At 55.7% G+C, this 58,187-nt stretch overlaps 1 protein-coding gene across 1 annotated transcript; it reads right to left on the bottom strand.

Annotated features, from left to right (window-relative positions):
- Positions 1 to 20,931: 20,931 nt before the first annotated feature.
- LOC122545669 (interferon-inducible GTPase 5-like) lies at positions 20,932 to 56,559 on the bottom strand. The gene is made up of 4 exons (XM_087988487.1): positions 56,430 to 56,559; positions 35,202 to 35,818; positions 32,955 to 33,536; positions 20,932 to 22,757 (listed from the first exon to the last, which is right to left on the bottom strand). The coding sequence occupies exons 2-4, from the start codon at positions 35,750 to 35,752 to the stop codon at positions 21,563 to 21,565; spliced, it is 2,328 nt and encodes a 775-aa protein (XP_087844613.1). The 5' UTR covers positions 35,753 to 35,818; positions 56,430 to 56,559; the 3' UTR covers positions 20,932 to 21,562.
- Between the last annotated feature and the right edge of the window lie 1,628 nt (positions 56,560 to 58,187).

Below are 58,187 nucleotides of genomic sequence, written 5' to 3'. Positions count from 1 at the left end.
GTCAGAGGATCAGTGCTGAGGGAGTGGGCACTGTCAGAGGGTCAGCGCTGAGGGAGTGGGCACTGTCAGAGGGTCAGTGCTGAGGGAGTGCCACACTGTCGGAGGGTCAGTGCTGAAGAAGTGCCGCACTATCACAGGGTCAGTATTGAGGGAGTGCCGCACTGTCAGATGGTCAGTGCTGGGGGAGTGCCGCACTGTCAGAGGGTCAGTGTTGAGGGAGCGCCGCACTGTCGGAGGGTCAGTGCTGAGGGAGCGCCGCACTGTCGGATGGTCAGTGTTGAGGGAGCACCACACTGTCAGAGGGTCGTGTGTTGAGGGAGCGCCGCACTGTCAGAGGGTCAGTACAGAGGGAGCGCCGCACTGTTGGAGGGTCAGTGCTGAGGGAGCGCTGCACTGTCCGAGGGTCAGTGTGAGGGAGCGCCGCTCTGTCGGAGGGTCAGTGCTGAGGGAGTGCCGCACTGTCCGAGGGTAAGTGTGAGGGAGCGCCGCTCTGTCTGAGGGTCAGTGCTGAGGGAGTGCCACACTGTCGGAGGGTCAGTGTTGAGGGAGCGCCGCACTGTCGGAGGGTCAGTGTTGAGGGAGCGCCGCAACGTCGGAGGGTCAGTGCTGAGAGAGCGCCGCACTGTCGGAGGGTCAGGGCTGAGGTAGCGCCGCACTGTCGGAGGGTCAGTGCTGAGGGAGCGCCGCAATGTCGGAGGGTCAGGGCTGAGGTAGTGCCACACTGTCGGAGGGTCAGTGCTGAGGGAGTGCCGCACTGTCGGAGGGTCAGTGCTGAGGGAGTGGGCACTGTCAGAGGGTCAGTGTTGAGGGAGTGCCGCACTGTCGCAGGGTCAGTGCTGAGGGAGCGCCGCACTGTCGGAGGGTCAGTGCTGAGGGAGCGCCACACTGTCGGAGGGTCAGTGCTGAGGAGGTGCCACACTGTCGGAGGGTCAGTGCTGAGGGAGTGCCGCACTGTCGGAGGGTCAGTGCTGAGGGAGTGGGCACTGTCAGAGGGTCAGTGTTGAGGGAGTGCCGCACTGTCGCAGGGTCAGTGCTGAGGGAGCGCCGCACTGTCGGAGGGTTAGTGCTGAGGGAGCGCCACACTGTCGGAGGGTCAGTGCTGAGGAGGTGCCACACTGTCGGAGGGTCAGTGCTGAGGGAGTGCCGCACTGTCGGAGGGTCAGTGCTGAGGGAGTGGGCACTGTCAGAGGGTCAGCGCTGAGGGAGCACTGCACTGTCGGAGGGTCAGTGCTGAGGTAGTGCCGCACTGTCGGAGGGTCAGTGTTGAGGGAGTGCCGCACTGTCGCAGGGTCAGTGCTGAGGGAGCGCCGCACTGTCGGAGGGTCAGTGCTGAGGGAGCGCCACACTGTCGGAGGGTCAGTGCTGAGGGAGCGCCGCACTTGCAGAGGGTCAGTGCTGTGGGAGTGCCGCACTGTCAGAGGGTCAGTGCTGTGGGAGTGCCGCACTGTCGGAGGGTCTGCGCTGAGGGAGTGCTGCACTGTCGGAGGGTCAGTGGTGAGGGAGTGCTGTACTGTCACAGGGTCAGTGCTGAGGGAGTGGGCACTGTCAGAGGGTCAGCGCTGAGGGAGTGGGCACTGTCAGAGGGTCAGCGCTGAGGGAGCGCTGCACTGTCGGAGGGTCAGTGTTGAGGGACCGCCGCACTGTCGGAAGGTCAGTGTTGTGGGAGTGCCGCACTGTCGGAGGGTCAGTGCTGAGGGAGCGCCGCACTGTCGCAGGGTCAGTGCTGAGGGAGCGCCGCACTGTCGCAGGGTCAGTGCTGAGGGAGTGCTGCACTGTCGGAGGGTCAGTGCTGAGGGAGTGGGCGCTGTCAGAGGGTCAGTGCTGAGGGAGCGCTGCACTGTCGGAGGGTCAGTGTTGAGGGAGTGCCGCACTGTCGGAGGGTCAGTACTGAGGGAGTGCTGCACTGTCGGAGGGTCAGTGCTGAGGGAGTGGGCACTGTCAGAGGGTCAGCGCTGAGGGAGCGCTGCACTGTCGGAGGGTCAGTGTTGAGGGAGTGGGCACTGTCAGAGGGTCAGGGCTGAGGGAGCACTGCACTGTCGGAGGGTCAGTGTTGAGGTAGCACCGCACTGTCGGAAGGTCAGTGCTGAGGGAGTGCCGCACTGTCGGAAGGTCAGTGTTGAGGGACCGCCGCACTGTCAGAGGGTCAGTGTTGAGGGAGTGGGCACTGTCAGAGGGTCAGTGCTGAGGGAGCGCCGCAATGTCGGAGGGTCAGGGCTGAGGTAGTGCCACACTGTCGGAGGGTCAGTGCTGAGGGAGTGCCGCACTGTTGGAGGGTCAGTGCTGAGGGAGTGGGCACTGTCAGAGGGTCAGTGTTGAGGGAGTGCCGCACTGTCGCAGGGTCAGTGCTGAGGGAGCGCCGCACTGTCGGAGGGTCAGTGCTGAGGGAGCGCCACACTGTCGGAGGGTCAGTGCTGAGGGAGTGCCACACTGTCGGAGGGTCAGTGTTGAGGGAGCGCCGCACTGTCGGAGGGTCACTGTTGAGGGAGCGCCGCAACGTCGGAGGGTCAGTGCTGAGAGAGCGCCGCACTGTCGGAGGGTCAGGGCTGAGGTAGTGCCACACTGTCGGAGGGTCAGTGCTGAGGGAGTGCCGCACTGTCGGAGGGTCAGTGCTGAGGGAGTGGGCACTGTCAGAGGGTCAGCGCTGAGGGAGCACTGCACTGTCGGAGGGTCAGTGTTGAGGGAGTGCCGCACTGTCGCAGGGTCAGTGCTGAGGGAGCGCCGCACTGTCGGAGGGTCAGTGCTGAGGGAGCGCCACACTGTCGGAGGGTCAGTGCTGAGGGAGCGCCACACTTGCAGAGGGTCAGTGCTGAGGGAGTGCCGCACTGTCAGAGGGTCAGTGCTGTGGGAGTGCCGCACTGTCGGAGGGTCTGCGCTGAGGGAGTGCTGCACTGTTGGAGGGTCAGTGCTGAGGGAGTGGGCACTGTCAGAGGGTCAGTGTTGAGGGAGTGCCGCACTGTCGCAGGGTCAGTGCTGAGGGAGCGCCGCACTGTCGGAGGGTCAGTGCTGAGGGAGCGCCACACTGTCGGAGGGTCAGTGCTGAGGGAGTGCCACACTGTCGGAGGGTCAGTGTTGAGGGAGCGCCGCACTGTCGGAGGGTCAGTGTTGAGGGAGCGCCGCAACGTCGGAGGGTCAGTGCTGAGAGAGCGCCGCACTGTCGGAGGGTCAGGGCTGAGGTAGTGCCACACTGTCGGAGGGTCAGTGCTGAGGGAGTGCCGCACTGTCGGAGGGTCAGTGCTGAGGGAGTGGGCACTGTCAGAGGGTCAGCGCTGAGGGAGCACTGCACTGTCGGAGGGTCTGCGCTGAGGGAGTGCTGCACTGTCGGAGGGTCAGTGGTGAGGGAGTGCTGTACTGTCACAGGGTCAGTGCTGAGGGAGTGGGCACTGTCAGAGGGTCAGCGCTGAGGGAATGGGCACTGTCAGAGGATCAGCGCTGAGGGAGCACTGCACTGTCGGAGGGTCAGTGTTGAGGGACCGCCGCACTGTCGGAGGGTCAGTGTTGAGGGAGTGCCGCACTGTCGGAGGGTCAGTGCTGAGGGAGTGGGCACTGTCAGAGGGTCAGCGCTGAGGGAGCGCTGCACTGTCGGAGGGTCAGTGCTGAGGGAGTGCCGCACTGTCGGAAGGTCAGTGTTGAGGGAGTGGGCACTGTCAGAGGGTCAGGGCTGAGGGAGCACTGCACTGTCGGAGGGTCAGTGTTGAGGTAGCACCGCACTGTCGGAAGGTCAGTGCTGAGGGAGTGCCGCACTGTCAGAGGGTCAGTGTTGAGGGAGTGGGCACTGTCAGAGGGTCAGGGCTGAGGGAGCACTGCACTGTCGGAGGGTCAGTGTTGAGGGAGAACCGCACTGTCGGAAGGTCAGTGTTGAGGGAGCGCCGCACTGTCGGAAGGTCAGTGCTGAGGGAGTGCCGCACTGTCGGAAGGTCAGTGTGGAGGAAGCGCTGCACTGTCGGAGTGTCAGCGCTGAGGGAGCGCCGCACTGTCAGAGGGTCAGTGCTGAGGGAGCGCCGCACTGTAGGAGGGTCAGCGCTGAGGGAGTGCCGCACTGTCGGAGGGTCAGTGCTGAGGGAGCGCCGCACTGTCGGAGGGTCAGTGCTGAGGGAGTGCCGCACTGTCAGAGGATCAGTGCTGAGGGAGTGGGCACTGTCAGAGGGTCAGCGCTGAGGGAGTGGGCACTGTCAGAGGATCAGCGCTGAGGGAGCACTGCACTGTCGGAGGGTCAGTGTTGAGGGAGCGCCGCACTGTCGGAGGGTCAGTGTTGAGGGAGCGCCGCAACGTCGGAGGGTCAGTGCTGAGAGAGCGCCGCACTGTCGGAGGGTCAGGGCTGAGGTAGTGCCACACTGTCGGAGGGTCAGTGCTGAGGGAGTGCCGCACTGTCGGAGGGTCAGTGCTGAGGGAGTGGGCACTGTCAGAGGGTCAGCGCTGAGGGAGCACTGCACTGTCGGAGGGTCAGTGTTGAGGGAGTGCCGCACTGTCGCAGGGTCAGTGCTGAGGGAGCGCCGCACTGTCGGAGGGTCAGTGCTGAGGGAGCGCCGCACTTGCAGAGGGTCAGTGCTGAGGGAGTGCCGCACTGTCAGTGCTGTGGGAGTGCCGCACTGTCGGAGGGTCTGCGCTGAGGGAGTGCTGCACTGTCGGAGGGTCAACGCTGAGGGAGTGCTGTACTGTCGGAGGGTCAGTGCTGTGGGAGCGCCGCACTGTCGGAGGGTCTGCGCTGAGGGAGTGCTGCAATGTCGGAGGGTCAGTGGTGAGGGAGTGCTGTACTGTCACAGGGTCAGTGCTGAGGGAGTGGGCACTGTCAGAGGGTCAGCGCTGAGGGAGTGGGCACTGTCAGAGGGTCAGCGCTGAGGGAGCGCTGCACTGTCGGAGGGTCAGTGTTGAGGGACCGCCGCACTGTCGGAAGGTCAGTGTTGTGGGAGTGCCGCACTGTCGGAGGGTCAGTACTGAGGGAGTGCTGCACTGTCGGAGGGTCAGTGCTGAGGGAGTGGGCACTGTCAGAGGGTCAGTGCTGAGGGAGCGCTGCACTGTCGGAGGGTCAGTGTTGAGGGAGGTCCGCACTGTTGGAGGGTCAGTGCTGTGGGAGTGCTGCACTGTCGGAGGGTCAGTGCTGAGGGAGTGGGCACTGTCAGAGGGTCAGCGCTGAGGGAGCGCTGCACTGTCGGAGGGTCAGTGTTGAGGGAGTGGGCACTGTCAGAGGGTCAGGGCTGAGGGAGCACTGCACTGTCGGAGGGTCAGTGTTGAGGTAGCACCGCACTGTCGGAAGGTCAGTGCTGAGGGAGTGCCGCACTGTCGGAAGGTCAGTGTTGAGGGACCGCCGCACTGTCAGAGGGTCAGTGTTGAGGGAGTGGGCACTGTCAGAGGGTCAGGGCTGAGGGAGCACTGCACTGTCGGAGGGTCAGTGTTGAGGGAGAACCGCACTGTCGGAAGGTCAGTGTTGAGGGAGCGCCGCACTGTCGGAAGGTCAGTGTGGAGGGAGCGCTGCACTGTCGGAGTGTCAGCGCTGAGGGAGCGCCGCACTGTCGGAGGGTCAGTGCTGAGGGAGTGCTGCACTGTCAGAGGGCCAGTGCTCAGGGAGTGCCGCACTGTAGGAGGGTCAGCGCTGAGGGAGTGCCGCACTGTCGGAGGGTCAGTGCTGAGGGAGTGGGCACTGTCAGAGGATCAGTGCTGAGGGAGTGGACACTGTCAGAGGGTCAGCGCTGAGGGAGTGCCACACTGTCGGAGGATTAGCGCTGAGGGAGTGCCGCACTGTCGGAGGGTCAGTGCTGAGGGAGTGCCACACTGTTGGAGGGTCAGTGCTGAGTGAGTGGGCACTGTCAGAGGTTCAGTGCTGAGGGAGTGGACACTGTCAGAGGGTCAGCGCTGAGGGAGTGGGCACTGTCAGAGGGTCAGCGCTGAGGGAGTGCCACACTGTCGGAGGGTCAGTGTTGAAGAAGTGCCGCACTATCACAGGGTCAGTGTTGAGGGAGTGCCGCACTGTCGGAGGGTCAGTGCTGAGGGAGTGGGCACTGTCAGAGGATCAGTGCTGAGGGAGTGGACACTGTCAGAGGATCAGCGCTGAGGGAGTGGGCACTGTCAGAGGGTCAGCGCTGAGGGAGTGGGCACTGTCAGAGGGTCAGCGCTGAGGGAGTGCCACACTGTCGGAGGGTCAGTGTTGAAGAAGTGCCGCACTATCACAGGGTCAGTGTTGAGGGAGTGCCGCACTGTCGGAGGGTCAGTGCTGAGGGAGTGGGCACTGTCAGAGGATCAGTGCTGAGGGAGTGGACACTGTCAGAGGGTCAGCGCTGAGGGAGTGCCACACTGTCGGAGGGTCAGTGCTGAAGAAGTGCCGCACTATCACAGGGTCAGTGTTGAGGGAGCGCCGCACTGTCGGAGGGTCAGTGCTGAGGGAGCGCCGCACTGTCAGAGGGTCAGTGTTGAGAGAACGCCGCACTGTCAGAGGGTCAGTGCTGAGGGAGTGACGCACTGTGGGAGGGTCAGTGCTGAGGTAGTGCCGCACTGTCAGAGGGTCAGTGTGAGGGAGCGCCGCACTGTTGGAAGGTCAGTGTTGTGGGAGCGCCGCACTGTGGGAGGGTCAGTGTTGAGGGAGTGCCGCACTGTCGGAGGGTCAGTGCTGAGGGAGTGCCGCACTGTCGGAGGGTCAGTGCTGAGGGAGCACCGCACTGTCGGAGGGTTAGCGCTGAGGGAGCGCCGCACTGTCGGAGGGTCAGCGCTGAGGGAGTGCTGTACTGTCGGAGGGTCAGTGCTGTGGGAGTGCCGCACTGTCGGAGGGTCTGCGCTGAGGGAGTGCTGCACTGTCGGAGGGTCAGTGGTGAGGGAGTGCTGTACTGTCACAGGGTCAGTGCTGAGGGAGTGGGCACTGTCAGAGGGTCAGCGCTGAGGGAATGGGCACTGTCAGAGGATCAGCGCTGAGGGAGCACTGCACTGTCGGAGGGTCAGTGTTGAGGGACCGCCGCACTGTCGGAGGGTCAGTGTTGAGGGAGTGCCGCACTGTCGGAGGGTCAGTGCTGAGGGAGTGGGCACTGTCAGAGGGTCAGCGCTGAGGGAGCGCTGCACTGTCGGAGGGTCAGTGCTGAGGGAGTGCCGCACTGTCGGAAGGTCAGTGTTGAGGGAGTGGGCACTGTCAGAGGGTCAGGGCTGAGGGAGCACTGCACTGTCGGAGGGTCAGTGTTGAGGTAGCACCGCACTGTCGGAAGGTCAGTGCTGAGGGAGTGCCGCACTGTCAGAGGGTCAGTGTTGAGGGAGTGGGCACTGTCAGAGGGTCAGGGCTGAGGGAGCACTGCACTGTCGGAGGGTCAGTGTTGAGGGAGAACCGCACTGTCGGAAGGTCAGTGTTGAGGGAGCGCCGCACTGTCGGAAGGTCAGTGCTGAGGGAGTGCCGCACTGTCGGAAGGTCAGTGTGGAGGAAGCGCTGCACTGTCGGAGTGTCAGCGCTGAGGGAGCGCCGCACTGTCAGAGGGTCAGTGCTGAGGGAGCGCCGCACTGTAGGAGGGTCAGCGCTGAGGGAGTGCCGCACTGTCGGAGGGTCAGTGCTGAGGGAGCGCCGCACTGTCGGAGGGTCAGTGCTGAGGGAGTGCCGCACTGTCAGAGGATCAGTGCTGAGGGAGTGGGCACTGTCAGAGGGTCAGCGCTGAGGGAGTGGGCACTGTCAGAGGATCAGCGCTGAGGGAGCACTGCACTGTCGGAGGGTCAGTGTTGAGGGACCGCCGCACTGTCGGAGGGTCAGTGTTGAGGGAGTGCCGCACTGTCGGAGGGTCAGTGCTGAGGGAGTGGGCACTGTCAGAGGGTCAGCGCTGAGGGAGCGCTGCACTGTCGGAGGGTCAGTGCTGAGGGAGTGCCGCACTGTCGGAAGGTCAGTGTTGAGGGAGTGGGCACTGTCAGAGGGTCAGGGCTGAGGGAGCACTGCACTGTCGGAGGGTCAGTGTTGAGGTAGCACCGCACTGTCGGAAGGTCAGTGCTGAGGGAGTGCCGCACTGTCAGAGGGTCAGTGTTGAGGGAGTGGGCACTGTCAGAGGGTCAGGGCTGAGGGAGCACTGCACTGTCGGAGGGTCAGTGTTGAGGGAGAACCGCACTGTCGGAAGGTCAGTGTTGAGGGAGCGCCGCACTGTCGGAAGGTCAGTGCTGAGGGAGTGCCGCACTGTCGGAAGGTCAGTGTGGAGGAAGCGCTGCACTGTCGGAGTGTCAGCGCTGAGGGAGCGCCGCACTGTCAGAGGGTCAGTGCTGAGGGAGCGCCGCACTGTCGGAGGGTCAGTGCTGAGGGAGTGCTGCACTGTCAGAGGGCCAGTGCTCAGGGAGTGCCGCACTGTAGGAGGGTCAGCGCTGAGGGAGTGCCGCACTGTCGGAGGGTCAGTGCTGAGGGAGCGCCGCACTGTCGGAGGGTCAGTGCTGAGGGAGTGCCGCACTGTCAGAGGATCAGTGCTGAGGGAGTGGACACTGTCAGAGGGTCAGCGCTGAGGGTGTGCCACACTGTCGGAGGATTAGCGCTGAGGGAGCGCTGCACTGTCGGAGGGTCAGTGCTGAGGGAGTGCCACACTGTTGGAGGGTCAGTGCTGAGGGAGTGGGCACTGTCAGAGGATCAGTGCTGAGGGAGTGGACACTGTCAGAGGGTCAGCGCTGAGGGAGTGGGCCCTGTCAGAGGGTCAGCGCTGAGGGAGTGCCACACTATCACAGGGTCAGTGTTGAGGGAGCGCCGCACTGTCGGAGGGTCAGTGCTGAGGGAGTGGGCACTGTCAGAGGATCAGTGCTGAGGGAGTGGACACTGTCAGAGGGTCAGTGCTGAAGAAGTGCCGCACTATCACAGGGTCAGTGTTGAGGGAGCGCCGCACTGTCGGAGGGTCAGTGCTGAGGGAGCGCCGCACTGTCAGAGGGTCAGTGTTGAGAGAACGCCGCACTGTCAGAGGGTCAGTGCTGAGGGAGTGCCGCACTGTCGGAGGGTCAGTGCTGAGGGAGTGGGCACTGTCAGAGGGTCAGCGCTGAGGGAGCACTGCACTGTCGGAGGGTCAGTGTTGAGGGAGTGCCGCACTGTCGCAGGGTCAGTGCTGAGGGAGCGCCACACTGTCGGAGGGTCAGTGCTGAGGGAGTGGGCACTGTCAGAGGGTCAGTGCTGAGGGAGTGCCGCACTGTCGGAGGGTCAGTGCTGAGGGAGCGCCGCACTGTCAGAGGGTCAGTGCTGAGGGAGTGCCGCACTGTCAGAGGGTCAGTGCTGAGGGAGTGCTGCACTGTCGGAGGGTCAGCGCTGAGGGAGTGGGCACTGTCAGAGGATCAGTGCTGAGGGAGTGGACACTGTCAGAGGGTCAGCGCTGAGGGAGTGGGCACTGTCAGAGGGTCAGCGCTGAGGGAGTGCCACACTGTCGGAGGGTCAGTGCTGAAGAAGTGCCGCACTATCACAGGGTCAGTGTTGAGGGAGCGCCGCACTGTCGGAGGGTCAGTGCTGAGGGAGCGCCGCACTGTCAGAGGGTCAGTGCTGAGGGAGTGGACACTGTCAGAGGGTCAGCGCTGAGGGAGTGGGCACTGTCAGAGGGTCAGCGCTGAAGGAGTGCCACATGCTCGGAGGGTCAGTGCTGAAGAAGTGCCGCACTATCACAGGGTCAGTGTTGAGGGAGCGCCGCACTGTCGGAGGGTCAGTGCTGAGGGAGTGGGCACTGTCAGAGGATCAGTGCTGAGGGAGTGGACACTGTCAGAGGGTCAGTGCTGAGGGAGTGCCGCACTGTGGGAGGGTCAGTGCTGAGGTAGTGCCGCACTGTCAGAGGGTCAGTGTGAGGGAGCGACTCACTGTTGGAAGGTCAGTGTTGTGGGAGCGCCGCACTGTGGGAGGATCAGTGCTGAGGGAGTGCCGCACTGTAGGAGGGTCAACGCTGAGGGAATGCGACACTCTCGGAGGGTCAGTGCTGAGGGAGTGCCGCACTGTCGGAGGGTCAGTGCTGAGGGAGCGCCGCACTGTCGGAGGGTCAGTGCTGAGGGAGCACCGCACTGTCGGAGGGTTAGCGCTGAGGGAGCGCCGCACTGTCGGAGGGTCAGTGCTGAGGGAGCGCCGCACTGTCGGAGGGTCAGTGCTGAGGGAGCACCGCACTGTCGGAGGGTTAGCGCTGAGGGAGCGCTGCACTGTCGGAGGGTCAGTGCTGAGGGACCGTCGCACTGTCGGAGGGTCAGTGCTGAGGGAGTGTCGCACTGTCGGAAGGTCAGTGCTGAGGGAGAGCCACACTGTCGGAGGCTCAGTTCTGAGGGAGTGCCGCACTGTCGGAGGGTCAGTGCTGAGGGAGTGTCGCACTGTTGGAGGGTCAGTGCTGAGGGAGTGCCGCACTGTCGGAGGGTCAGTGCTGAGGGAGTGCCGCACTGTCGGAGGGTCAGTGCTGAGGGATTGCCGCACTGTCGGAGGGTCAGTGCTGAGGGAGTGCCGCACTGTCGGAGGGTCTGTGCTGAGGGAGTGCCGCACTGTCGGAGGGTCAGTGCTGAGGGAGTGCCGCACTGTCGGAGGGTCAGTGCTGAGGGAGTGCCGCTCTGTCGGAGGGTCAGTGCTGAGGGAGTGCCGCACTGTCGGAGGGTCAGTGCTGAGGGAATGCTGTTGGGGATGAAGTGATAAGCAAAGTGTTCGATCTGCCCTCTCAGAGATCTGAAAGTATTTTACTCTCTGCTCTGTAAGGAGGTTGTCCCCAGCTTTCAGGGAATATATTTATCAGTCCAACAATAAGGAGCCTCTCAGTGATGAGTAAACCCGTATTTGTAAACTGAAAGTTACACACTGGCCTTCTATTTGATTGAGTGGGGTTCGGATTGGGATTTCAGCTGTCCCTGTGGGTTCTGAAGAGAGAATTCCAGGGGGCCAGTGTGAATATCTCAGCAATGGGTCTACTATTCAGCTTGGAGACTGATGGGATTGGGATTGGTGATGAACAGCAGAGTGCTCACCCCCTGGCTGTGGGTGAAGGCTACTGCTCCTTGTCCCTGGGGAGTGTTTGGGGACTGAGCTGCTGGTTTACCCTCTGAGTTGTAGGGGTGTGTGGGGGCTGTGGTTAGCGATGTGACCGACTGGAACAGATCGGTCTGAGCTCGTTTACTGCAGCCCCGCCATCCCCATCGGACAACAGGAGTACAGCAGCTGTTCTCCTGTGGTGTGCATCACCCACACTCGAACCCAACAAAACAGCTGGAAGCACACACACACATTCTCAACAATGTGAATTTACGTATCGCCCTTTGCATCTGCAGTGAATCCTCAGAAGCAATGATAAAGCTGAGTTTGTCACCGATCTCCACAGGAAGGTCACAGGGGAGAGTTAGCTGTAACATCCTCTTCAATCTGAAAGGGGAGTTGTTTCAGGAGGGAGTTGCCCAGGCATGGGAAGGCCACAGTTGGCTGTCCACTGGGTGCAGAGACTTTCCAAGACCAGCTTCAATTCCGTCTGTTCAGAGAAACGCCTGGGGGATCTTCCAGCAACGAGCTGCCCTCATCACAGTAAAACATGTCAGACAGTGATCCAAAAGACCCCATCTCCCTCTGCATCCTCCCCATCCCCCCACAACCAGCAACATTCCCAACCGTCTCCCAGACTCAACCCAACCTCATTTCCCAAACATAATAACTGGAACATTTAATCAGAAATATCTCCAATCCGAGGGGGATCATGTGTTTAGGGTAAGGGGTTGGGCGATTTAAAACCGAGGCAAGGAGAGATTACGTCTCTCAGAGTTCACTCCCCCAGAGGGCAGTGGTCACTGGGATGTTGAGTAACTTTATGGAGGAGCCAGGCCAGGTTTTAAGGAGTAATGTGGGGAGTGGGGAGTAGGGAGTGGGGGGTAGGGAGTGGGGAGTGGGGAGTGGGGAGTAGGGAGTGGGGAGTGGGGAGTGGGGGTGGGGAGTAGGGAGTGGGGAGTAGGGAGTGGGGGGTAGGGAGTGGGGGGTAGGGAGTGGGGAGTGGGGAGTGGGGAGTAGGGAGTGGGGGGTAGGGAGTGGGGAGTGGGGAATGGGGGTGGGGAGTAGGGAGTGGGGAGTAGGGAGTGGGGGGTAGGGAGTGGGGGGTAGGGAGTGGGGGGTAGGGAGTGGGGAGTGGGGAGTGGGGGGTAGGGAGTGGGGAGTGGGGGGTAGGGAGTAGGGAGTGGGGAGTGGGGGGTAGGGAGTGGGGGGTAGGGAGTGGGGAGTGGGGGTGGGGAGTAGGGGGTAGGGAGTGGGGAGTGGGGAGTGGGGGGTAGGGAGTGGGGAGTGGGGGGTAGGGAGTAGGGAGTGGGGAGTGGGGGGTAGGGAGTGGGGGGTAGGGAGTGGGGAGTGGGGGTGGGGAGTAGGGGGTAGGGAGTGGGGGGTGGGGAGTAGGGGGTAGGGAGTGGGGAGTGGGGGTAGGGAGTGGGGAGTGGGGGGTAGGGAGTGGGGAGTGGGGGGTAGGGAGTAGGGAATGGGGAGTGGGGGGTAGGGAGTGGGGGGTAGGGAGTGGGGAGTGGGGAGTGGGGGGTGGGGAGTAGGGAGTGGGGGGTAGGGAGTGGGGGGTGGGGAGTGGGGGGTGGGGAGTAGGGAGTGAGGAGTAGGGAGTGGGGGGTAGGGAGTGGGGGGTAGGGATTGGGGAGTGGGGAGTAGGGAGTGGGGGGTAGGGAGTAGGGAGTGGGGAGTGGGGGGTAGGGAGTGGGGAGGGAAGTGGAGTTGAGGCCGAGTTGAAATTGTATCCAAATGGTGGAACAGACTCACGAGGCTGAATGGCCTCCTCCTATCCCAAGATCTGATCTTTCCCTAAAGTGTGTTTTTCACAGATTCAGCACATTCCTGTACGTGTGATCCTATAGTTTGTTCAATAAATCGTTTTACTTGCATGACAGTATAATCTTTTGCTATAAATTCTGTGTCTTATGATCCTACTCCACAACCACCTGATGAAGGAGCGTCGCTCCAAAAGCTAGTGTTTCCAAATAAACCTGTTGGACTGTAACCTGGTGTTGTGTGATTTTTAACTTTGTCCACCCCAGTCCAACACCGACATCTCTGAATCATGACTGGAAAGAGATGTGACAGGGTCACACAGCACAGAAACAGACCCTTCTGTCCAATCAGTTCATGCTGACCATAAACTAGTTCATGGGCGCCACTGTCTGGGCCCAGGATTTATTGCCCCGTCCCTAGTTGCCCCTTGAGAAGGTGGGGGTGAGCTGCCTTCTTGAACCGTTGCAATCCATGTGAAGGGGATTGACCCACGATGCCCTTAGGGAGGGAATTCCAGGATTTCAGGTGGTTCCCCCCTCCCCCGTCATCACCCTGTCAGGGTCTATCGACTGCTGCAGCATTGATCCTGATTCCACACCGTGTTCCAACCAATCCCTTCAAACCATGGGAACTCCGGACTCAATAGACAATAGGGCTTTTGCCCGAAACGTCGATTTCGAAGCTCCTTGGATGCTGCCTGAACTGCTGTGCTCTTCCAGCACCACTGATCCAGAATCTGGTTTCCAGCATCTGCAGTCATTGTTTTTACCTAATAGACAATAGGTGCAGGAGTAGGCCATTCTGCCCTTCGAGCCTGCACCACCATTCAATATGATCATGGCTGATCATCCTTAATCAGTATCCTGTTCCTGCCTTATCTCCATAACCCTTGATTCCACTATCCTTGAATAGACTCCCCAAATGTTTACCTGTGAAATTCCAAGCTCTGTGGGGATTGGTTTAGACAGGATGAGCTGACATTCCTGCTCGCTCTACCCAATCCTGTGTAAGCAGCAGGTTATCAGGCACAGGGAGATTTACTTTGTATATAACCATCTCTGAATCGAACTGGGATTGAGGTGAAAGCAGGGTTTGATAGATAGATCATCACCAGCACAAATACTATATCTATCCACTGAGTTTAAAACACTCACAGTGTCTTTGAAATGTGCCCATATAATCAGAAATCCACACTGCACTGCAGAGCTCCTCAGGCCATTCAGTCAGTGCTTGCTCGTTTATGAGAGTTGGTTCCAACTCCTTCTAACTAATATCGCACATTTAACAATTACAAATTATTCTGTATCATTTTATCAAATCAAATTCCTTTACAGAAGCTACTCTTGAGCTGAGTGTGTCCAGTTGACGGGGTCAAGAGTCTAAATGTTTATTCTGTACAAATCGAACTTAGTTTGGAGTTTGTACTTGGCATTGCACTGAAATCGATAGTTTAAATTCCGTCCTTTCCAGCCGGAAGCAGGACTTTTTAATGATTCCAGGGAAAGTTAGGTCTAATCGATAACTGTATGAAACTGGATCCTCATTGAATCAGATAGACCGTTTATGTTAGGAGCATATAAAACTAGCCAACTTAGTGTGACTTAGCACTTGAGTGCAATTTGCAACAGAGTGCTGACCTTCGCACTTCAGACAGTTAGCAGAGGAAGGGAAAGTGATGTTTATATGCTTCTGCTTTTGTCAAGACCATTTGCTAGCCTCCAGGAGTTACATCTTACTCTGCGACAAGACAAGGGGCTGGTGATTTGATGAGTACCTGGGAGGTGATCAAAATTTATTCTGCTCCTCAGGCTCAAAATAATATAGCAATAAACTTCATATTTTTTTCAAAACATTATTCTAGTTAGACTAAAGTAACTATTCGAATCCACGCAAGATAGCCTCGGTTTAATGGAGCCCACACACTACTTGGTGACAGTTTTGGTCCCCAAGCCACAATATAATGAGCAGCAAAGACTAGCCCCATTTGTAAATGGTGCCAATGAAGAGAAATTAAGATTTAGGACTTGCAAGAAAAAGCAGGTGAAACAAACCTGCAAAAACCAGAAGAAAAACACTTGAAGAGATTCAGATGCAGCAAATCCATGCTGAAAGGGCAGAGTCTGGGTAATCCAAGATGGAGGATGGGGAGACGTTGTGGCTGTAAGAACTGCTCCTTTTTGAGGTATTTTAGGTGCTGGGGGCAATTTCCTCGAATTCCAGAAGCAGCAATTACTGTTTAATAATCTGTTGCATTATTCTGGAACCTTTGGGGACAAAAGATCAAAAGAACAGAACTATTAAAAGGAGAAAGACAGACAAAGGCAGTGAGCATGTGGTCAGAGAAAGAAACCAACGCAGCTGTCTGACACAGCAGTGAATCTGCACAGACACTGCCTTTGCTGTTTGAGTTCGTGTATCTCTGGACATCACAGTGCGCCTCAGAAAAATTAACAAACAGCAAAATTCCCAGCTGACTCTGGAGGACCCTGTGTGGGAGAGCTCTCAGCACAGGAACAGATAAGTGCAAAGTACTTAACGTGTAACATTACTGTAAGTCTACAATAGTGAGTAAAGTGGGTTCTTTCTTGATTATTTGTTTAATGAAATCTATCTCTTGGTTAAATGGTAAAAATATAAGCCCTAAGTACTAAGTTAGCCTGGAGCAGCGTTTTCTTTCTAGAAGAATAAGATGGTGCTGACTTGCTGAGCTTTTCCAGCAGCTTCTGTGTTTGTTGCTGATTTACAGCATTGGCAGTTCTGTTGGGTTTTATCTGAGAATGCATCTGTAATTTGGAGCAAGTGGACAATCTGGTTTCACCAATAATTCAACCACTGACAGGGAAGGAGAAAACCCAAAATATTCAGGGAGTTGACGTAAAAACACAATCTATGTCAGCCCATGGTGTGGAGGAGCTGGTGTTGGACTGGGGTGGACAAGGTCAGAAGTCACATGACACCAGGTTACAGTCCAACAGGTTTATTTGATATCACAAGCTTTCTGAGTTCTGCCTCAGACAATAACCTGGTGCCATGTGACTTCTGATCTACTTTAGCTCAGAGTTACAGATAAACTCCATTCAAACACGATTGAAGGTGCGGAGTACACAATCCATGGAAACATCACTAGGAAGATACAATGTACAATGAGCCAAGATACTGCAAACAAAAATCATATTAGCTACCTCCAGGATCGCCCCAACAACTGCAGGCAACCCTCCAGAAAGGAAACAAGGGAGGTTAAAGAGTCTGGAGTTCAAGAGAGACCCACACACATCAGATTATCAGGAAGACAATCCTTCAGCCCAGCAAACAGCCTTCCTCCAAGGTTTGAAGAGAGTACGTCTGGACAGAATAATTAAATCTCCAGAATATTCGTAAAGTCAAAGAAATGGGAAGCAATGTGGGGAAGTTTGTGGTCATATCACGGGGACAGTCCATATCACAGCAGAGGAGGTGTTACATGTGATAGACTGTATGAAGGTGGATAAATCTCCTGGTCCTGACCGGATATATCTAAGAACACTGCAAAAGGCTAGAGAAGAAATTGTGAGGGTCCTGTCTGATATTTTCGCTTCATCCTTAGCCACGGGTGAGGTCCCAGAGACTGGCGGGTAGTGAATGTTGTGCCCTTATTCAAGAAGGGAAGCAAAGAAAATTGTGGGGACTATAGACCCATGAGCCTAACATCTGTGTTAGGGTAAGTTACTTGAGAAGATCCTGAGAGACAAGATATACTTGCATTTGGAAAGACAGGGTTTGATTTGGAATAGACAGCATGGCTTTGTGGGAGATCATGTCAGTCAGATTTGTCAGAGTGCTTTGATGAAGTGACCGGGAAGGTTGACGAGAGCAGGGCAGTAGATGTGGTCTATATGGATTTCAATAAGGCCTTTGATAAGGTTCTGCATGGGAGGCTGCCCTGGAAGGTTAGAGTTGAGAGTGTGGGGCTGGAGAAGCACAGCAGGTCAGGCAGCATCCGAGGAGCGGGAGAGTCAACGTTTCAGGCATGAGCCCTTCATCAGGAATGTTCTGGAAGGTGAGATCGCATGGAATCCAGGGGGAGCTGGCAAATTGGATACAAAATTGGCTTAATGGTAGGAAGCAGAGGGTAATAGTTGAAAGATGCTTATCAGACTTGAGGCCTGTGACTAGTGGAGTGTCTCAGGGGTCAGTACTGGGCCCATTGCTGGCTTTAACTGTATCAATGATTGGATGAGAATGTACAAGGGCATGGTTAGTAAGTTTGCAGATGACACTAAAATCGTGGACAGTGAGAAAGGTTATCGGAAATTGCAGCAGGACCTTAATCAGCTGGGGAATTGGGCCGAGAAATAGCAAATAGAGTTTAATATAGATAAGTGTGAGGTCTGGCATTTTAGAAAGTCAAATCAAGGCAGGAGTTTCATAGTGAATGGGAGGGGCTTAGGGAGTGTAGTGGGACAGAGGGACCTTGGGGTTCAGGTGCACGGTTCTCTGAGAGTGGAGTCCCAGGTAGACAGGGCAGGGAAGCAGGTTTTTGGCACATCGGCCTTCATCAGTCAGGGCATTGAGGCTAGAAGTTGGGATGTTTATGTTGCAGTGATACAGGTCACACTTGGAGGATTGTGTTCAGTTTCGGTCACCTTGCTGTAGGAAGGATGTTATTAAACTGGAAAGAGTGCAGAAGAAATTTACAAGGATGTTGCCGGGACTCGATGGTCTGAGTTATCAGGAGAGGTGGGACAAGCTCGGACTTATTTCTTTCGAGTGTAGGAGACTGAGGGGGGAACTTATAAAAGTGTATAAGATTAAGAAAGGCATGGAGAAGGTAAATGCACTCAGTCTTTTTCCCAGGGTTGGGGAATCGAGGACTAGGGGGCGTCAGTTTAAGGTTAGAGGGGAAAGAATAAAAGGGAACCTGAGGGGCAACGTTTTTGCCCAGAGGGTGGTACGCACATGGAATGAGCTGCCAGCGGAAGTGGTTGGGGCGGGTACATTAACAACATTTAAAAGGCATTCGGACAGATACATGGATAGGAAAGGGTTAGAATGATATGGGCCAAGTGCAGGGAAATGGGGTTAGTGTGGATGGACAGTTTGGGCCGAAGGGCCTGTCTCTGTGCTGCGACGTGATGGTGCATTGGTGATTGTAAGTATATGAACAGATGCATCATAATGTAGTCATTGTGAGGGAGTAAAGACATTGAGGGAGATGTTGTCCATGGGTCTGAAAGAGTTAATGCTGGATTGAGTGAAATAGGCAGCAGTCACTCTGAGGAAACAACAGAGACTTGTTCCCGAGTAAAGAGATCGTGTGTTAGAGACAGAAACAAAAACAGAAATTGCTGGAAAAGCTCAGCAGGTCTGGCAGCATTTGTGGAGAGAAATCAGAGTTAACGTTTCGGGTCCAGTGGGGTAAAAACAATGACTGCAGATGCTGGAAACCAGATTCTGGATCAGTGGTGCTGGAAGAGCACAGCAATTCAGGCAGCATCCGAGGACAGGCAAAATCGACGTTTCGGGCAAAAGCCCTTCAACAGGAATAAAGGCAGAGAGCCTGAAGCATGGAGAGATAAGCTAGAGGAGGGTGGGGGTGGGGAGAGAGTGGCATAGAGTACAATAGGTCAGTGGGGAAGGAGATGAAGGTGATAGGTCCGGGAGGAGAGGGTGGAGTGGATAGGTGGAAAAGGAGCTGGGCAGGTCGGACAAGTCCGGACAAGTCGAGTTGCTGAAGGTTAGAAACTAGGATGAGGTGGGGGAAGGGGAAATGAGGAAACTGTTGAAATCCACATTGATGCCCTGGGGTTGAAGTGTTCCGAGGCGGAAGATGAGGCGTCCTTCCTCCAGGCGTCTGGTGGTGAGGGAGCGGCGGTGGAGGAGGCCCAGCACCTCCATATCCTCGGCAGAGTGGGAGGGGGAGTTGAAATGTTGAGCCACGGGGCGATTTGGTTGATTGATGCGGGTGTCTCTGAGATGTTCCCTAAAGCCCTCTGCTAGGAGGCGCCCTTTCTCAGAACTGATGGTAACTGGGAAAATTTTGGTCAATGTGCAGAAGAGAGGATGGGGGGAGGGGGTAAGGAGTGAACAATCAGTGGGGGTAGAGCTCAAAGCCAGAAGGACAGTTATCAACTCCTCTGTCTGTCCAACTCTTCATCATCTCTCTCTGGGTTGCATCCCCGTCTGGTCATTTACTCCTTACCCTGCACATTAACCAATATTTCCCTCGCTACCATCAACTCTGAGGAAAGGTGTCTGGACCCGAAACGTTAACTCTGATTTCTCTCCATAGATGCTGCCAGACCTGCTGAGCTTTTCCAGCAACCTCTGGTTGTTGTTTCTGATATAAAACATCCACTGTTCTTTTAGTTTTTATTATTTTTAGAGACAGACTCAGGGCTAGTGTGCTCTGATAGTCTCTGTACGATCACCGAATGGTTACAGGGCAGAGGGAAGCCATTCAGCCTGTTGTGTCAGTGCTGGTTGTATTCCCCTTTGCCTTTTCTCCATCTCCCTGCACTGGAAGGAGCTGACACTCACCAAATGCAGCAAGCAGTTAGAAAGACAAACAGATCATTGGCACTTACTGCCAGGGGGTTGGGTACAGGAGACATGGAGTCTGGCCACAATTGCTCTGGGTTTAGGTGAGACCACATCTGGAATCCTGTGTGCAGTTTGGATCTCTGTGTTTAAGAAAGTACACACTGGCATTGGAGGAGACAGAGCAAAGGTTGACGTGACTGGGCCAGGAGGGACTCTCCTGGATCCCGGGTGGAGTGAACTGGGTTGATATTCTTTGGAGTTTATAGTAATGAGAGGTGATCTCATTGAGACTATTGAAGATTCTGAAGGAGGTTGACATGGAAATGCAGAGAGATCACTCCCCACTCCCCCTGCCTGAGGAATCTAGAACATGGGGACACAGTCACAGGTTAAGGGTCAACCATGTTGGACTGCAATGAGGGCAGATTACCTCACACTCAGTGGGTTGTGAGGCTTTGGAACTCTCTCTGCAGACAGTTATGGATGTCCCATCGTTGGACTGAGAGAGGTGGGGATCTGGTGGCTCAGGGAAGGAGAGATAAACTCACCAAGGGGCTGCTTTCTCAGAGAGATGGACAGACAGACAGAAGGAGGTGGGGGTTAAACCTGAAGGTCCCCACACTTCTGGAGAAGGGGAGGGAGGTTGAGAAGGTGGGTCCTTCACAGTAACCTCAACAGCTGTGGGAATTGAACCCACACTATTGGTGTCAGATTGCATTACAAACCAGCCATCCAGCCAACTGAGCTAACCTCAGGGAAGTAGAAAAATCAACCATAATTATCTAGAATGGTGGAGCAGACTGAATGGGCTAAATGGTTTACTCTTGATTCTTGGGTTCTCTGACAGTTACAGCTAGTGTCACTCCTTTGGCTGGCTCTATATTCATGAGCATCTGACACTGGGGCGAGAGGCACGGAGAGAGGACGGATTCACACACAAGGTGACAATATCTCTCCGGCATCTCTCCCCCTCATCCTTTCCAGATTTTAACTTTCTCAGTCTGCACGCTTTTAATCATCTCATCTTCCCTCTCCACAAGTTCCTTCTTATAGTTAAACCCAACCCAACTGACCTCCCGGGAGTCACACCAACCCAGTAGAGGTGGGAGAACTGAGGGTTCAATCACAGTTTGGCAACTTGATGCTCATTACAAAGAGATCACATCAATGACCATTATTAAACGTGGCAGAGGAATACTCAGACTGCAAACAATTCAGTTTTTTCCAATATATTATTTCGGTTGCATGACACATTAATCAGTTGCTATAATTTCTGCGTCTTGTGATCGTACTCCACAAACACCGATGAAGGAGCTAGAACCTGGTGTTGTGATTTTTAACTCTGTACACCCCAGACCAACACCAGCACGTGTGGGCGGCACAGTGACATGTGGGCAGCACGATGGCACAGTGGTTAGCACTGCTGCCTCACAGCGCCAGAGACCTGGGTTCAATTCCCGCCTCAGGCGACTGACTGTGTGGAGTTTGCACATTCTCCCAGTGTCTGCGGGAGTTTCCTCCGGGTGCTCCGGTTTCCTCCCACAGTCCAAAGATGTGCAGGTCAGGTGAATTGGCCATGCTAAATTGCCCGTAGTGTTAGGTAAGGGGTATGGGTCTGGGTGGGTTACTCTTCGGAGGGTCGGTGTGGACTTGTTGGGCCGAAGGGCCTGTTTCCACACTGCAGGGAATCTAATCTAATCAAACCACCACATCCTGACTGGAAAGAGATGTGACAAAAGAGCACACTCTCAGGATTTGTAACTAATACAGTTTAATATTTGTAAATCTGTTGCCAGAAGCAAGTGATTAATAATTGTTTGAAAAGTTTACTTTTAAATAAAATATTAACATTCAGCGAGAGTCTTATGTTGTAGTGCTGCTGTCAAACCATGGTGAAACAGAGATTTTCCTTGGTAATATAAGGACGATAATAACCAATGAGTGTCACTGGCTGGGCCAGTCTTTATTACCCAGCCCAAATTGCTCCTTGAGAGGGTGGGGGTGAGCTGCCTTCTTGAACCGCTGCAGTCCATGTGCTGTGGGTTCACCCACAATGCCCTTCGGGAGGGAATTCCAGGATTCTGACCCAGTGACAGTGAAGGAACGGTGATATATTTCCAAGTCAGGATGGGGAGTGGGTTGGAGGAGGCAGCTCACGTTCACCTTCTCCAGGGCGACCAGGGATGGATAATAAACACAGTGGTGTAATCAGTGACACAGAGCTGCTAAGAAAGAATGGAAAGGAATTGTCCCCCAGCAGAGCGTAACCCACAGAGAACGCGGTGATCGAGGGGAGGGCGTTGTGATGTGTAAGAGACTGAGGGCTGTCGAATTGCAGTGACTCCGTGTGCCCAGACCCCCTCCTCTGTCTATGTCCCATTATCCAACCTGGGATTGGATCACCCAGTGCAGGATCTTCTCCGCATCTGCAGCCAGAGAGTGGATGAGACCGGTCAGGATCCTCTTAGCGACAGTGAACGCAATTCCTCCCGCAGCAACGGAGCCGAAAATGGGAACTCTGTGGATCAGAAACTCTCCGGCCATCAGTCCCATTCCAGGACCGCTGGACAGGAACTTGTACAGAAGGGGAATGTTTATGTAGGTCGCTTGGGGTGATCGCATTTGGGCTTTCAAATCCTCCAGTGGCTTCTGAACATCAGCCGATATTGTTTTGAGGGATTCCTCATCCAATCCAAAACATTTGTAATAAAAGGGCAGGTTTCTACTCAATATACCCGTGTCACAGAGCAGCGCTACCCCTGGGACAGGAACAGCAGCAGCAACAGATGAGAACAATGCTAACTTCCAGACCTCGGCACTTAGTGAATCTCTCTTCCTCGTGATGAATCCGGAACACACAGGGTGGATGCTTTTCAGAAACGCTTGCTTCCTGAACTTGGGCACATCCCTTTCCAAAGTCTCTTGCAGCTGCTTTGAATCATAATCTTCAAAGAATGGGGAAGATATGAGGAAGACTTGAGGAGAGTGCACTCCTTGTTGCGTTAGATAGTTCACTGCCTCTTCCCTGATCTTGTGTAATGTCTCGTGTTGGTCTGTGATTGTGCCTTGCTGTCTCTGACACACTGCAATGTCATTGTCAATCTTACTGCGGACAAAGTAAAAATGGGCACCGCTCTCCTGGATCCATTGGGCAAGAGTGGTATGACTCGCTTTGAAACGTTCCGAAGCCACGATGATGAAAAAGTCATAGCGATGGAAGCCCACCTTCTCCCGGTAGCTCTCCACCTGAAAGTCAGGGGTCCCTAAGCCAGGCAGGTCCCAGAGGACAACGTGATGGAAGGCAGGGTGTGGGTAAGGGCTTGGAGCCACAGTGGTTTCGGTCACCCCAGTAGGAGCTGCTCCAGGGTGGTCATCAGGAACACCGCGCAGAGCATTAACCAGCGAGGATTTCCCAGCACCAGCCTCCCCAATCACACCCACATTGACGACAATACCATCCTGTTCCAACCCACAGCTCAAAATCTGAGAGACCAGGTTAGGAAGACCGCCCTCTTCAAACACATGTTTCAGACTGTCCCGCTCTGCTTGGCCAATCCGATCAAATATTTCACCCCTAGGAATGAGAACATCACCACAATATCAGCCAGGGTACCAACCGCTCCCTCAGCACTGATCCTCCGACAGTGCAGCGCTGCCTCATTCATTCACGGGATGAGGGTGTGGCTGGTCAGGCAGCATTTATTACCCATCCCTAATTACCCAGAGGACACCCACTGACTGTGGGTCTGGAGTCACATGGATACCAGACCAACGTAAGGAAGGTAATTTCCTTCCCTAAAGGACGTTAGTGAGGCAGATGGGTCTTTCCTACAATTGACAATTGTAGGACAATTAGATATTTAATTCCAGATATTTATTGAACTCATATTCTACCATGTGCCATGGTAGGTTTTGAACCTGGTCCCCACAACATTACCTGGGTCTCTGGATTAACCACGTCATTGTCGCCCCATTATCCAGGGGACAGGAGGGCACTACCTAACACATCACAGGTACAATAGAGGGAGGCTGGTGGATGTGGAAAGGGGGATTGGCGAGTGAGGAAGGGGGAGGGGATTGGCGAGTGATGAGGGGGAGGGGATGGGCGAGTGATGAGGGGGGAGGGGATGGGCGAGTGATGAGGGGGAGGGGATGGGCGAGTGATGAGGGGGAGGGGATGGGCGAGTGATGAGGGGGAGGGGATGGGCGAGTGAGGGGGGGGGAGGGGATGGGCGAGTGAGGAAGGGGGAGGGGATTGGCGAGTGAGGAAGGGGGAGGGGATTGGCGAGTGAGGAAGGGGGAGGGGATTGGCGAGTGAGGAAGGGGGAGGGGATTGGCGAGTGAGGAAGGGGGAGGGGATTGGCGAGTGAGGAAGGGGGAGGGGATTGGCGAGTGAGGGGGGGAGGGGATTGGCGAGTGAGGAAGGGGGAGGGGATTGGCGAGTGAGGAAGGGGGAGGGGATTGGCGAGTGAGGAAGGGGGAGGGGATTGGCGAGTGAGGGGGGGGAGGGGATTGGCGAGTGAGGGGGGGGAGGGGATTGGCGAGTGAGGAAGGGGGAGGGGATGGGCGAGTGATGAGGGGGGAGGGGATGGCCGAGTGATGAGGGGGGAGGGGATGGCCGAGTGATGAGGGGGAGGGGATGGCCGAGTGATGAGGGGGAGGGGATGGCCGAGTGATGAGGGGGAGGGGATGGCCGAGTGATGAGGGGGAGGGGATGGCCGAGTGATGAGGGGGAGGGGATGGGCGAGTGATGAGGGGGAGGGGATGGGCGAGTGATGAGGGGGAGGGGATGGGCGAGTGATGAGGGGGAGGGGATGGGCGAGTGATGAGGGGGAGGGGATGGGCGAGTGATGAGGGGGAGGGGATGGGCGAGTGATGAGGGGGAGGGGATGGGCGAGTGATGAGGGGGAGGGGATGGGCGAGTGATGAGGGGGAGGGGATGGGCGAGTGATGAGGGGGAGGGGATGGGCGAGTGATGAGGGGGAGGGGATGGGCGAGTGATGAGGGGGAGGGGATGGGCGAGTGATGAGGGGGAGGGGATGGGCGAGTGATGAGGGGGAGGGGATGGGCGAGTGATGAGGGGGAGGGGATGGGCGAGTGATGAGGGGGAGGGGATGGGCGAGTGATGAGGGGGAGGGGATGGGCGAGTGATGAGGGGGAGGGGATGGGCGAGTGATGAGGGGGAGGGGATGGGCGAGTGATGAGGGGGAGGGGATGGGCGAGTGATGAGGGGGAGGGGATGGGCGAGTGATGAGGGGGAGGGGATGGGCGAGTGATGAGGGGGAGGGGATGGGCGAGTGATGAGGGGGAGGGGATGGGCGAGTGATGAGGGGGAGGGGATGGGCGAGTGATGAGGGGGAGGGGATGGGCGAGTGATGAGGGGGAGGGGATGGGCGAGTGATGAGGGGGAGGGGATGGGCGAGTGATGAGGGGGAGGGGATGGGCGAGTGATGAGGGGGAGGGGATGGGCGAGTGATGAGGGGGAGGGGATGGGCGAGTGATGAGGGGGAGGGGATGGGCGAGTGATGAGGGGGAGGGGATGGGCGAGTGATGAGGGGGAGGGGATGGGCGAGTGATGAGGGGGAGGGGATGGGCGAGTGATGAGGGGGAGGGGATGGGCGAGTGATGAGGGGGAGGGGATGGGCGAGTGATGAGGGGGAGGGGATGGGCGAGTGATGAGGGGGAGGGGATGGGCGAGTGATGAGGGGGAGGGGATGGGCGAGTGATGAGGGGGAGGGGATGGGCGAGTGATGAGGGGGAGGGGATGGGCGAGTGATGAGGGGGAGGGGATGGGCGAGTGATGAGGGGGAGGGGATGGGCGAGTGATGAGGGGGAGGGGATGGGCGAGTGATGAGGGGGAGGGGATGGGCGAGTGATGAGGGGGAGGGGATGGGCGAGTGATGAGGGGGAGGGGATGGGCGAGTGATGAGGGGGAGGGGATGGGCGAGTGATGAGGGGGAGGGGATGGGCGAGTGATGAGGGGGAGGGGATGGGCGAGTGATGAGGGGGAGGGGATGGGCGAGTGATGAGGGGGAGGGGATGGGCGAGTGATGAGGGGGAGGGGATGGGCGAGTGATGAGGGGGAGGGGATGGGCGAGTGATGAGGGGGAGGGGATGGGCGAGTGATGAGGGGGAGGGGATGGGCGAGTGATGAGGGGGAGGGGATGGGCGAGTGATGAGGGGGAGGGGATGGGCGAGTGATGAGGGGGAGGGGATGGGCGAGTGATGAGGGGGAGGGGATGGGCGAGTGATGAGGGGGAGGGGATGGGCGAGTGATGAGGGGGAGGGGATGGGCGAGTGATGAGGGGGAGGGGATGGGCGAGTGATGAGGGGGAGGGGATGGGCGAGTGATGAGGGGGAGGGGATGGGCGAGTGATGAGGGGGAGGGGATGGGCGAGTGATGAGGGGGAGGGGATGGGCGAGTGATGAGGGGGAGGGGATGGGCGAGTGATGAGGGGGAGGGGATGGGCGAGTGATGAGGGGGAGGGGATGGGCGAGTGATGAGGGGGAGGGGATGGGCGAGTGATGAGGGGGAGGGGATGGGCGAGTGATGAGGGGGAGGGGATGGGCGAGTGATGAGGGGGAGGGGATGGGCGAGTGATGAGGGGGAGGGGATGGGCGAGTGATGAGGGGGAGGGGATGGGCGAGTGATGAGGGGGAGGGGATGGGCGAGTGATGAGGGGGAGGGGATGGGCGAGTGATGAGGGGGAGGGGATGGGCGAGTGATGAGGGGGAGGGGATGGGCGAGTGATGAGGGGGAGGGGATGGGCGAGTGATGAGGGGGAGGGGATGGGCGAGTGATGAGGGGGAGGGGATGGGCGAGTGATGAGGGGGAGGGGATGGGCGAGTGATGAGGGGGAGGGGATGGGCGAGTGATGAGGGGGAGGGGATGGGCGAGTGATGAGGGGGAGGGGATGGGCGAGTGATGAGGGGGAGGGGATGGGCGAGTGATGAGGGGGAGGGGATGGGCGAGTGATGAGGGGGAGGGGATGGGCGAGTGATGAGGGGGAGGGGATGGGCGAGTGATGAGGGGGAGGGGATGGGCGAGTGATGAGGGGGAGGGGATGGGCGAGTGATGAGGGGGAGGGGATGGGCGAGTGATGAGGGGGAGGGGATGGGCGAGTGATGAGGGGGAGGGGATGGGCGAGTGATGAGGGGGAGGGGATGGGCGAGTGATGAGGGGGAGGGGATGGGCGAGTGATGAGGGGGAGGGGATGGGCGAGTGATGAGGGGGAGGGGATGGGCGAGTGATGAGGGGGAGGGGATGGGCGAGTGATGAGGGGGAGGGGATGGGCGAGTGATGAGGGGGAGGGGATGGGCGAGTGATGAGGGGGAGGGGATGGGCGAGTGATGAGGGGGAGGGGATGGGCGAGTGATGAGGGGGAGGGGATGGGCGAGTGATGAGGGGGAGGGGATGGGCGAGTGATGAGGGGGAGGGGATGGGCGAGTGATGAGGGGGAGGGGATGGGCGAGTGATGAGGGGGAGGGGATGGGCGAGTGATGAGGGGGAGGGGATGGGCGAGTGATGAGGGGGAGGGGATGGGCGAGTGATGAGGGGGAGGGGATGGGCGAGTGATGAGGGGGAGGGGATGGGCGAGTGATGAGGGGGAGGGGATGGGCGAGTGATGAGGGGGAGGGGATGGGCGAGTGATGAGGGGGAGGGGATGGGCGAGTGATGAGGGGGAGGGGATGGGCGAGTGATGAGGGGGAGGGGATGGGCGAGTGATGAGGGGGAGGGGATGGGCGAGTGATGAGGGGGAGGGGATGGGCGAGTGATGAGGGGGAGGGGATGGGCGAGTGATGAGGGGGAGGGGATGGGCGAGTGATGAGGGGGAGGGGATGGGCGAGTGATGAGGGGGAGGGGATGGGCGAGTGATGAGGGGGAGGGGATGGGCGAGTGATGAGGGGGAGGGGATGGGCGAGTGATGAGGGGGAGGGGATGGGCGAGTGATGAGGGGGAGGGGATGGGCGAGTGATGAGGGGGAGGGGATGGGCGAGTGATGAGGGGGAGGGGATGGGCGAGTGATGAGGGGGAGGGGATGGGCGAGTGATGAGGGGGAGGGGATGGGCGAGTGATGAGGGGGAGGGGATGGGCGAGTGATGAGGGGGAGGGGATGGGCGAGTGATGAGGGGGAGGGGATGGGCGAGTGATGAGGGGGAGGGGATGGGCGAGTGATGAGGGGGAGGGGATGGGCGAGTGATGAGGGGGAGGGGATGGGCGAGTGATGAGGGGGAGGGGATGGGCGAGTGATGAGGGGGAGGGGATGGGCGAGTGATGAGGGGGAGGGGATGGGCGAGTGATGAGGGGGAGGGGATGGGCGAGTGATGAGGGGGAGGGGATGGGCGAGTGATGAGGGGGAGGGGATGGGCGAGTGATGAGGGGGAGGGGATGGGCGAGTGATGAGGGGGAGGGGATGGGCGAGTGATGAGGGGGAGGGGATGGGCGAGTGATGAGGGGGAGGGGATGGGCGAGTGATGAGGGGGAGGGGATGGGCGAGTGATGAGGGGGAGGGGATGGGCGAGTGATGAGGGGGAGGGGATGGGCGAGTGATGAGGGGGAGGGGATGGGCGAGTGATGAGGGGGAGGGGATGGGCGAGTGATGAGGGGGAGGGGATGGGCGAGTGATGAGGGGGAGGGGATGGGCGAGTGATGAGGGGGAGGGGATGGGCGAGTGATGAGGGGGAGGGGATGGGCGAGTGATGAGGGGGAGGGGATGGGCGAGTGATGAGGGGGAGGGGATGGGCGAGTGATGAGGGGGAGGGGATGGGCGAGTGATGAGGGGGAGGGGATGGGCGAGTGATGAGGGGGAGGGGATGGGCGAGTGATGAGGGGGAGGGGATGGGCGAGTGATGAGGGGGAGGGGATGGGCGAGTGATGAGGGGGAGGGGATGGGCGAGTGATGAGGGGGAGGGGATGGGCGAGTGATGAGGGGGAGGGGATGGGCGAGTGATGAGGGGGAGGGGATGGGCGAGTGATGAGGGGGAGGGGATGGGCGAGTGATGAGGGGGAGGGGATGGGCGAGTGATGAGGGGGAGGGGATGGGCGAGTGATGAGGGGGAGGGGATGGGCGAGTGATGAGGGGGAGGGGATGGGCGAGTGATGAGGGGGAGGGGATGGGCGAGTGATGAGGGGGAGGGGATGGGCGAGTGATGAGGGGGAGGGGATGGGCGAGTGATGAGGGGGAGGGGATGGGCGAGTGATGAGGGGGAGGGGATGGGCGAGTGATGAGGGGGAGGGGATGGGCGAGTGATGAGGGGGAGGGGATGGGCGAGTGATGAGGGGGAGGGGATGGGCGAGTGATGAGGGGGAGGGGATGGGCGAGTGATGAGGGGGAGGGGATGGGCGAGTGATGAGGGGGAGGGGATGGGCGAGTGATGAGGGGGAGGGGATGGGCGAGTGATGAGGGGGAGGGGATGGGCGAGTGATGAGGGGGAGGGGATGGGCGAGTGATGAGGGGGAGGGGATGGGCGAGTGATGAGGGGGAGGGGATGGGCGAGTGATGAGGGGGAGGGGATGGGCGAGTGATGAGGGGGAGGGGATGGGCGAGTGATGAGGGGGAGGGGATGGGCGAGTGATGAGGGGGAGGGGATGGGCGAGTGATGAGGGGGAGGGGATGGGCGAGTGATGAGGGGGAGGGGATGGGCGAGTGATGAGGGGGAGGGGATGGGCGAGTGATGAGGGGGAGGGGATGGGCGAGTGATGAGGGGGAGGGGATGGGCGAGTGATGAGGGGGAGGGGATGGGCGAGTGATGAGGGGGAGGGGATGGGCGAGTGATGAGGGGGAGGGGATGGGCGAGTGATGAGGGGGAGGGGATGGGCGAGTGATGAGGGGGAGGGGATGGGCGAGTGATGAGGGGGAGGGGATGGGCGAGTGATGAGGGGGAGGGGATGGGCGAGTGATGAGGGGGAGGGGATGGGCGAGTGATGAGGGGGAGGGGATGGGCGAGTGATGAGGGGGAGGGGATGGGCGAGTGATGAGGGGGAGGGGATGGGCGAGTGATGAGGGGGAGGGGATGGGCGAGTGATGAGGGGGAGGGGATGGGCGAGTGATGAGGGGGAGGGGATGGGCGAGTGATGAGGGGGAGGGGATGGGCGAGTGATGAGGGGGAGGGGATGGGCGAGTGATGAGGGGGAGGGGATGGGCGAGTGATGAGGGGGAGGGGATGGGCGAGTGATGAGGGGGAGGGGATGGGCGAGTGATGAGGGGGAGGGGATGGGCGAGTGATGAGGGGGAGGGGATGGGCGAGTGATGAGGGGGAGGGGATGGGCGAGTGATGAGGGGGAGGGGATGGGCGAGTGATGAGGGGGAGGGGATGGGCGAGTGATGAGGGGGAGGGGATGGGCGAGTGATGAGGGGGAGGGGATGGGCGAGTGATGAGGGGGAGGGGATGGGCGAGTGATGAGGGGGAGGGGATGGGCGAGTGATGAGGGGGAGGGGATGGGCGAGTGATGAGGGGGAGGGGATGGGCGAGTGATGAGGGGGAGGGGATGGGCGAGTGATGAGGGGGAGGGGATGGGCGAGTGATGAGGGGGAGGGGATGGGCGAGTGATGAGGGGGAGGGGATGGGCGAGTGATGAGGGGGAGGGGATGGGCGAGTGATGAGGGGGAGGGGATGGGCGAGTGATGAGGGGGAGGGGATGGGCGAGTGATGAGGGGGAGGGGATGGGCGAGTGATGAGGGGGAGGGGATGGGCGAGTGATGAGGGGGAGGGGATGGGCGAGTGATGAGGGGGAGGGGATGGGCGAGTGATGAGGGGGAGGGGATGGGCGAGTGATGAGGGGGAGGGGATGGGCGAGTGATGAGGGGGAGGGGATGGGCGAGTGATGAGGGGGAGGGGATGGGCGAGTGATGAGGGGGAGGGGATGGGCGAGTGATGAGGGGGAGGGGATGGGCGAGTGATGAGGGGGAGGGGATGGGCGAGTGATGAGGGGGAGGGGATGGGCGAGTGATGAGGGGGAGGGGATGGGCGAGTGATGAGGGGGAGGGGATGGGCGAGTGATGAGGGGGAGGGGATGGGCGAGTGATGAGGGGGAGGGGATGGGCGAGTGATGAGGGGGAGGGGATGGGCGAGTGATGAGGGGGAGGGGATGGGCGAGTGATGAGGGGGAGGGGATTGGCGAGTGATGAGGGGGGGGGGATTGGCGAGTGATGAGGGGGGGGGGATTGGCGAGTGATGAGGGGGGGGGGATTGGCGAGTGATGAGGAGGGGGATTGGCGAGTGATGAGGAGGGGGATTGGCGAGTGATGCGGAGGGGGATTGGCGAGTGCGGAGGGGGGATTGGCGAGTGCGGAGGGGGGATTGGCGAGTGCGGAGGGGGGGATTGGCGAGTGCGGAGGGGGGGATTGGCGAGTGCGGAGGGGGGGATTGGCGAGTGCGGAGGGGGGATTGGCGAGTGCGGAGGGGGGATTGGCGAGTGCGGAGGGGGGATTGGCGAGTGAGGAGGGGGGGATTGGCGAGTGAGGAGGGGGGGATTGGCGAGTGAGGAGGGGGGGATTGGCGAGTGAGGAGGGGGGATTGGCGAGTGAGGAGGGGGGATTGGCGAGTGCGGAGGGGGGATTGGCGAGTGAGGAGGGGGGATTGGCGAGTGAGGAGGGGGGGATTGGCGAGTGCGGAGGGGGGATTGGCGAGTGAGGAGGGGGGATTGGCGAGTGAGGAGGGGGGATTGGCGAGTGAGGAGGGGGGGATTGGCGAGTGAGGAGGGGGGGATTGGCGAGTGTGGAGGGGGGATTGGCGAGTGAGGAGACAAAAACAGAAATTGCTGGAGTAACTGAGTGGGTCTGGCAGCAGCTGTGGAGAGAGAAACATCGTTAAAGTTTTGGGACGAGTGCCTGTTCCTCGTGTGGTTTTTATTTCGTGATAACAAACCTGGGTGGGGGTAGGGCTGGGGGATCAGCCGTGAACATGATTGAACAATATTGAGTCCAGAAAGCTTTAGAGTACCCAATCAGTACATGAGGTGCTGTTCTTCCAGCTTGCGCTGAGCTTGGCTGGAGCACTGCAGCATACTGAGTCGGAGATGTTGGCATGGGAACAAAGTGGTGTGTTGAAGTGACAGGCAACTGGAAGCTTAGGGTCTATTATAGGTAGATACTCCATGAAGCAGTGACCCTGTTTATGCTTTGTTTCCCCAATGTAGAGGAACAGCAAATGCAGTTGACTAGATTGAGTGAAGTGTAGGTAAAGTTCTACTTCACCTGGAAGATCTGTTTGGGCCTTTGGAAAATGAGGAGGGTGGAAGTAAATGGGCAAGTGTTACACCTTCTGTTGGGAGTTTGTTAGGAGTGAAGGTGGTGTGGACCAGGGTATCCTGGGAGGAACAGTCATTGTGGAAAGCTGACAAGAGAGGGGAGGGGAATATGTGACTGGAGGTGACGTCTGCTGAAGATGACGGAAATGACAGCTAATGGTCCTAGGATGTAAATGCTAGTAGGATGGTAGGTGAGGAAAGGGGGAGTGAAGGCTGAAGTTTGAGAGATGGGCTGAACATGTCTGAGGGCCCTGTCAACTATGGTGCTGGGAAATCCTCAGTTGAGGAAGCAGATGGACATTTCAGAATCAAGGAGGGCAGGGAGGAGGGGGAACAGGAGGAGAATGGGAGGAGGGTGGTGGAATGGGAGAGGAGGAGGGAGGAGGGTGGGGAAGGGGAGGGGGAGGAGCCAGGGAAGAGGAGGGGAGGAGAGCGGAGGGAGAGAGGGAGGAGGGCAGGGGGAGAGAGAGGGAGGAGAGCAGGGGGAGAGAGAGGGAGGAGAGCAGGGGGAGAGAGAGGAGGGCATGGGGAGGGGAGATAGGGAGGAGAGCAGGGGAGAGAGGGAGGATGGCGGGGGGAGGGAGAGGGAGAGGGAAGAGAGGGAGGATGGCAGGGGGAGGGAGAGGGAGAGGGAAGAGAGGGAGGATGGCAGGGAGGGGGTGGGGAGAGAGGGAGGAGGGAGAGGGGGGAGGGAGAGGGGAGAGAGGGAGGAGGGTGGGTGGGCGGGGAGGGAGAGGGGAGAGAGGGAGGAGGGTGGGTGGGCGGGGAGGGAGAGGGGAGAGGGGAGAGAGGGAGGAGTGTGGGTGGGCGGGGCGGGGAGGGGACAGAGGGAGGAGTGGGGTGAGGAGGAGAGTGGGATGAGGAGGAGGGCGAGGGAGGGGGAGGAGGGGGGGGAGAGGGAGGAGAGCAGGGAGTGGGTGGGGAGAGAGGGAGAGGGGGGAGGAGGGGAGAGAGGGAGGAGGGCTGGGGGAGGGGGAGGGGAGAGAGGGAGGAGGGCTGGGGGAGGGGGAGGGGGAAGGGACAGAGGGAGGAGGGCGGGCGGGGGAGGGGGAGGGGACAGAGGGAGGAGGAGGGGACAGAGGGAGGAGAGTGGAGTGAGGAGGAGGCCGGGGGAGGGGGGAGGAGGAGGGTGGGGGGAGGGGGTGGGGAGAGAGGGAGGAGGGCGGGGGGAGAGGGTGGGAACGAGGGCAGGTCACTGTGACAATGGCTGTGGGCAAGTCGGGGTAAACGAGGAAGGATAGTTTCCCACCAGACCCCCTCACCCAGGAGAACAGCTGGAACATTCCGGAAGGCAGAGGGGTAAATTCCGACATGTGCCTCGGAGCCCGAGTTGTGATTGGGAGTCCCCCTGCCCACGAGGGCCATGGAAGCAGCCTCTTGAGGAACTTTCCAAAGGGAATCAGACAGATCCTGACCGCAGCCAGAGACACAGGGTTTGAGGGTGGGGGTGGGGATGGGGTTGGGTTGGGTTGTTTGTCACCCGGTTCATCCACCTGGAGTGGGAATCTCCGACTCACTCACTTGATCACTTCGGGATGGTTCTCGATCTGTGCCCAAATTGAGGGAAAATCGAACTTCCTGTTGTCGAGATTACTCAACAGGTACACGATGGGTTTCTGAACTCCGTGCTTGAGCAGGCAGCTGACGGAGAATTCCCGCAGTTCCTTCAGGAACGAGCTTTCTTTATAATTGGATTTATGACGCTGTTTAAATGCCTCGAGATCACTCTCTATCTTGTTACGGACAAATATAACCTTCTTGTCGATGTCCTGAAGGGCCTTTGCCACTTGGCCGTGGTGATCCCTGAAGATTTCGGAGGCGATGATGAAGATGATCCCATAATTTTTGCCATTGACCTCCTTCAGATACTTTTCCGGCTGCACACTGAGCCGGATGGGGGGCAGCTCCCAAATCCGCACATTAGAATATCTGGGGATGGAGTACACCACGGGCTCTGTGCATGGGAGCTCCTGCCCAATCTTCGCTGCTGCCTCACTGTCGGCCTGAAGCCCTCGCACTGCATTGATGAAAGATGATTTCCCAGACCAGTGATCACCAAACACAGCCAGGTCCAGCCCAGGGCGCGCAGTACAATCCCGGGCTCTAAACAGAAAGACGTTCTTATCAAATGTCCCCAAAACTACTCAAAGCATTTCGCATTTACTTATTCACTCATGGGATGTGGGGGTCACTGGCTGGTCAGGATTTATTGCCCTTCCCCCCCTTGCCCCTTGAGAGGGTGGGGGTGAGCTGCCTTCTTGACCCGCTGCAGTCCATGTGCTGTGGGTTGACCCAGATTGCCCTTAGGGAGGGAATCCCAGGATTCTGACCCAGTGACAGTGAGGGAACGGCGATATATTTCCAAGTCGTGATGGGGAGTGGTTTGGAGGGGAACCTGCAGTGGGTGGTGTTCCCATGTACCTGCTGCCCCTTGTCCTTCTAGATGGAAGTGTTTGTGGGTTTGGAAGGAGCTGCCTGAGGATTTTTGGTGAGTTTCTGCAGTGAATCTTGTAGATGGTACACACTGCTGCTACTGAGCATTGATGGTGGAGGGGGTGGGTGTGTGTGGATGTGGTGCCAATCAAGCGGCTGTTTTGTCCTGGATGGTGTTGAGCTTCTTGAGTGTTGTTGGAGCTGTCCCCACCCAGGGGCAAGTGGGGAGTATTCCATCACATTCCTGACTTGTGCCTTGTAGATGGTGGACAGGCTTTGGAGAGTCAGGAGGTGAGTTACTCACTGCAGGATTCCCAGCCTCTGACCTGCTCTTGTAGCCAATGTGTTTATATGGGGAGTCCAGTTGAGTTTCTGGTCAATGGTACACCCCAGGATGTTGATAGTGAGGGATTCAGTGATGTAACACCACTAAATGTGAAGGGGCAGTGGTTAGAGAGTCTCTTATTGGACACAGAGCCTGGCATTGGTGTGGTATGGATGTTACTGCTAACTGTTCAATCTTTCTTCAACACACAGACCTATCATCTCTGGAATCAATCCAATGAACCTGACGATGAACACAAAACTAGTGTTAATTGTCATTAAACACTCACCTGGTTCAGGGAATGAATAATGTCCCTCAGGAAGAAAGTCTGCCATTTTTACCTGGCCTGGCCTCCACGTGACTCCAGACCCACGGCAATGTGGCTGGCTTTTCATTGCCCTCTGGACAATTTGTGATGGGCCACAATGATGCCCACACTCCCTGAACCATGTTTCTCCAGTGTTTCCTATTGGTGCTCACAGGTCAGCTGGTCTGTGCTATGACCTTGCTCAGTGACTGAACCTGAACAGACCTCTCAGGCAGGAGTCTAGATCAGAGTGGTGCTGGAAAAGCACAGCAGGTCAGGCAGAATCCGAGGAGCAGGAAAATTGACGTTTTGGGCAAAAACCCTTCCTCAGGAATAGAGGCAGGGTGCCTAGGGATTTTCCTGCTCCTCTGATGCTGCCTGACCTGCTGTGCTTTTCCAACACCACTCTAATCTAGACTCTGGTTTCCAGCATCTGCAATCCTTGTTTTTACCTAGACCTCTTGGGCAGAAAATTCCAAAGTTCTACCACCGTCTGCGTGAAAAAAATCCTCCTCAACTCTCTCCCAAATGGCCTGCCCTTATCCTGAGATTTTGTCCCTGGTTCTAGAGTCCGGCCAAGGGGAGAGACATTCCGTCTGCCCCCCCGCTCCACCCCCCAGCCACACCCTGCTTCCCGGTGACTGTCTCCCAGTCTCCAAAATGACAGACAACAGCGCGCTGGCTGACTCAACGCTGTACATACCTGTCCAGCTCCTTGATCTTCTCTTCGAGTGTGTCCTGGAGCAGGGAGAGCTGGTAGATCTGAGGGTTGGTGTTAGACACAAGGAACAGTAAAGAGGGCTCAGCACCTTCCTTTTGTAGGCACTGAGCACACTCTGAGGTGATACGGGCTAGAAATCGATTCAGATCATTGATGGAGCTAAAGGTGGATGAGAAGTCTGTTAAATCAGCATCAATCTTGGTGCGGACAAAGTAACAAGCCTTGCCCTTTGTCTGAGCTTCCTTGGCAAGTTTCACAGACTCCGAGGCAAACACATCCACTGGAGAAACAATGATGAAAATATCATATGGGTCCAATTTGGAGACACTCAGGTAGTGGGAGTGGAACTCCCAGATGGTTACGTTTGGGAATTTGGGATGGTTGAATGGAGACTGGGATTGAGACGTTGAGAGTTCCTGTGTGTCCCCCTCACCTCGCAGAGCTTGGATCAGTGAGGTCTTCCCTCCTGCAGGGGGCCCCACCACTGCAATCCACACAGCGTCTGCTTTCTTGGAGCTAATCCACGCCCCCATTGAGAAACGGTGCACAGCAACTCGATCACAAACCCAAGACCATCTCCCAAACAGCAGCAAACAACACTAGAGAAAATTAATCAACAGCACAGGGTTAGATACAGAGTAAAGCTCCCTCTACACTATCCCCCATCAAACACTCCCAGGACAGGGACAGCACAGGGTTAGATACAGAGTAAAGCTCCCTCTACACTGTCCCCATCAAACACTCCCAGGGACAGCACGGGGTTAGATACAGAGTAAAGCTCCCTCTACACTGTCCCGAACAAACACTCCCAGGATAGAGACAGCACAGGGTGAGATACAGAGTAAAGCTCCCTCTACACTGTCCCCATCAAACACTCCCAGGATAGAGACAGCACAGGGTTAGATACAGAGTAAAGCTCCCTCTACACTGTCCCGAACAAACACTCCCAGGATAGAGACAGCACAGGGTGAGATACAGAGTAAAGCTCCCTCTACACTGTCCCCCATCAAACACTCCCAGGACAGGGACAGCACAGGGTTAGATACAGAGTAAAGCTCCCTCTACACTGTCCCCATCAAACACTCCCAGGGACAGCACGGGGTTAGATACAGAGTAAAGCTCCCTCTACACTGTCCCGAACAAACACTCCCAGGATAGAGACAGCACAGGGTGAGATACAGAGTAAAGCTCCCTCTACACTGTCCCCATCAAACACTCCCAGGATAGAGACAGCACAGGGTTAGATACAGAGTAAAGCTCCCTCTACACTGTCCCCATCAAACACTCCCAGGGACAGAGACAGCATAGGTTAGATACAGAGTAAAGCTCCCTCTACACTGTCCCCATCAAACACTCCCAGGACAGAGACAGCACAGGGTTAGATACAGAGTAAAGCTCCCTCTACACTATCCCCATCAAACACTCCCAGGACAGAGACAGCACAGGGTTGGATACAGAGTAAAGCTCCCTCTACACTATCCTGATCAAACACGCCCAGGACAGAGACAGCATAGGTTAGATACAGAGTAAAGCTCCCTCTACACTGTCCCCCATCAAACACTCCCAGGACAGAGACAGCACGGGGTTAGATACAGAGTAAAGCTCCCTCTACACTATCCCCATCAAACACTCCCAGGACAGGGTTAGAGACAGAGTAAAGCTCCCTCTACACTGTCCCCATCAAACACTCCCAGGACAGAGACAGCACAGGGTTAGATACAGAGTAAAGCTCCCTCTACACTGTCCCCATCAAACACTCCCAGGACAGAGACAGCACAGGGTTAGATACAGAGTAAAGCTCCCTCTACACTGTCCCCATCAAACACTCCCAGGACAGAGACAGCACAGGGTTAGATACAGAGTAAAGCTCCCTGTACACTGTCCCCATCAAACACTCCCAGGACAGAGACAGCACAGGGTTAGATACAGAGTAAAGCTCCCTCTACACTGTCCCCATCAAACACTCCCAGGTTAAAGACAGTACGTGGTTAGATACAGAGTAAAGCTCCCTCTACACCATCCCCATCAAACACTCCCAGGACAGGGACAGCAGGGGGGTAGATACAGAGTAAAGCTCCCTCTATACTGTCCCCCATCAAACACCCCCAGGACAGAGACAGCACAGGGTTAGATACAGAGTAAAGCTCCCTCTACACTGTCCCCATCAAACACTCCCAGGACAGGGACAGCAGGGGGGTAGATACAGAGTAAAGCTCCCTCTACACTGTCCCCTGTAAAGCACTCCCAGGACAGGAACAGCACAGGGTTAGATACAGAGTAAAGCTCCCTCTACACTGTCACCATCAAACACTCCCAGGACAGGGACAGCAGGGGGTAGATACAGAGTAAAGCTCCCTCTATACTGTCCCCCATCAAACACTCCCAGGGACAGAGACAGCATAGGTTAGATACAGAGTAAAGCTCCCTCTACACTGTCCCCATCAAACACTCCCAGGACAGAGACAGCACAGGGTTAGATACAGAGTAAAGCTCCCTCTACACTGTGCCCATCAAACCATCCCAGGGACAGTACGGGGTTAGATACAGAGTAAAGCTCCCTCTACACTGTCCCCATCAAACACTCCTAGACAGGGATAGCACGGGGTTAGATACAGAGTAAAGCTCCCTCTACACTGTCCCCTAAAAAGCACTCCCAGGACAGGGACAACACGGGGTTAGATACAGAGTAACGCTCCCTCTACACTGTCACCATCAAACACTCCCAGGACAGGGACAGCAGGGGGGTAGATACAGAGTAAAGCTCCCTCTATACTGTCCCCCATCAAACACCCCCAGGACAGGGACAGCACAGGGTTAGATACAGAGTAAAGCTCCCTCTACACTGTCCCCATCAAACACTCCCAGGATAGAGACAGCACAGGGTTAGATACAGAGTAAAGCTCCCTCTACACTGTCCCCATCAAACACTCCCAGGGACAGAGACAGCATAGGTTAGATACAGAGTAAAGCTCCCTCTACACTGTCCTGATCAAACACACCCAGGACAGAGACAGCATAGGTTAGATACAGAGTAAAGCTCCCTCTACACTATCCCCCATCAAACACTCCCAGGACAGAGACAGCACGGGGTTAGATACAGAGTAAAGCTCCCTCTACACTATCCCCATCAAACACTCCCAGGACAGGGTTAGAGACAGAGTAAAGCTCCCTCTACACTGTCCCCATCAAACACTCCCAGGACAGAGACAGCACAGGGTTAGATACAGAGTAAAGCTCCCTCTACACTGTCCCCATCAAACACTCCCAGGACAGAGACAGCACAGGGTTAGATACAGAGTAAAGCTCCCTCTACACTGTCCCCATCAAACACTCCCAGGACAGAGACAGCACAGGGTTCGATACAGAGTAAAGCTCCCTCTACACTGTCCCCATCAAACACTCCCAGGACAGAGACAGCACAGGGTTAGATACAGAGTAAAGCTCCCTCTACACTGTCCCCATCAAACACTCCCAGGTTAAAGACAGTACGTGGTTAGATACAGAGTAAAGCTCCCTCTACACCATCCCCATCAAACACTCCCAGGACAGGGACAGCAGGGGGGTAGATACAGAGTAAAGCTCCCTCTACACTGTCCCCTGTAAAGCACTCCCAGGACAGGAACAGCATGGGGTTAGATACAGAGTAAAGCTCCCTCTACACTGTCACCATCAAACACTCCCAGGACAGGGACAGCAGGGGGGGTAGATACAGAGTAAAGCTCCCTCTATACTGTCCCCCATCAAACACCCCCAGGACAGAGACAGCACAGGGTTAGATACAGAGTAAAGCTCCCTCTACACTGTCCCCATCAAACACTCCCAGGACAGGGACAGCAGGGGGGTAGATACAGAGTAAAGCTCCCTCTACACTGTCCCCTGTAAAGCACTCCCAGGACAGGAACAGCACAGGGTTAGATACAGAGTAAAGCTCCCTCTACACTGTCACCATCAAACACTCCCAGGACAGGGACAGCAGGGGGTAGATACAGAGTAAAGCTCCCTCTATACTGTCCCCCATCAAACACTCCCAGGGACAGAGACAGCATAGGTTAGATACAGAGTAAAGCTCCCTCTACACTGTCCCCATCAAACACTCCCAGGACAGAGACAGCACAGGGTTAGATACAGAGTAAAGCTCCCTCTACACTGTGCCCATCAAACCATCCCAGGGACAGTACGGGGTTAGATACAGAGTAAAGCTCCCTCTACACTGTCCCCTATAAAGCACTCCCAGGTCAGGGACAGCACGGGGTTAGATACAGAGTAACGCTCCCTCTACACTGTCACCATCAAACACCCCCAGGACAGGAACAGCACAGGGTTAGATACAGAGTAAAGCTCCCTCTACACTGTCACCATCAAACACCCCCAGGACAGGGACAGCACAGGGTGAGATACAGAGTAAAGCTCCCTCTACACTGTCCCCATCAAACATTCCCAGGACAGAGACAGCACAGGGTTAGATACAGAGTAAAGCTCCCTCTACACTGTCCCCATCAAACACTCCCAGGGACAGAGACAGCACAGGGTTAGATACAGAGTAAAGCTCCCTCTACACTGTCCTGATCAAACACTCCCAGGACAGAGACAGCATAGGTTAGATACAGAGTAAAGCTCCCTCTACACTATCCCCATCAAACACTCCCAGGACAGGGACAGCACGGGGTTAGATACAGAGTAAAGCTCCCTCTACACTATCCCCATCAAACACTCCCAGGACAGGGACAGCACGGGGTTAGATACAGAGTAAAGCTCCCTCTACACTGTCCCCATCAAACACTCCCAGGACAGAGACAGCACAGGGTTAGATACAGAGTAAAGCTCTCTCTACACTGTCCCCATCAAACACTCCCAGGACAGAGATAGCACAGGGTTAGATACAGAGTAAAGCTCCCTCTACACTGTCCCCATCAAACACTCCCAGGACAGGGACAGCACAGGGTTAGATACAGAGTAAAGCTCCCTCTACACTGTCCCCATCAAACACTCCCAGGACAGAGACAGCTCAGGGTTAGATACAGAGTAAAGCTCCCTCTACACTGTCCCCATCAAACACTCCCAGGACAGAGACAGCATAGGTTAGATACAGAGTAAAGCTCCCTCTACACTGTCCCCATCAAACACTCCCAGGACAGAGACAGCACAGGGTTAGATACAGAGTAAAGCTCCCTCTACACTGTGCCCATCAAACCATCCCAGGGACAGTACGGGGTTAGATACAGAGTAAAGCTTCCTCTACACTGTCCCCATCAAACACTCCCAGGACAGAGACAGCACAGGGATAGATACAGAGTAAAGCTCCCTCTACACTGTCCCCATCAAACACTCCCAGGGACAGGGACAGCAGGGGGGGTAGATACAGAGTAAAGCTCTCTCTACACTGTCCCCTATAAAGCACTCCCAGGACAGGGACAGCACGGGGTTAGATACAGAGTAACGCTCCCTCTACACTGTCACCATCAAACACTCCCAGGACAGGGACAGCAGGGGGGTAGATACAGAGTAAAGCTCCCTCTACACTGTCCCCTGTAAAGCACTCCCAGGACAGGAACAGCACGGGGTTAGATACAGAGTAAAGCTCCCTCTACACTGTCCCCATCAAACACTCCCAGGACAGAGACAGCACAGGGTTAGATACAGAGTAAAGCTTCCTCTACACTGTCCCCTATAAAGCACTCCCAGGTCAGGGACAGCACGGGGTTAGATACAGAGTAACGCTCCCTCTACACTGTCACCATCAAACACTCCCAGGACAGGGACAGCAGGGGGGTAGATACAGAGTAAAGCTCCCTCTATACTGTCCCCCATCAAACACCCCCAGGACAGGGACAGCACAGGGTTAGATACAGAGTAAAGCTCCCTCTACACTGTCCCCATCAAACATTCCCAGGACAGAGACAGCACAGGGTTAGATACAGAGTAAAGCTCCCTCTACACTGTCCCCATCAAACACTCCCAGGGACAGAGACAGCACAGGGTTAGATACAGAGTAAAGCTCCCTCTACACTGTCCTGATCAAACACGCCCAGGACAGAGACAGCATAGGTTAGATACAGAGTAAAGCTCCCTCTACACTGTCCCCCATCAAACACTCCCAGGACAGAGACAGCACGGGGTTAGATACAGAGTAAAGCTCCCTCTACACTATCCCCAAACACTCCCAGGACAGGGACAGCACGGGGTTAGATACAGAGTAAAGCTCCCTCTACACTATCCCCATCAAACACTCCCAGGACAGGGACAGCACAGGGTTAGATACAGAGTAAAGCTCCCTCTACACTGTCCCCATCAAACACTCCAAGGACAGAGATAGCACAGGGTTCGATACAGAGTAAAGCTCCCTCTACACTGTCCCCATCAAACACTCCCAGGACAGGGACAGCAGGGGGTAGATACAGAGTAAAGCTCCCTCTACACTGTCCCCCATCAAACACTCCCAGGACAGAGACAGCACGGGGTTAGATACAGAGTAAAGCTCCCTCTACACTGTCCCCATCAAACACTCCCAGGACAGGGACAGCACAGGGTTAGAGACAGAGTAAAGCTCCCTCTACACTGTCCCCATCAAACACTCCCAGGACAGAGATAGCACAGGGTTAGATACAGAGTAAAGCTCCCTCTACACTGTCCCCATCAAACACTCCCAAGACAGGGACAGCAGGGGGTAGATACAGAGTAAAGCTCCCTCTACACTGTCCCCCATCAAACACTCCCAGGACAGAGACAGCACAGGGTTAGATACAGAGTAAAGCTCCCTCTACACTGTCCCCATCAAACACTCCCAGGAACAGTACGGGGTTACATACAGAGTAAAGCTCCCTCTACACTGTCCCCCATCAAACACTCCCGGACAGGGACAGCAGGGGGGTAGATACAGAGTAAAGCTCCCTCTACACTATCCCCATCAAACACTCCCAGGACAGAGACAGCACAGGGTTGGATACAGAGTAAAGCTCCCTCTACACTGTCCTGATTAAACACGCCCAGGACAGAGACAGCATAGGTTAGATACAGAGTAAAGCTCCCTCTACACTGTCCCCCATCAAACACTCCCAGGACAGAGACAGCACGGGGTTAGATACAGAGTAAAGCTCCCTCTACACTATCCCCATCAAACACTCCCAGGACAGGGACAGCACAGGGTTAGAGACAGAGTAAAGCTCCCTCTACACTGTCCCCATCAAACACTCCCAGGACAGAGACAGCACAGGGTTAGATACAGAGTAAAGCTCTCTCTACACTGTCCCCATCAAACACTCCCAGGACAGAGACAGCACAGGGTTAGATACAGAGTAAAGCTCCCTCTACACTGTCCCCATCAAACACTCCCAGGACAGGGACAGCAGGGGGGTAGATACAGAGTGAAGCTCCCTCTACACTGTCCCCATCAAACACTCCCAGGACAGGGACAGCAGGGGGTAGACACAGAGTAAAGCTCCCTCTACACTGTCCCCCATCAAACACTCCCAGGACAGAGACAGCACGGGGTTAGATACAGAGTAAAGCTCCCTCTACACTATCCCCATCAAACACTCCCAGGACAGGGACAGCACAGGGTTAGAGACAGAGTAAAGCTCCCTCTACACTGTCCCCATCAAACACTCCCAGGACAGAGATAGCACAGGGTTAGATACAGAGTAAAGCTCCCTCTACACTGTCCCCATCAAACACTCCCAGGACAGGGACAGCAGGGGGTAGATACAGAGTAAAGCTCCCTCTACACTGTCCCCCATCAAACACTCCCAGGACAGAGACAGCACAGGGTTAGATACAGAGTAAAGCTCCCTCTACACTGTCCCCATCAAACACTCCCAGGAACAGTACGGGGTTACATACAGAGTAAAGCTCCCTCTACACTATCCCCATCAAACACTCCCAGGACAGGGACAGCACAGGGTTAGAGACAGAGTAAAGCTCCCTCTACACTGTCCCCATCAAACACTCCCAGGACAGAGACAGCACAGGGTTAGATACAGAGTAAAGCTCTCTCTACACTGTCCCCATCAAACACTCCCAGGACAGAGACAGCACAGGGTTAGATACAGAGTAAAGCTCCCTCTACACTGTCCCCATCAAACACTCCCAGGACAGGGACAGCAGGGGGGTAGATACAGAGTAAAGCTCCCTCTACACTGTCACCATCAAACACTCCCAGGACAGAGATAGCACAGGGTTAGATACAGAGTAACGTTCCCTCTACACAGTCCCCATCAAACACTCCCAGGACAGGGACAGCAGGGGGGGTAGATACAGAGTAAAGCTCCCTCTACACTGTCACCATCAAACACTCCCAGGACAGGGACAGCAGGGGGGGTAGATACAGAGTAAAGCTCCCTCTACACTGTCCCCTGTAAAGCACTCCCAGGACAGGAACAGCACGGGGTTAGATACAGAGTAAAGCTCCCTCTACACTGTCCCCATCAAACACTCCCAGGACAGGGACAGCAGGGGGGTAGATACAGAGTAAAGCTCCCTCTACACTGTCCCCTGTAAAGCACTCCCAGGACAGGAACAGCACAGGGTTAGATACAGAGTAAAGCTCCCTCTACACTGTCACCAAACACTCCCAGGACAGGGACAGCAGGGGGGTAGATACAGAGTAAAGCTCCCTCTATACTGTCCCCCATCAAACACTCCCAGGGACAGAAACAGCATAGGTTAGATACAGAGTAAAGCTCCCTCTACACTGTGCCCATCAAACCATCCCAGGGACAGTACGGGGTTAGATACAGAGTAAAGCTCCCTCTACACTGTCCCCATCAAACACTCCTAGACAGGGACAGCACGGGGTTAGATACAGAGTAAAGCTCCCTCTACACTGTCCCCTATAAAGCACTCCCAGGTCAGGGACAGCACGGGGTTAGATACAGAGTAACGCTCCCTCTACACTGTCACCATCAAACACTCCCAGGACAGGGACAGCAGGGGGGTAGATACAGAGTAAAGCTCCCTCTATACTGTCCCCCATCAAACACCCCCAGGACAGAGACAGCACAGGGTTAGATACAGAGTAAAGCTCCCTCTACACTGTCCCCATCAAACATTCCCAGGACAGAGACAGCACAGGGTTAGATACAGAGTGAAGCTCCCTCTACACTGTCCCCATCAAACACTCCCAGGGACAGAGACAGCATAGGTTAGATACAGAGTAAAGCTCCCTCTACACTGTCCCCATCAAACACTCCCAGGACAGGGACAGCATGGGGTTAGATACAGAGTAAAGCTCTCTCTACACTGTCCCCATCAAACACTCCCAGGATAGAGACAGCACAGGGTTAGATACAGAGTAAAGCTCCCTCTACACTGTCCCCATCAAACACTCCCAGGACAGAGACTGCACAGGGTTAGATACAGAGTAAAGCTCCCTACACTGTCACCATCAAACACTCCCAGGACAGAGACAGCACAGGGTTGGATACAGAGTAAAGCTCCCTCTACACTGTCCTGATCAAACACGCCCAGGACAGAGACAGCACAGGGTTAGATACAGAGTAAAGCTCCCTCTACACTGTCCTGATCAAACACGCCCAGGACAGAGACAGCATAGGTTAGATACAGAGTAAAGCTCCCTCTACACTGTCCCCCATCAAACACTCCCAGGACAGAGACAGCACAGGGTTAGATACAGAGTAAAGCTCCCTCTACACTATCCCCATCAAACACTCCCAGGACAGAGACAGCACGGGGTTAGATACAGAGTAAAGCTCCCTCTACACTGTCCCCATCAAACACTCCCAGGATAAAGACAGTACGTGGTTAGATACAGAGTAAAGCTCCCTCTACACTATCCCCATCAAACACTCCCAGGACAGGGTTAGAGACAGAGTAAAGCTCCCTCTACACTGTCCCCATCAAACACTCCCAGGACAGAGACAGCACAGGGTTAGATACAGAGTAAAGCTCCCTCTACACTGTCCCCATCAAACACTCCCAGGACAGAGACAGCACAGGGTTAGATACAGAGTAAAGCTCCCTCTACACTGTCCCCATCAAACACTCCCAGGACAGAGACAGCACAGGGTTAGATACAGAGTAAAGCTCCCTCTACACTGTCCCCATCAAACACTCCCAGGACAGAGACAGCACAGGGTTAGATACAGAGTAAAGCTCCCTCTACACTGTCCCCATCAAACACTCCCAGGACAGAGACAGCACAGGGTTAGATACAGAGTAAAGCTCCCTCTACACTGTCCCCATCAAACACTCCCAGGACAGGGACAGCACAGGGTTAGATACAGAGTAAAGCTCCCTCTACACTGTCCCCATCTAACACTCCCAGGACAGGGACAGCACAGGGTTAGATACAGAGTAAAGCTCCCTCTACACTGTCCCCATCAAACACTCCCAGGACAGAGACAGCACAGGGTTAGATACAGAGTAAAGCTCCCTCTACACTGTCCCCATCAAACACTCCCAGGTTAAAAACAGTACGTGGTTAGATACAGAGTAAAGCTCCCTCTACACCATCCCCATCAAACACTCCCAGGACAGGGACAGCAGGGGGGTAGATACAGAGTAAAGCTTCCTCTACACTGTCCCCTGTAAAGCACTCCCAGGACAGGAACAGCACGGGGTTAGATACAGAGTAAAGCTCCCTCTACACTGTCACCATCAAACACTCCCAGGACAGGGACAGCAGGGGGGGTAGATACAGAGTAAAGCTCCCTCTATACTGTCCCCCATCAAACACCCCCAGGACAGAGACAGCACAGGGTTAGATACAGAGTAAAGCTCCCTCTACACTGTCCCCATCAAACACTCCCAGGACAGGGACAGCAGGGGGGTAGATACAGAGTAAAGCTCCCTCTACACTGTCCCCTGTAAAGCACTCCCAGGACAGGAACAGCACAGGGTTAGATACAGAGTAAAGCTCCCTCTACACTGTCACCATCAAACACTCCCAGGACAGGGACAGCAGGGGGGTAGATACAGAGTAAAGCTCCCTCTATACTGTCCCCCATCAAACACTCCCAGGGACAGAGACAGCATAGGTTAGATACAGAGTAAAGCTCCCTCTACACTGTCCCCATCAAACACTCCCAGGACAGAGACAGCACAGGGTTAGATACAGAGTAAAGCTCTCTCTACACTGTGCCCATCAAACCATCCCAGGGACAGTACGGGGTTAGATACAGAGTAAAGCTCCCTCTACACTATCCCCTATAAAGCACTCCCAGGTCAGGGACAGCACGGGGTTAGATACAGAGTAAAGCTCCCTCTACACTGTCACCATCAAACACTCCCAGGACAGGGACAGCAGGGGGGTAGATACAGAGTAAAGCTCCCTCTATACTGTCCCCCATCAAACACCCCCAGGACAGGGACAGCACAGGGTTAGATACAGAGTAAAGCTCCCTCTACACTGTCCCCATCAAACATTCCCAGGACAGAGACAGCACAGGGTTAGATACAGAGTAAAGCTCCCTCTACACTGTCCCCATCAAACACTCCCAGGATAAAGACAGTACGTGGTTAGATACAGAGTAAAGCTCCCTCTACACTATCCCCATCAAACACTCCCAGGACAGGGTTAGAGACAGAGTAAAGCTCCCTCTACACTGTCCCCATCAAACACTCCCAGGACAGAGACAGCACAGGGTTAGATACAGAGTAAAGCTCCCTCTACACTGTCCCCATCAAACACTCACAGGACAGAGACAGCACAGGGTTAGATACAGAGTAAAGCTCCCTCTACACTGTCCCCATCAAACACTCCCAGGACAGAGACAGCACAGGGTTAGATACAGAGTAAAGCTCCCTCTACACTGTCCCCATCAAACACTCCCAGGACAGAGACAGCACAGGGTTAGATACAGAGTAAAGCTCCCTCTACACTGTCCCCATCAAACACTCCCAGGTTAAAGACAGTACGTGGTTAGATACAGAGTAAAGCTCCCTCTACACCATCCCCATCAAACACTCCCAGGACAGGGACAGCAGGGGGGTAGATACAGAGTAAAGCTCCCTCTACACTGTCCCCTGTAAAGCACTCCCAGGACAGGAACAGCACGGGGTTAGATACAGAGTAAAGCTCCCTCTACACTGTCACCATCAAACACTCCCAGGACAGGGACAGCACAGGGTTAGATACAGAGTAAAGCTCCCTCTACACTGTCCCCATCAAACACTCCCAGGACAGAGACAGCACAGGGTTAGATACAGAGTAAAGCTCTCTCTACACTGTCCCCATCAAACACTCCCAGGTTAAAAACAGTACGTGGTTAGATACAGAGTAAAGCTCCCTCTACACCATCCCCATCAAACACTCCCAGGACAGGAACAGCTCGGGGTTAGATACAGAGTAAAGCTCCCTCTACACTGTCACCATCAAACACTCCCAGGACAGGGACAGCAGGGGGGGTAGATACAGAGTAAAGCTCCCTCTATACTGTCCCCCATCAAACACCCCCAGGACAGAGACAGCACAGTGTTAGATACAGAGTAAAGCTCCCTCTACACTGTCCCCATCAAACACTCCCAGGACAGGGACAGCAGGGGGGTAGATACAGAGTAAAGCTCCCTCTACACTGTCCCCATCAAACACTCCCAGGATAAAGACAGTACGTGGTTAGATACAGAGTAAAGCTCCCTCTACACTATCCCCATCAAACACTCCCAGGACAGGGTTAGAGACAGAGTAAAGCTCCCTCTACACTGTCCCCATCAAACACTCCCAGGACAGAGACAGCACAGGGTTAGATACAGAGTAAAGCTCCCTCTACACTGTCCCCATCAAACACTCCCAGGACAGAGACAGCACAGGGTTAGATACAGAGTAAAGCTCCCTCTACACTGTCCCCATCAAACACTCCCAGGACAGAGACAGCACAGGGTTAGATACAGAGTAAAGCTCCCTCTACACTGTCCCCATCAAACACTCCCAGGACAGAGACAGCACAGGGTTAGATACAGAGTAAAGCTCCCTCTACACTGTCCCCATCAAACACTCCCAGGACAGGGACAGCACAGGGTTAGATACAGAGTAAAGCTCCCTCTACACTGTCCCCATCTAACACTCCCAGGACAGGGACAGCACAGGGTTAGATACAGAGTAAAGCTCCCTCTACACTGTCCCCATCAAACACTCCCAGGACAGAGACAGCACAGGGTTAGATACAGAGTAAAGCTCCCTCTACACTGTCCCCATCAAACACTCCCAGGTTAAAAACAGTACGTGGTTAGATACAGAGTAAAGCTCCCTCTACACCATCCCCATCAAACACTCCCAGGACAGGGACAGCAGGGGGGTAGATACAGAGTAAAGCTTCCTCTACACTGTCCCCTGTAAAGCACTCCCAGGACAGGAACAGCACGGGGTTAGATACAGAGTAAAGCTCCCTCTACACTGTCACCATCAAACACTCCCAGGACAGGGACAGCAGGGGGGGTAGATACAGAGTAAAGCTCCCTCTATACTGTCCCCCATCAAACACCCCCAGGACAGAGACAGCACAGGGTTAGATACAGAGTAAAGCTCCCTCTACACTGTCCCCATCAAACACTCCCAGGACAGGGACAGCAGGGGGGTAGATACAGAGTAAAGCTCCCTCTACACTGTCCCCTGTAAAGCACTCCCAGGACAGGAACAGCACAGGGTTAGATACAGAGTAAAGCTCCCTCTACACTGTCACCATCAAACACTCCCAGGACAGGGACAGCAGGGGGGTAGATACAGAGTAAAGCTCCCTCTATACTGTCCCCCATCAAACACTCCCAGGGACAGAGACAGCATAGGTTAGATACAGAGTAAAGCTCCCTCTACACTGTCCCCATCAAACACTCCCAGGACAGAGACAGCACAGGGTTAGATACAGAGTAAAGCTCTCTCTACACTGTGCCCATCAAACCATCCCAGGGACAGTACGGGGTTAGATACAGAGTAAAGCTCCCTCTACACTATCCCCTATAAAGCACTCCCAGGTCAGGGACAGCACGGGGTTAGATACAGAGTAAAGCTCCCTCTACACTGTCACCATCAAACACTCCCAGGACAGGGACAGCAGGGGGGTAGATACAGAGTAAAGCTCCCTCTATACTGTCCCCCATCAAACACCCCCAGGACAGGGACAGCACAGGGTTAGATACAGAGTAAAGCTCCCTCTACACTGTCCCCATCAAACATTCCCAGGACAGAGACAGCACAGGGTTAGATACAGAGTAAAGCTCCCTCTACACTGTCCCCATCAAACACTCCCAGGATAAAGACAGTACGTGGTTAGATACAGAGTAAAGCTCCCTCTACACTATCCCCATCAAACACTCCCAGGACAGGGTTAGAGACAGAGTAAAGCTCCCTCTACACTGTCCCCATCAAACACTCCCAGGACAGAGACAGCACAGGGTTAGATACAGAGTAAAGCTCCCTCTACACTGTCCCCATCAAACACTCACAGGACAGAGACAGCACAGGGTTAGATACAGAGTAAAGCTCCCTCTACACTGTCCCCATCAAACACTCCCAGGACAGAGACAGCACAGGGTTAGATACAGAGTAAAGCTCCCTCTACACTGTCCCCATCAAACACTCCCAGGACAGAGACAGCACAGGGTTAGATACAGAGTAAAGCTCCCTCTACACTGTCCCCATCAAACACTCCCAGGTTAAAGACAGTACGTGGTTAGATACAGAGTAAAGCTCCCTCTACACCATCCCCATCAAACACTCCCAGGACAGGGACAGCAGGGGGGTAGATACAGAGTAAAGCTCCCTCTACACTGTCCCCTGTAAAGCACTCCCAGGACAGGAACAGCACGGGGTTAGATACAGAGTAAAGCTCCCTCTACACTGTCACCATCAAACACTCCCAGGACAGGGACAGCACAGGGTTAGATACAGAGTAAAGCTCCCTCTACACTGTCCCCATCAAACACTCCCAGGACAGAGACAGCACAGGGTTAGATACAGAGTAAAGCTCTCTCTACACTGTCCCCATCAAACACTCCCAGGTTAAAAACAGTACGTGGTTAGATACAGAGTAAAGCTCCCTCTACACCATCCCCATCAAACACTCCCAGGACAGGAACAGCTCGGGGTTAGATACAGAGTAAAGCTCCCTCTACACTGTCACCATCAAACACTCCCAGGACAGGGACAGCAGGGGGGGTAGATACAGAGTAAAGCTCCCTCTATACTGTCCCCCATCAAACACCCCCAGGACAGAGACAGCACAGTGTTAGATACAGAGTAAAGCTCCCTCTACACTGTCCCCATCAAACACTCCCAGGACAGGGACAGCAGGGGGGTAGATACAGAGTAAAGCTCCCTCTACACTGTCCCCTGTAAAGCACTCCCAGGACAGGAACAGCACAGGGTTAGATACAGAGTAAAGCTCCCTCTACACTGTCACCATCAAACACTCCCAGGACAGGGACAGCAGGGGGGTAGATACAGAGTAAAGCTCCCTCTATACTGTCCCCCATCAAACACTCCCAGGGACAGAGACAGCATAGGTTAGATACAGAGTAAAGCTCCCTCTACACTGTCCCCATCAAACACTCCCAGGACAGAGACAGCACAGGGTTAGATACAGAGTAAAGCTCTCTCTACACTGTGCCCATCAAACCATCCCAGGGACAGTACGGGGTTAGATACAGAGTAAAGCTCCCTCTACACTGTCCCCTATAAAGCACTCCCAGGTCAGGGACAGCACGGGGTTAGATACAGAGTAACGCTCCCTCTACACTGTCACCATCAAACACTCCCAGGACAGGGACAGCAGGGGGGTAGATACAGAGTAAAGCTCCCTCTATACTGTCCCCCATCAAACACCCCCAGGACAGGGACAGCACAGGGTTAGATACAGAGTAAAGCTCCCTCTACACTGTCCCCATCAAACATTCCCAGGACAGAGACAGCACAGGGTTAGATACAGAGTAAAGCTCCCTCTACACTGTCCCCATCAAACACTCCCAGGGACAGAGACAGCACAGGGTTAGATACAGAGTAAAGCTCCCTCTACACTGTCCTGATCAAACACGCCCAGGACAGAGACAGCATAGGTTAGATACAGAGTAAAGCTCCCTCTACACTGTCCCCCATCAAACACTCCCAGGACAGAGACAGCACGGGGTTAGATACAGAGTAAAGCTCCCTCTACACTATCCCCATCAAACACTCCCAGGACAGGGACAGCACGGGGTTAGATACAGAGTAAAGCTCCCTCTCCATTATCCCCATCAAACACTCCCAGGACAGGGACAGCACGGGGTTAGATACAGAGTAAAGCTCCCTCTACACTGTCCCCATCAAACACTCCCAGGACAGAGACAGCACAGGGTTAGATACAGAGTAAAGCTCCCTCTACACTGTCCCCATCAAACACTCCCAGGACAGAGATAGCACAGGGTTAGATACAGAGTAAAGCTCCCTCTACACTGTCCCCATCAAACACTCCCAGGACAGGGACAGCACAGGGTTAGATACAGAGTAAAGCTCCTCTACACTGTCCCCATCAAACACTCCCAGGACAGAGACAGCACAGGGTTAGATACAGAGTAAAGCTCCCTCTACACTGTCCCCATCAAACACTCCCAGGACAGGGACAGCAGGGGGGTAGATACAGAGTAAAGCTCCCTCTACACTGTCCCCTGTAAAGCACTCCCAGGACAGGAACAGCACAGGGTTAGATACAGAGTAAAGCTCCCTCTACACTGTCACCATCAAACACTCCCAGGACAGGGACAGCAGGGGGGTAGATACAGAGTAAAGCTCCCTCTATACTGTCCCCCATCAAACACTCCCAGGGACAGAGACAGCATAGGTTAGATACAGAGTAAAGCTCCCTCTACACTGTGCCCATCAAACCATCCCAGGGACAGTACGGGGTTAGATACAGAGTAAAGCTCCCTCTACACTGTCCCCATCAAACACTCCCAGGACAGAGACAGCACAGGGTTAGATACAGAGTAAAGCTCCCTCTACACTGTCCCCATCAAACACTCCCAGGACAGAGACAGCACAGGGTTAGATACAGAGTAAAGCTCCCTCTACACTGTCCCCATCAAACACTCCCAGGGACAGTACGGGGTTACATACAGAGTAAAGCTCCCTCTACACTGTCCCCCATCAAACACTCCCGGACAGGGACAGCAGGGGGGTAGATACAGAGTAAAGCTCCCTCTACACTGTCCCCATTAAATATTCCCAGGATTGGGACAGCACAGGGTGAGATACAGAGTAAAGCTCCCTCTACACTGTCCCCATCAAACACTCCCAGGGACAGAGACAGCACAGGGTTAGATACAGAGTAAAGCTCCCTCTACACTGTCCTGATCAAACACGCCCAGGACAGAGACAGCATAGGTTAGATACAGAGTAAAGCTCCCTCTACACTGTCCCCCATCAAACACTCCCAGGACAGAGACAGCACGGGGTTAGATACAGAGTAAAGCTCCCTCTACACTATCCCCATCAAACACTCCCAGGACAGGGACAGCACAGGGTTAGATACAGAGTAAAGCTCCCTCTACACTGTCCCCATCAAACACTCCCAGGACAGAGACAGCACAGGGTTAGATACAGAGTAAAGTTCCCTCTACACAGTCCCCATCAAACACTCCCAGGATAGGGACAGCAGGGGGGTAGATACAGAGTAAAGCTCCCTCTACACTGTCACCATCAAACACTCCCAGGACAGGGACAGCAGGGGGGGTAGATACAGAGTAAAGCTCCCTCTATACTGTCCCCCATCAAACACCCCCAGGACAGAGACAGCACAGGGTTAGATACAGAGTAAAGCTCCCTCTACACTGTCCCCATCAAACACTCCCAGGACAGGGACAGCAGGGGGGGTAGATACAGAGTAAAGCTCCCTCTACACTGTCCCCTGTAAAGCACTCCCAGGACAGGAACAGCACAGGGTTAGATACAGAGTAAAGCTCCCTCTACACTGTCACCAAACACTCCCAGGACAGGGACAGCAGGGGGGTAGATACAGAGTAAAGCTCCCTCTATACTGTCCCCCATCAAACACTCCCAGGGACAGAAACAGCATAGGTTAGATACAGAGTAAAGCTCCCTCTACACTGTGCCCATCAAACCATCCCAGGGACAGTACGGGGTTAGATACAGAGTAAAGCTCCCTCTACACTGTCCCCATCAAACACTCCTAGACAGGGACAGCACGGGGTTAGATACAGAGTAAAGCTCCCTCTACACTGTCCCCTATAAAGCACTCCCAGGTCAGGGACAGCACGGGGTTAGATACAGAGTAACGCTCCCTCTACACTGTCCCCATCAAACATTCCCAGGACAGAGACAGCACAGGGTTAGATACAGAGTGAAGCTCCCTCTACACTGTCCCCATCAAACACTCCCAGGGACAGAGACAGCACAGGGTTAGATACAGAGTAAAGCTCCCTCTACACTGTCCTGATCAAACACGCCCAGGACAGAGACAGCATAGGTTAGATACAGAGTAAAGCTCCCTCTACACTGTCCCCCATCAAACACTCCCAGGACAGAGACAGCACGGGGTTAGATACAGAGTAAAGCTCCCTCTACACTGTCCCCATCAAACACTCCCAGGATAAAGACAGTACGTGGTTAGATACAGAGTAAAGCTCCCTCTACACTATCCCCATCAAACACTCCCAGGACAGGGACAGCACGGGGTTAGATACAGAGTAAAGCTCCCTCTACACTGTGCCCATCAAACACTCCCAGGACAGAGATAGCACAGGGTTAGATACAGAGTAAAGCTCCCTCTACACTGTCCCCATCAAACACTCCCAGGACAGAGACAGCACAGGGTTAGATACAGAGTAAAGCTCCCTCTACACTGTCCCCATCAAACACTCCCAGGGACAGTACGGGGTTACATACAGAGTAAAGCTCCCTCTACACTGTCCCCCATCAAACACTCCCGGACAGGGACAGCAGGGGGGTAGATACAGAGTAAAGCTCCCTCTACACTGTCCCCATTAAATATTCCCAGGATAGGGACAGCACAGGGTGAGATACAGAGTAAAGCTCCCTCTACACTGTCCCCATCAAACACTCCCAGGACAGAGACAGCACAGGGTGAGATACAGAGTAAAGCTCCCTCTACACTGTCCCAGTACATTGCCTTCTTTCACACAGTTGGCCTCCAATGTTGCATTTTCACTGTTTTCTGTTGATTTCTGTTGTCTCTGTGATTGAAGAGCTCTGTGCAAATCAGTGTCAGTGTCAGTGTGTGTTGGTGTGTGGTCAGCCCAGGCTGGCAGTGAGTACAGACACATAGCCATCCTGTTCTCTCTCAGGTCTCCATGAACTGTGTGCACCACTTCCTCTGGCAGCTCAGTCCACACACGTACCACCCTCTGTGTGAAAAAGTTGCCCCTTAGGTCTCTTTTATATCTTTACCCTCTCACCCTAAACCTATGCCCTCTCGTTCTGGACTCCCCGACCCCAGGGGAAAGACTTTGGCTATTTATCCTATCCGTGCCCCTCATGATTTTATAAACCTCTATAAGGTCACCCCTCAGCCTCCGACGCTCCAGGGAAAACAGCCCCAGCCTGTTCAGCCTCTCCCTGTAGCTCAGATCCTCCAACCCTGGCAATATCCTTGTCAATCTTTTCTGAACCCTTTCAAGTTTCACAACATCTTTCCGATAGGAAGGAGACCAGAATTACACACAATATTCCAACAGTGGCCTAACCAATGTTCTGTACAGTCGCAACATGACCTCCCAACTCTTGTACTCAATATTCTGACCAATAAAGGAAAGCATACAAATGCCACCTTCACTATCCTATCTACCTGCGACTCCACTTTCAAGGAGCTATGAACCTGCACTCCAAGGTATCTTTGTTCAGCAACACTCCCTAGGACCTTACCATTAAGTGTATAAGTCCTGCTAAGATTTGCTTTCCCAAAATGCAGCAGCTCACATTTATCTGAATTAAACTCCATCTGCCACTTCCCAGCCCATTGGCCCATCTGGTCCAGATCCTGTTGTGCAGCTTCTTCACTGTTTTCCCTAGCTTCCCACAAAGTTCTGGGGTACACCTGATCAGGTCCCTGGGATTTAGCCACGTTCATACATTTTAAGATATCCAGCACTTCCTCCTCTGTAACTTTTCATAACGTCACTATTTATTTCTCTAGCTTCCAGATCCTTCTCCACAGTGGTTACTGACACAAAATACTTTGTTTATTATCTCCCCCACCTCCTGTAGTTTCATACATAGATGGCCTTGCTGATCTTTGAGGGGCCCTATTCCCTCTCTAATTACTGTTTTGTCCTTAATGTATTGTTAAAATCCCTTTGGATTCTCCTTAACCCTATTTGCCAAAGCTACCTCATGTCCCCTTTATTCCCTCCTCCTGATTTCCCTTTTGAGTATACTCTGACTGTCCTGATAGTCAGAGGGATTCACACAATCCCAGCTGTCTATACCCAGAATATGCAGCCTTCTTTTTCTTGACCAGAGCCTCAATTTGTCTAGTTATCCAGCATTCCCTATCCCTACCAGCCTCTCCTTCAAACCGGCAGGAACATACAGGCTCTGGACTCTTGCTATCTTGATTTATCCCATTCCCAGTTTAGAACGTTCCTGTTGAACCTATTCTCTCCACTGGCTCAGGCAGCATCTTCCAGATCACATCGATACCTCGCTGGGAGAAACTCATTCACTAATCCCGACTCGAGACATTCAGCCACTTGTTTATAATCTGTCCCTCGTGGAGACTGACCCCCACCCCCCAGATATACTTCTAACTGAACCTTCCTGATTTGGAACGCCATGATTAGGTTTCCTGGTTTGGAACACCTCTAATCCCTCCCTGGTCTGACCTATATGTGTCTCCACCCACAGCAATGTGGATGATTCTTAACTCTCCTCTGGGCAATTAGAGATGGTCAGTAAATGCTGGCCCAGCCAGTGACACCCACATCCTGGGCATGAATACAAGAAAATCTGAGGTCCTTCATCCTTTGTCCCCCATCTCCCTCCCCACCCTCCCAGACCCTTGCCTCCCTCCCTCAATGTGGAGGTGCCCTTGGACTGGGGTCACGCCACCAGGTTCAAGTCCAACAGGTTTATTGGGAAGCACTAGGTACCTGGACAGGTAACTGATGAAGGAGCGGCGCTCCAAAAGCTAGTGTGCTTCCAAATAAACCTGTTGGAGTATAACTTGATGGTGTGCGAGTTTTAACTCTGTTCCTCCCTCGTGTACGGTGAGATTGTGAGGGAGCTTTCCAGTCTATGCTGTTTCACAAACTCACCTTTCAGCTGCTTGAATGCTCCAGTGACTGATCCCTAGGGTCAGATGGAAGGGGCTGTTGCAGATTGATTCCACCAAAGGGCGGTCAGACACTGTCAGTAACACAGCTACTGCTCTGCTCTTGGGGAACGATTCCTCTTTCAGTTTCTGTTCTCAGTCATTTCGTCAAATCAGGAGCCCCTCCTGCCTCCCAAACACCTGATGGGTATTGGCTGACTGACTCACATGTCCCTAAGCCTCACACTCACACAAGGGGGCTCTTTGTTGGGATTAACTCCTTGTTGCCCAGGCTGGGGGAAGGGGCACTTCTGGGGGCTGGCAGCCACATGCTGGGTTGAATGGCCTCCTGCTGGCCAGGGGACTCTCTGATCCAGTCACTCAGAATGAAGAGAATTGAATTCCCAAACTCAACCTCAGCTTCGTCCTTCCCAGGAACATTACAATCAGGAACATTCTCCAATTTAAACAGCGCCTGGTCATTTGGGGTGGGGGAGAGCTGGACAGAGACTGTTACCAAGCTACCCCTCCCCCAATCACTGCCTCCCTGCCCCTCCCTCTCCCCCTCAGTCCCTCTCTCTTCCCTCACTAATGTCCCCCTCCCTCACCCACCTCACTCTCCCAATCCCTCTCCACACCCTCTCACCCTGCCTTATCCCTCTCCCTCTCCCTCACCAACCTCCCTCTCCCTTCCCCCTCCAACCCCTCTCCCCCTCCACTGTCACTCCACCCTTCCCCCATCACTCTCCCCCTCCCTCACCCACCTCCCTCTCCTCCTCCCCCTCCCCCCAACCCCTCTCCCCCTCCACTGTCACTCCACCCTTCCCCCATCACTCACCCCCTCCCTCACCCAACGCCCTCTCCACCTCTCCCCTCCAACACCTCTTCCCCCTCCACTGTCACTCCACCCCCACCCCTCTCCCCCTCACTCTCTAGCTCTGGATTATCTGGATTACTGTTCCCAGAGACAGTACTGTAGGTCCCAAATCAGGGAGATTGTCGATCTCCGGACGGAACAGGGAAAAAGCTGGTGACATTGTCACCATCCTCAGCTGGTACTGACAGAGAGGGGCTGTCCACCCTGGGGGTCCTGACAGAGACGGGGGGGGGGGCACCCTGGGGGCTCTGACAGAGACAGGGCTGTCCACCCTGGGGGCTCTGACAGAGACAGGGGCGTCCACCCTGGGGGCTCTGACAGAGACAGGGGGCGTCCACCCTGGGGGCTCTGACAGAGACAGGGGGCGTCCACCCTGGGGGCTCTGACAGAGACAGGGGGCGTCCACCCTGGGGGCTCTGACAGAGACAGGGGGCGTCCACCCTGGGGGCTCTGACAGAGAGAGGGCTGTCCACCCTGGGGGCTCTGACAGAGAGAGGGCTGTCCACCCTGGGGGCTCTGACAGAGACAGGGGGCGTCCACCCTGGGGCTCTGAAAGAGACAGGGGGCGTCCACCCTGGGGCTCTGACAGAGACAGGGGGCGTCCACCCTGGGGCTCTGACAGAGACAGGGGGCGTCCACTCTGGGGCTCTGACAGAGACAGGGGCGTCCACCCTGGGGGCTCTGACAGAGACAGGGGGCGTCCACCCTGGGGCTCTGACAGAGACAGGGGGCGTCCACCCTGGAGGCTCTGACAGAGAGAGGGCTGTCCACCCTGGAGGCTCTGACAGAGAGAGGGGCGTCCACCCTGGGGCTCTGAAAGAGACAGGGGGTGTCCACCCTGGGGGCTCTGACAGAGATAGGGGGCGTCCACCCTGGGGCTCTGAC

Source organism: Chiloscyllium plagiosum, unplaced genomic scaffold (assembly GCF_037043375.1).
Source record: "Chiloscyllium plagiosum isolate Xiang-an unplaced genomic scaffold, Cpla_swu_hap1 HiC_scaffold_6, whole genome shotgun sequence".
Classification (NCBI taxonomy): domain Eukaryota; kingdom Metazoa; phylum Chordata; class Chondrichthyes; order Orectolobiformes; family Hemiscylliidae; genus Chiloscyllium; species Chiloscyllium plagiosum.
Note: the sequence above shows the minus strand (reverse complement) of the source record. Positions and strands in the feature narration are given on the sequence as shown.

Bases quoted from the DNA above. Each gene is read 5' to 3' on its own strand.
- LOC122545669 (XM_087988487.1), bottom strand. From the start codon at position 35,752: ATGGGGGCGTGGATTAGCTCCAAGAAAGCAGACGCTGTGTGGATTGCA. The intron at 33,537-35,201 runs GTATGTACAGCG...CTTTCTGTTTAG, and splicing joins AAGATCAAGGAGCTGGACAG to AGCCCGGGATTGTACTGCGC. The intron at 22,758-32,954 runs GTGAGTGAGTCG...TCTCATTCCTAG, and splicing joins AACCATCCCGAAGTGATCAA to GGGTGAAATATTTGATCGGA.